Genomic DNA, 52,483 nt, shown 5'->3' with positions numbered 1-52,483 from the left:
AGAAGCTAAAGTCGCAGAAATGTCACACATATTTGGCCTGCAACTTTCTGTGCGACAAATTCAGACAGGAAAAATTAGTATAAATCCTTAGAAAATTATCCCCCAGTGTCTCCATCTGCTGGCGGTATTGAATAAGCATTGCTGCACTGATGGGGTATGCATTAGACGAAAAAAAAGAAGAAAAAGAAGAATAATACGCCCAGAAAAGAGGCGAAAAGGAGAAAAACGTAAAAAAACGTGAAAAAAAAGTAAGAGGAAGAGAAGGGAAAAAAAGGTGGAAATGGGTTTAAAAGTGATTTCGGCGGAGAAATATATATATATATATATATATATATATATATATATATATATATGCGCACACACACACATAGATATAAACGTATTCTCCGTTGAGATATTGCAGCCGCTGCTGTGTCCAGGCCCAGGAGCCTTAGCACTGTGCTGTGATGTCACTCAATACCACTGACATCACTAGGTGTAAACAACATCTCTCCTTTGCTGTGTATGTGACTATGGAGCTGTTTGGTGATGTCGTCTATTACGGCCTTCATAGAAGCAACAGGAGATTGTTGCATCCATCTTGAACCCTCAGAACTACAGTGCTATGATGTCACTCACTTCCACAGGCCTTGCAGAGTGTAAACAACAACAACCCAGCTTTGTTGTGTATGTAACCAAAGGGATTTGTGATGTCACCTAGAACCTTCACAGCAGCGACAGCTTTATGAGGAGCATCAGCACTGCTCTGCCTGAGCAGAACCATCACCGCCATAGGTTGTCAAATAACCCGGATTTAACCCACACAGGTAAGTCCAATGGGGTGCAGGCATGTCCTCTATGCTTACAGCTTCCCGTGGGTGTTGGTTTGATACCGTTTGGGGACAGCCAAGGAGGCATCTGCAGGCAACAAAGGTAGGTGTGTGCTTGTGTGTGTGTTTCCTATGCAGATCCTAAGCCCAGTGTCACATGCAAGTAGGAGGAGTAAGAAGGGTTCCTGGCAAATCCGGGTTATGGATTGCATTTAAAAAGGCCCCGTGGGAGTGCAATGGGCCCCTGTCTTGCTGCTTAGCAATAATGGTATGGGTTTAGGTTCTGCTGTGTGTACTGGTGGTTGACTGCCCCCCAGCCCAGAGTGTGCATGGAAAATTGTCTGGCAGCCTCCCTGACAGCAAGCAGTGATAGTGCCCATGAAGGGGACCTTGTTGGGCCCGCCCCTTTCACGGTTATCGCTTCTCGGCCTTTTGGCTAAGATCAAGTGTAGTATCTGTTCTTATCAGTTTAATATCTGATACGTCCCCTATCTGGGGACCATATATTAAATGGATTTTTGAGAACGGGGGCCGATTTCGAAGCTTGCTTCCGTCGCCCTATGCATTGACCCGATATGGCAGTATCTTCGGGTACAGTGCACCACCCCCTTACAGGGTTAAAAAGAAAGATTCCTACTTTCATTGCTACCTGCTTGCTGGCTAGCCAGCTAGCCAGCCCTGTGGGCCTTGCTGCTGCTGCAGCCAATAAACAAAAGGTGGTGCTGCTGCTGCTTCTGCTGCTTCTGCTTCTGCTTGTGTCTGGCCCCTGTTGGAGCGTCCAGGCACAGGACTTCTGCTGCTGCTGACTAAATGGCCTCCTTAATTGGATCATTTGAGTAGCCAGCACACCTGTGCAGGTAGGGCATGACATGATAGGCAGCTGCCTTGATAGCGGGTGGGTGCTGAATGTTCCTAATTGACAAAATAAGATTAATGCTTATGAAGAAATATAAAATCTCATCCCTTCCCCAATATCGCGCCACACCCCTACCCCTTAATTCCCTGGTTGAACGTGATGGACATATGTCTTTTTTCGACCGTACTAACTATGTAACTATGTAACATAACATGGGGGGGGGGGGGGTCTCCTGGCTGTTCACACAGGTGTGTCATTGCTGTACATTGACCATGCATTGCTTCTGTGGTATTGCAAAGGCAAAGACAAATGCTTCCAGCCATCCATTGCACTAATGGATTGGTCATCAGCTGGCTGTCTATGTCCCGCATCAATATAGACCAAAGTACAGAGGGTTAGGCTATGCTATTGTGCACCTACCTGATGCATCAGAAGGTGCGAGGCCCTTGCTAAATTCTGTGCACAGACTTTGAGATCTATGCTTTAGACTGTATCTAAACCTGCTCCAACATGGACTGACATTCTGGCCTACTTTCAGCCGATGCGACTTGTCTGTCGCTGAACAGTCGCTTTTTATGTATTCAGCACCTATGTATAATGTTGTAAAAATGCTCTAGAAGCTAAAGTCGCAGAAATGTCACACATATTTGGCCTGCAACTTTCTGTGCGACAAATTCAGACAGGAAAAATCAGTATAAATCCTTAGAAAATTATCCCCCAGTGTCTCCATCTGCTGGCGGTATTGAATAAGCATTGCTGCACTGATGGGGTATGCATTAGACGAAAAAAAAGAAGAAAAAGAAGAATAATACGCCCAGAAAAGAGGCGAAAAGGAGAAAAACGTAAAAAAACGTGAAAAAAAAGTAAGAGGAAGAGAAGGGAAAAAAAGGTGGAAATGGGTTTAAAAGTGATTTCGGCGGAGAAATATATATATATATATATATATATATATATATATATATGCGCACACACACACATAGATATAAACGTATTCTCCGTTGAGATATTGCAGCCGCTGCTGTGTCCAGGCCCAGGAGCCTTAGCACTGTGCTGTGATGTCACTCAATACCACTGACATCACTAGGTGTAAACAACATCTCTCCTTTGCTGTGTATGTGACTATGGAGCTGTTTGGTGATGTCGTCTATTACGGCCTTCATAGAAGCAACAGGAGATTGTTGCATCCATCTTGAACCCTCAGAACTACAGTGCTATGATGTCACTCACTTCCACAGGCCTTGCAGAGTGTAAACAACAACAACCCAGCTTTGTTGTGTATGTAACCAAAGGGATTTGTGATGTCACCTAGAACCTTCACAGCAGCGACAGCTTTATGAGGAGCATCAGCACTGCTCTGCCTGAGCAGAACCATCACCGCCATAGGTTGTCAAATAACCCGGATTTAACCCACACAGGTAAGTCCAATGGGGTGCAGGCATGTCCTCTATGCTTACAGCTTCCCGTGGGTGTTGGTTTGATACCGTTTGGGGACAGCCAAGGAGGCATCTGCAGGCAACAAAGGTAGGTGTGTGCTTGTGTGTGTGTTTCCTATGCAGATCCTAAGCCCAGTGTCACATGCAAGTAGGAGGAGTAAGAAGGGTTCCTGGCAAATCCGGGTTATGGATTGCATTTAAAAAGGCCCCGTGGGAGTGCAATGGGCCCCTGTCTTGCTGCTTAGCAATAATGGTATGGGTTTAGGTTCTGCTGTGTGTACTGGTGGTTGACTGCCCCCCAGCCCAGAGTGTGCATGGAAAATTGTCTGGCAGCCTCCCTGACAGCAAGCAGTGATAGTGCCCATGAAGGGGACCTTGTTGGGCCCGCCCCTTTCACGGTTATCGCTTCTCGGCCTTTTGGCTAAGATCAAGTGTAGTATCTGTTCTTATCAGTTTAATATCTGATACGTCCCCTATCTGGGGACCATATATTAAATGGATTTTTGAGAACGGGGGCCGATTTCGAAGCTTGCTTCCGTCGCCCTATGCATTGACCCGATATGGCAGTATCTTCGGGTACAGTGCACCACCCCCTTACAGGGTTAAAAAGAAAGATTCCTACTTTCATTGCTACCTGCTTGCTGGCTAGCCAGCTAGCCAGCCCTGTGGGCCTTGCTGCTGCTGCAGCCAATAAACAAAAGGTGGTGCTGCTGCTGCTTCTGCTGCTTCTGCTTCTGCTTGTGTCTGGCCCCTGTTGGAGCGTCCAGGCACAGGACTTCTGCTGCTGCTGACTAAATGGCCTCCTTAATTGGATCATTTGAGTAGCCAGCACACCTGTGCAGGTAGGGCATGACATGATAGGCAGCTGCCTTGATAGCGGGTGGGTGCTGAATGTTCCTAATTGACAAAATAAGATTAATGCTTATGAAGAAATATAAAATCTCATCCCTTCCCCAATATCGCGCCACACCCCTACCCCTTAATTCCCTGGTTGAACGTGATGGACATATGTCTTTTTTCGACCGTACTAACTATGTAACTATGTAACATAACATGGGGGGGGGGGGGGTCTCCTGGCTGTTCACACAGGTGTGTCATTGCTGTACATTGACCATGCATTGCTTCTGTGGTATTGCAAAGGCAAAGACAAATGCTTCCAGCCATCCATTGCACTAATGGATTGGTCATCAGCTGGCTGTCTATGTCCCGCATCAATATAGACCAAAGTACAGAGGGTTAGGCTATGCTATTGTGCACCTACCTGATGCATCAGAAGGTGCGAGGCCCTTGCTAAATTCTGTGCACAGACTTTGAGATCTATGCTTTAGACTGTATCTAAACCTGCTCCAACATGGACTGACATTCTGGCCTACTTTCAGCCGATGCGACTTGTCTGTCGCTGAACAGTCGCTTTTTATGTATTCAGCACCTATGTATAATGTTGTAAAAATGCTCTAGAAGCTAAAGTCGCAGAAATGTCACACATATTTGGCCTGCAACTTTCTGTGCGACAAATTCAGACAGGAAAAATCAGTATAAATCCTTAGAAAATTATCCCCCAGTGTCTCCATCTGCTGGCGGTATTGAATAAGCATTGCTGCACTGATGGGGTATGCATTAGACGAAAAAAAAGAAGAAAAAGAAGAATAATACGCCCAGAAAAGAGGCGAAAAGGAGAAAAACGTAAAAAAACGTGAAAAAAAAGTAAGAGGAAGAGAAGGGAAAAAAAGGTGGAAATGGGTTTAAAAGTGATTTCGGCGGAGAAATATATATATATATATATATATATATATATATATATATATATATATATGCGCACACACACACATAGATATAAACGTATTCTCCGTTGAGATATTGCAGCCGCTGCTGTGTCCAGGCCCAGGAGCCTTAGCACTGTGCTGTGATGTCACTCAATACCACTGACATCACTAGGTGTAAACAACATCTCTCCTTTGCTGTGTATGTGACTATGGAGCTGTTTGGTGATGTCGTCTATTACGGCCTTCATAGAAGCAACAGGAGATTGTTGCATCCATCTTGAACCCTCAGAACTACAGTGCTATGATGTCACTCACTTCCACAGGCCTTGCAGAGTGTAAACAACAACAACCCAGCTTTGTTGTGTATGTAACCAAAGGGATTTGTGATGTCACCTAGAACCTTCACAGCAGCGACAGCTTTATGAGGAGCATCAGCACTGCTCTGCCTGAGCAGAACCATCACCGCCATAGGTTGTCAAATAACCCGGATTTAACCCACACAGGTAAGTCCAATGGGGTGCAGGCATGTCCTCTATGCTTACAGCTTCCCGTGGGTGTTGGTTTGATACCGTTTGGGGACAGCCAAGGAGGCATCTGCAGCCAACAAAGGTAGGTGTGTGCTTGTGTGTGTGTTTCCTATGCAGATCCTAAGCCCAGTGTCACATGCAAGTAGGAGGAGTAAGAAGGGTTCCTGGCAAATCCGGGTTATGGATTGCATTTAAAAAGGCCCCGTGGGAGTGCAATGGGCCCCTGTCTTGCTGCTTAGCAATAATGGTATGGGTTTAGGTTCTGCTGTGTGTACTGGTGGTTGACTGCCCCCCAGCCCAGAGTGTGCATGGAAAATTGTCTGGCAGCCTCCCTGACAGCAAGCAGTGATAGTGCCCATGAAGGGGACCTTGTTGGGCCCGCCCCTTTCACGGTTATCGCTTCTCGGCCTTTTGGCTAAGATCAAGTGTAGTATCTGTTCTTATCAGTTTAATATCTGATACGTCCCCTATCTGGGGACCATATATTAAATGGATTTTTGAGAACGGGGGCCGATTTCGAAGCTTGCTTCCGTCGCCCTATGCATTGACCCGATATGGCAGTATCTTCGGGTACAGTGCACCACCCCCTTACAGGGTTAAAAAGAAAGATTCCTACTTTCATTGCTACCTGCTTGCTGGCTAGCCAGCTAGCCAGCCCTGTGGGCCTTGCTGCTGCTGCAGCCAATAAACAAAAGGTGGTGCTGCTGCTGCTTCTGCTGCTTCTGCTTCTGCTTGTGTCTGGCCCCTGTTGGAGCGTCCAGGCACAGGACTTCTGCTGCTGCTGACTAAATGGCCTCCTTAATTGGATCATTTGAGTAGCCAGCACACCTGTGCAGGTAGGGCATGACATGATAGGCAGCTGCCTTGATAGCGGGTGGGTGCTGAATGTTCCTAATTGACAAAATAAGATTAATGCTTATGAAGAAATATAAAATCTCATCCCTTCCCCAATATCGCGCCACACCCCTACCCCTTAATTCCCTGGTTGAACGTGATGGACATATGTCTTTTTTCGACCGTACTAACTATGTAACTATGTAACATAACATGGGGGGGGGGGGGGTCTCCTGGCTGTTCACACAGGTGTGTCATTGCTGTACATTGACCATGCATTGCTTCTGTGGTATTGCAAAGGCAAAGACAAATGCTTCCAGCCATCCATTGCACTAATGGATTGGTCATCAGCTGGCTGTCTATGTCCCGCATCAATATAGACCAAAGTACAGAGGGTTAGGCTATGCTATTGTGCACCTACCTGATGCATCAGAAGGTGCGAGGCCCTTGCTAAATTCTGTGCACAGACTTTGAGATCTATGCTTTAGACTGTATCTAAACCTGCTCCAACATGGACTGACATTCTGGCCTACTTTCAGCCGATGCGACTTGTCTGTCGCTGAACAGTCGCTTTTTATGTATTCAGCACCTATGTATAATGTTGTAAAAATGCTCTAGAAGCTAAAGTCGCAGAAATGTCACACATATTTGGCCTGCAACTTTCTGTGCGACAAATTCAGACAGGAAAAATCAGTATAAATCCTTAGAAAATTATCCCCCAGTGTCTCCATCTGCTGGCGGTATTGAATAAGCATTGCTGCACTGATGGGGTATGCATTAGACGAAAAAAAAGAAGAAAAAGAAGAATAATACGCCCAGAAAAGAGGCGAAAAGGAGAAAAACGTAAAAAAACGTGAAAAAAAAGTAAGAGGAAGAGAAGGGAAAAAAAGGTGGAAATGGGTTTAAAAGTGATTTCGGCGGAGAAATATATATATATATATATATATATATATATATATATATATATATATATATGCGCACACACACACATAGATATAAACGTATTCTCCGTTGAGATATTGCAGCCGCTGCTGTGTCCAGGCCCAGGAGCCTTAGCACTGTGCTGTGATGTCACTCAATACCACTGACATCACTAGGTGTAAACAACATCTCTCCTTTGCTGTGTATGTGACTATGGAGCTGTTTGGTGATGTCGTCTATTACGGCCTTCATAGAAGCAACAGGAGATTGTTGCATCCATCTTGAACCCTCAGAACTACAGTGCTATGATGTCACTCACTTCCACAGGCCTTGCAGAGTGTAAACAACAACAACCCAGCTTTGTTGTGTATGTAACCAAAGGGATTTGTGATGTCACCTAGAACCTTCACAGCAGCGACAGCTTTATGAGGAGCATCAGCACTGCTCTGCCTGAGCAGAACCATCACCGCCATAGGTTGTCAAATAACCCGGATTTAACCCACACAGGTAAGTCCAATGGGGTGCAGGCATGTCCTCTATGCTTACAGCTTCCCGTGGGTGTTGGTTTGATACCGTTTGGGGACAGCCAAGGAGGCATCTGCAGGCAACAAAGGTAGGTGTGTGCTTGTGTGTGTGTTTCCTATGCAGATCCTAAGCCCAGTGTCACATGCAAGTAGGAGGAGTAAGAAGGGTTCCTGGCAAATCCGGGTTATGGATTGCATTTAAAAAGGCCCCGTGGGAGTGCAATGGGCCCCTGTCTTGCTGCTTAGCAATAATGGTATGGGTTTAGGTTCTGCTGTGTGTACTGGTGGTTGACTGCCCCCCAGCCCAGAGTGTGCATGGAAAATTGTCTGGCAGCCTCCCTGACAGCAAGCAGTGATAGTGCCCATGAAGGGGACCTTGTTGGGCCCGCCCCTTTCACGGTTATCGCTTCTCGGCCTTTTGGCTAAGATCAAGTGTAGTATCTGTTCTTATCAGTTTAATATCTGATACGTCCCCTATCTGGGGACCATATATTAAATGGATTTTTGAGAACGGGGGCCGATTTCGAAGCTTGCTTCCGTCGCCCTATGCATTGACCCGATATGGCAGTATCTTCGGGTACAGTGCACCACCCCCTTACAGGGTTAAAAAGAAAGATTCCTACTTTCATTGCTACCTGCTTGCTGGCTAGCCAGCTAGCCAGCCCTGTGGGCCTTGCTGCTGCTGCAGCCAATAAACAAAAGGTGGTGCTTCTGCTGCTTCTGCTTCTGCTTGTGTCTGGCCCCTGTTGGAGCGTCCAGGCACAGGACTTCTGCTGCTGCTGACTAAATGGCCTCCTTAATTGGATCATTTGAGTAGCCAGCACACCTGTGCAGGTAGGGCATGACATGATAGGCAGCTGCCTTGATAGCGGGTGGGTGCTGAATGTTCCTAATTGACAAAATAAGATTAATGCTTATGAAGAAATATAAAATCTCATCCCTTCCCCAATATCGCGCCACACCCCTACCCCTTAATTCCCTGGTTGAACGTGATGGACATATGTCTTTTTTCGACCGTACTAACTATGTAACTATGTAACATAACATGGGGGGGGGGGGGGTCTCCTGGCTGTTCACACAGGTGTGTCATTGCTGTACATTGACCATGCATTGCTTCTGTGGTATTGCAAAGGCAAAGACAAATGCTTCCAGCCATCCATTGCACTAATGGATTGGTCATCAGCTGGCTGTCTATGTCCCGCATCAATATAGACCAAAGTACAGAGGGTTAGGCTATGCTATTGTGCACCTACCTGATGCATCAGAAGGTGCGAGGCCCTTGCTAAATTCTGTGCACAGACTTTGAGATCTATGCTTTAGACTGTATCTAAACCTGCTCCAACATGGACTGACATTCTGGCCTACTTTCAGCCGATGCGACTTGTCTGTCGCTGAACAGTCGCTTTTTATGTATTCAGCACCTATGTATAATGTTGTAAAAATGCTCTAGAAGCTAAAGTCGCAGAAATGTCACACATATTTGGCCTGCAACTTTCTGTGCGACAAATTCAGACAGGAAAAATCAGTATAAATCCTTAGAAAATTATCCCCCAGTGTCTCCATCTGCTGGCGGTATTGAATAAGCATTGCTGCACTGATGGGGTATGCATTAGACGAAAAAAAAGAAGAAAAAGAAGAATAATACGCCCAGAAAAGAGGCGAAAAGGAGAAAAACGTAAAAAAACGTGAAAAAAAAGTAAGAGGAAGAGAAGGGAAAAAAAGGTGGAAATGGGTTTAAAAGTGATTTCGGCGGAGAAATATATATATATATATATATATATATATATATATATATATGCGCACACACACACATAGATATAAACGTATTCTCCGTTGAGATATTGCAGCCGCTGCTGTGTCCAGGCCCAGGAGCCTTAGCACTGTGCTGTGATGTCACTCAATACCACTGACATCACTAGGTGTAAACAACATCTCTCCTTTGCTGTGTATGTGACTATGGAGCTGTTTGGTGATGTCGTCTATTACGGCCTTCATAGAAGCAACAGGAGATTGTTGCATCCATCTTGAACCCTCAGAACTACAGTGCTATGATGTCACTCACTTCCACAGGCCTTGCAGAGTGTAAACAACAACAACCCAGCTTTGTTGTGTATGTAACCAAAGGGATTTGTGATGTCACCTAGAACCTTCACAGCAGCGACAGCTTTATGAGGAGCATCAGCACTGCTCTGCCTGAGCAGAACCATCACCGCCATAGGTTGTCAAATAACCCGGATTTAACCCACACAGGTAAGTCCAATGGGGTGCAGGCATGTCCTCTATGCTTACAGCTTCCCGTGGGTGTTGGTTTGATACCGTTTGGGGACAGCCAAGGAGGCATCTGCAGGCAACAAAGGTAGGTGTGTGCTTGTGTGTGTGTTTCCTATGCAGATCCTAAGCCCAGTGTCACATGCAAGTAGGAGGAGTAAGAAGGGTTCCTGGCAAATCCGGGTTATGGATTGCATTTAAAAAGGCCCCGTGGGAGTGCAATGGGCCCCTGTCTTGCTGCTTAGCAATAATGGTATGGGTTTAGGTTCTGCTGTGTGTACTGGTGGTTGACTGCCCCCCAGCCCAGAGTGTGCATGGAAAATTGTCTGGCAGCCTCCCTGACAGCAAGCAGTGATAGTGCCCATGAAGGGGACCTTGTTGGGCCCGCCCCTTTCACGGTTATCGCTTCTCGGCCTTTTGGCTAAGATCAAGTGTAGTATCTGTTCTTATCAGTTTAATATCTGATACGTCCCCTATCTGGGGACCATATATTAAATGGATTTTTGAGAACGGGGGCCGATTTCGAAGCTTGCTTCCGTCGCCCTATGCATTGACCCGATATGGCAGTATCTTCGGGTACAGTGCACCACCCCCTTACAGGGTTAAAAAGAAAGATTCCTACTTTCATTGCTACCTGCTTGCTGGCTAGCCAGCTAGCCAGCCCTGTGGGCCTTGCTGCTGCTGCAGCCAATAAACAAAAGGTGGTGCTGCTGCTGCTTCTGCTTGTGTCTGGCCCCTGTTGGAGCGTCCAGGCACAGGACTTCTGCTGCTGCTGACTAAATGGCCTCCTTAATTGGATCATTTGAGTAGCCAGCACACCTGTGCAGGTAGGGCATGACATGATAGGCAGCTGCCTTGATAGCGGGTGGGTGCTGAATGTTCCTAATTGACAAAATAAGATTAATGCTTATGAAGAAATATAAAATCTCATCCCTTCCCCAATATCGCGCCACACCCCTACCCCTTAATTCCCTGGTTGAACGTGATGGACATATGTCTTTTTTCGACCGTACTAACTATGTAACTATGTAACATAACATGGGGGGGGGGGGGTCTCCTGGCTGTTCACACAGGTGTGTCATTGCTGTACATTGACCATGCATTGCTTCTGTGGTATTGCAAAGGCAAAGACAAATGCTTCCAGCCATCCATTGCACTAATGGATTGGTCATCAGCTGGCTGTCTATGTCCCGCATCAATATAGACCAAAGTACAGAGGGTTAGGCTATGCTATTGTGCACCTACCTGATGCATCAGAAGGTGCGAGGCCCTTGCTAAATTCTGTGCACAGACTTTGAGATCTGTGCTTTAGACTGTATCTAAACCTGCTCCAACATGGACTGACATTCTGGCCTACTTTCAGCCGATGCGACTTGTCTGTCGCTGAACAGTCGCTTTTTATGTATTCAGCACCTATGTATAATGTTGTAAAAATGCTCTAGAAGCTAAAGTCGCAGAAATGTCACACATATTTGGCCTGCAACTTTCTGTGCGACAAATTCAGACAGGAAAAATCAGTATAAATCCTTAGAAAATTATCCCCCAGTGTCTCCATCTGCTGGCGGTATTGAATAAGCATTGCTGCACTGATGGGGTATGCATTAGACGAAAAAAAAGAAGAAAAAGAAGAATAATACGCCCAGAAAAGAGGCGAAAAGGAGAAAAACGTAAAAAAACGTGAAAAAAAAGTAAGAGGAAGAGAAGGGAAAAAAAGGTGGAAATGGGTTTAAAAGTGATTTCGGCGGAGAAATATATATATATATATATATATATATATATATATATATATATATATATATATGCGCACACACACACATAGATATAAACGTATTCTCCGTTGAGATATTGCAGCCGCTGCTGTGTCCAGGCCCAGGAGCCTTAGCACTGTGCTGTGATGTCACTCAATACCACTGACATCACTAGGTGTAAACAACATCTCTCCTTTGATGTGTATGTGACTATGGAGCTGTTTGGTGATGTCGTCTATTACGGCCTTCATAGAAGCAACAGGAGATTGTTGCATCCATCTTGAACCCTCAGAACTACAGTGCTATGATGTCACTCACTTCCACAGGCCTTGCAGAGTGTAAACAACAACAACCCAGCTTTGTTGTGTATGTAACCAAAGGGATTTGTGATGTCACCTAGAACCTTCACAGCAGCGACAGCTTTATGAGGAGCATCAGCACTGCTCTGCCTGAGCAGAACCATCACCGCCATAGGTTGTCAAATAACCCGGATTTAACCCACACAGGTAAGTCCAATGGGGTGCAGGCATGTCCTCTATGCTTACAGCTTCCCGTGGGTGTTGGTTTGATACCGTTTGGGGACAGCCAAGGAGGCATCTGCAGCCAACAAAGGTAGGTGTGTGCTTGTGTGTGTGTTTCCTATGCAGATCCTAAGCCCAGTGTCACATGCAAGTAGGAGGAGTAAGAAGGGTTCCTGGCAAATCCGGGTTATGGATTGCATTTAAAAAGGCCCCGTGGGAGTGCAATGGGCCCCTGTCTTGCTGCTTAGCAATAATGGTATGGGTTTAGGTTCTGCTGTGTGTACTGGTGGTTGACTGCCCCCCAGCCCAGAGTGTGCATGGAAAATTGTCTGGCAGCCTCCCTGACAGCAAGCAGTGATAGTGCCCATGAAGGGGACCTTGTTGGGCCCGCCCCTTTCACGGTTATCGCTTCTCGGCCTTTTGGCTAAGATCAAGTGTAGTATCTGTTCTTATCAGTTTAATATCTGATACGTCCCCTATCTGGGGACCATATATTAAATGGATTTTTGAGAACGGGGGCCGATTTCGAAGCTTGCTTCCGTCGCCCTATGCATTGACCCGATATGGCAGTATCTTCGGGTACAGTGCACCACCCCCTTACAGGGTTAAAAAGAAAGATTCCTACTTTCATTGCTACCTGCTTGCTGGCTAGCCAGCTAGCCAGCCCTGTGGGCCTTGCTGCTGCTGCAGCCAATAAACAAAAGGTGGTGCTGCTGCTGCTTCTGCTGCTTCTGCTTCTGCTTGTGTCTGGCCCCTGTTGGAGCGTCCAGGCACAGGACTTCTGCTGCTGCTGACTAAATGGCCTCCTTAATTGGATCATTTGAGTAGCCAGCACACCTGTGCAGGTAGGGCATGACATGATAGGCAGCTGCCTTGATAGCGGGTGGGTGCTGAATGTTCCTAATTGACAAAATAAGATTAATGCTTATGAAGAAATATAAAATCTCATCCCTTCCCCAATATCGCGCCACACCCCTACCCCTTAATTCCCTGGTTGAACGTGATGGACATATGTCTTTTTTCGACCGTACTAACTATGTAACTATGTAACATAACATGGGGGGGGGGGGGTCTCCTGGCTGTTCACACAGGTGTGTCATTGCTGTACATTGACCATGCATTGCTTCTGTGGTATTGCAAAGGCAAAGACAAATGCTTCCAGCCATCCATTGCACTAATGGATTGGTCATCAGCTGGCTGTCTATGTCCCGCATCAATATAGACCAAAGTACAGAGGGTTAGGCTATGCTATTGTGCACCTACCTGATGCATCAGAAGGTGCGAGGCCCTTGCTAAATTCTGTGCACAGACTTTGAGATCTATGCTTTAGACTGTATCTAAACCTGCTCCAACATGGACTGACATTCTGGCCTACTTTCAGCCGATGCGACTTGTCTGTCGCTGAACAGTCGCTTTTTATGTATTCAGCACCTATGTATAATGTTGTAAAAATGCTCTAGAAGCTAAAGTCGCAGAAATGTCACACATATTTGGCCTGCAACTTTCTGTGCGACAAATTCAGACAGGAAAAATCAGTATAAATCCTTAGAAAATTATCCCCCAGTGTCTCCATCTGCTGGCGGTATTGAATAAGCATTGCTGCACTGATGGGGTATGCATTAGACGAAAAAAAAGAAGAAAAAGAAGAATAATACGCCCAGTAAAGAGGCGAAAAGGAGAAAAACGTAAAAAAACGTGAAAAAAAAGTAAGAGGAAGAGAAGGGAAAAAAAGGTGGAAATGGGTTTAAAAGTGATTTCGGCGGAGAATATATATATATATATATATATATATATATATATATATATATGCGCACACACACACATAGATATAAACGTATTCTCCGTTGAGATATTGCAGCCGCTGCTGTGTCCAGGCCCAGGAGCCTTAGCACTGTGCTGTGATGTCACTCAATACCACTGACATCACTAGGTGTAAACAACATCTCTCCTTTGCTGTGTATGTGACTATGGAGCTGTTTGGTGATGTCGTCTATTACGGCCTTCATAGAAGCAACAGGAGATTGTTGCATCCATCTTGAACCCTCAGAACTACAGTGCTATGATGTCACTCACTTCCACAGGCCTTGCAGAGTGTAAACAACAACAACCCAGCTTTGTTGTGTATGTAACCAAAGGGATTTGTGATGTCACCTAGAACCTTCACAGCAGCGACAGCTTTATGAGGAGCATCAGCACTGCTCTGCCTGAGCAGAACCATCACCGCCATAGGTTGTCAAATAACCCGGATTTAACCCACACAGGTAAGTCCAATGGGGTGCAGGCATGTCCTCTATGCTTACAGCTTCCCGTGGGTGTTGGTTTGATACCGTTTGGGGACAGCCAAGGAGGCATCTGCAGGCAACAAAGGTAGGTGTGTGCTTGTGTGTGTGTTTCCTATGCAGATCCTAAGCCCAGTGTCACATGCAAGTAGGAGGAGTAAGAAGGGTTCCTGGCAAATCCGGGTTATGGATTGCATTTAAAAAGGCCCCGTGGGAGTGCAATGGGCCCCTGTCTTGCTGCTTAGCAATAATGGTATGGGTTTAGGTTCTGCTGTGTGTACTGGTGGTTGACTGCCCCCCAGCCCAGAGTGTGCATGGAAAATTGTCTGGCAGCCTCCCTGACAGCAAGCAGTGATAGTGCCCATGAAGGGGACCTTGTTGGGCCCGCCCCTTTCACGGTTATCGCTTCTCGGCCTTTTGGCTAAGATCAAGTGTAGTATCTGTTCTTATCAGTTTAATATCTGATACGTCCCCTATCTGGGGACCATATATTAAATGGATTTTTGAGAACGGGGGCCGATTTCGAAGCTTGCTTCCGTCGCCCTATGCATTGACCCGATATGGCAGTATCTTCGGGTACAGTGCACCACCCCCTTACAGGGTTAAAAAGAAAGATTCCTACTTTCATTGCTACCTGCTTGCTGGCTAGCCAGCTAGCCAGCCCTGTGGGCCTTGCTGCTGCTGCAGCCAATAAACAAAAGGTGGTGCTGCTGCTGCTTCTGCTGCTTCTGCTTCTGCTTGTGTCTGGCCCCTGTTGGAGCGTCCAGGCACAGGACTTCTGCTGCTGCTGACTAAATGGCCTCCTTAATTGGATCATTTGAGTAGCCAGCACACCTGTGCAGGTAGGGCATGACATGATAGGCAGCTGCCTTGATAGCGGGTGGGTGCTGAATGTTCCTAATTGACAAAATAAGATTAATGCTTATGAAGAAATATAAAATCTCATCCCTTCCCCAATATCGCGCCACACCCCTACCCCTTAATTCCCTGGTTGAACGTGATGGACATATGTCTTTTTTCGACCGTACTAACTATGTAACTATGTAACATAACATGGGGGGGGGGGGGTCTCCTGGCTGTTCACACAGGTGTGTCATTGCTGTACATTGACCATGCATTGCTTCTGTGGTATTGCAAAGGCAAAGACAAATGCTTCCAGCCATCCATTGCACTAATGGATTGGTCATCAGCTGGCTGTCTATGTCCCGCATCAATATAGACCAAAGTACAGAGGGTTAGGCTATGCTATTGTGCACCTACCTGATGCATCAGAAGGTGCGAGGCCCTTGCTAAATTCTGTGCACAGACTTTGAGATCTATGCTTTAGACTGTATCTAAACCTGCTCCAACATGGACTGACATTCTGGCCTACTTTCAGCCGATGCGACTTGTCTGTCGCTGAACAGTCGCTTTTTATGTATTCAGCACCTATGTATAATGTTGTAAAAATGCTCTAGAAGCTAAAGTCGCAGAAATGTCACACATATTTGGCCTGCAACTTTCTGTGCGACAAATTCAGACAGGAAAAATCAGTATAAATCCTTAGAAAATTATCCCCCAGTGTCTCCATCTGCTGGCGGTATTGAATAAGCATTGCTGCACTGATGGGGTATGCATTAGACGAAAAAAAAGAAGAAAAAGAAGAATAATACGCCCAGAAAAGAGGCGAAAAGGAGAAAAACGTAAAAAAACGTGAAAAAAAAGTAAGAGGAAGAGAAGGGAAAAAAAGGTGGAAATGGGTTTAAAAGTGATTTCGGCGGAGAAATATATATATATATATATATATATATATATATATATATATATATATATGCGCACACACACACATAGATATAAACGTATTCTCCGTTGAGATATTGCAGCCGCTGCTGTGTCCAGGCCCAGGAGCCTTAGCACTGTGCTGTGATGTCACTCAATACCACTGACATCACTAGGTGTAAACAACATCTCTCCTTTGCTGTGTATGTGACTATGGAGCTGTTTGGTGATGTCGTCTATTACGGCCTTCATAGAAGCAACAGGAGATTGTTGCATCCATCTTGAACCCTCAGAACTACAGTGCTATGATGTCACTCACTTCCACAGGCCTTGCAGAGTGTAAACAACAACAACCCAGCTTTGTTGTGTATGTAACCAAAGGGATTTGTGATGTCACCTAGAACCTTCACAGCAGCGACAGCTTTATGAGGAGCATCAGCACTGCTCTGCCTGAGCAGAACCATCACCGCCATAGGTTGTCAAATAACCCGGATTTAACCCACACAGGTAAGTCCAATGGGGTGCAGGCATGTCCTCTATGCTTACAGCTTCCCGTGGGTGTTGGTTTGATACCGTTTGGGGACAGCCAAGGAGGCATCTGCAGGCAACAAAGGTAGGTGTGTGCTTGTGTGTGTGTTTCCTATGCAGATCCTAAGCCCAGTGTCACATGCAAGTAGGAGGAGTAAGAAGGGTTCCTGGCAAATCCGGGTTATGGATTGCATTTAAAAAGGCCCCGTGGGAGTGCAATGGGCCCCTGTCTTGCTGCTTAGCAATAATGGTATGGGTTTAGGTTCTGCTGTGTGTACTGGTGGTTGACTGCCCCCCAGCCCAGAGTGTGCATGGAAAATTGTCTGGCAGCCTCCCTGACAGCAAGCAGTGATAGTGCCCATGAAGGGGACCTTGTTGGGCCCGCCCCTTTCACGGTTATCGCTTCTCGGCCTTTTGGCTAAGATCAAGTGTAGTATCTGTTCTTATCAGTTTAATATCTGATACGTCCCCTATCTGGGGACCATATATTAAATGGATTTTTGAGAACGGGGGCCGATTTCGAAGCTTGCTTCCGTCGCCCTATGCATTGACCCGATATGGCAGTATCTTCGGGTACAGTGCACCACCCCCTTACAGGGTTAAAAAGAAAGATTCCTACTTTCATTGCTACCTGCTTGCTGGCTAGCCAGCTAGCCAGCCCTGTGGGCCTTGCTGCTGCTGCAGCCAATAAACAAAAGGTGGTGCTGCTGCTGCTTCTGCTGCTTCTGCTTCTGCTTGTGTCTGGCCCCTGTTGGAGCGTCCAGGCACAGGACTTCTGCTGCTGCTGACTAAATGGCCTCCTTAATTGGATCATTTGAGTAGCCAGCACACCTGTGCAGGTAGGGCATGACATGATAGGCAGCTGCCTTGATAGCGGGTGGGTGCTGAATGTTCCTAATTGACAAAATAAGATTAATGCTTATGAAGAAATATAAAATCTCATCCCTTCCCCAATATCGCGCCACACCCCTACCCCTTAATTCCCTGGTTGAACGTGATGGACATATGTCTTTTTTCGACCGTACTAACTATGTAACTATGTAACATAACATGGGGGGGGGGGGGGGTCTCCTGGCTGTTCACACAGGTGTGTCATTGCTGTACATTGACCATGCATTGCTTCTGTGGTATTGCAAAGGCAAAGACAAATGCTTCCAGCCATCCATTGCACTAATGGATTGGTCATCAGCTGGCTGTCTATGTCCCGCATCAATATAGACCAAAGTACAGAGGGTTAGGCTATGCTATTGTGCACCTACCTGATGCATCAGAAGGTGCGAGGCCCTTGCTAAATTCTGTGCACAGACTTTGAGATCTATGCTTTAGACTGTATCTAAACCTGCTCCAACATGGACTGACATTCTGGCCTACTTTCAGCCGATGCGACTTGTCTGTCGCTGAACAGTCGCTTTTTATGTATTCAGCACCTATGTATAATGTTGTAAAAATGCTCTAGAAGCTAAAGTCGCAGAAATGTCACACATATTTGGCCTGCAACTTTCTGTGCGACAAATTCAGACAGGAAAAATCAGTATAAATCCTTAGAAAATTATCCCCCAGTGTCTCCATCTGCTGGCGGTATTGAATAAGCATTGCTGCACTGATGGGGTATGCATTAGACGAAAAAAAAGAAGAAAAAGAAGAATAATACGCCCAGAAAAGAGGCGAAAAGGAGAAAAACGTAAAAAAACGTGAAAAAAAAGTAAGAGGAAGAGAAGGGAAAAATGGAAATGGGTTTATAATATATATATTATATGTAGATAATATATATATATATATATATATATATATATATATATATATATATATATGCGCACACACACACATAGATATAAACGTATTCTCCGTTGAGATATTGCAGCCGCTGCTGTGTCCAGGCCCAGGAGCCTTAGCACTGTGCTGTGATGTCACTCAATACCACTGACATCACTAGGTGTAAACAACATCTCTCCTTTGCTGTGTATGTGACTATGGAGCTGTTTGGTGATGTCGTCTATTACGGCCTTCATAGAAGCAACAGGAGATTGTTGCATCCATCTTGAACCCTCAGAACTACAGTGCTATGATGTCACTCACTTCCACAGGCCTTGCAGAGTGTAAACAACAACAACCCAGCTTTGTTGTGTATGTAACCAAAGGGATTTGTGATGTCACCTAGAACCTTCACAGCAGCGACAGCTTTATGAGGAGCATCAGCACTGCTCTGCCTGAGCAGAACCATCACCGCCATAGGTTGTCAAATAACCCGGATTTAACCCACACAGGTAAGTCCAATGGGGTGCAGGCATGTCCTCTATGCTTACAGCTTCCCGTGGGTGTTGGTTTGATACCGTTTGGGGACAGCCAAGGAGGCATCTGCAGGCAACAAAGGTAGGTGTGTGCTTGTGTGTGTGTTTCCTATGCAGATCCTAAGCCCAGTGTCACATGCAAGTAGGAGGAGTAAGAAGGGTTCCTGGCAAATCCGGGTTATGGATTGCATTTAAAAAGGCCCCGTGGGAGTGCAATGGGCCCCTGTCTTGCTGCTTAGCAATAATGGTATGGGTTTAGGTTCTGCTGTGTGTACTGGTGGTTGACTGCCCCCCAGCCCAGAGTGTGCATGGAAAATTGTCTGGCAGCCTCCCTGACAGCAAGCAGTGATAGTGCCCATGAAGGGGACCTTGTTGGGCCCGCCCCTTTCACGGTTATCGCTTCTCGGCCTTTTGGCTAAGATCAAGTGTAGTATCTGTTCTTATCAGTTTAATATCTGATACGTCCCCTATCTGGGGACCATATATTAAATGGATTTTTGAGAACGGGGGCCGATTTCGAAGCTTGCTTCCGTCGCCCTATGCATTGACCCGATATGGCAGTATCTTCGGGTACAGTGCACCACCCCCTTACAGGGTTAAAAAGAAAGATTCCTACTTTCATTGCTACCTGCTTGCTGGCTAGCCAGCTAGCCAGCCCTGTGGGCCTTGCTGCTGCTGCAGCCAATAAACAAAAGGTGGTGCTGCTGCTGCTTCTGCTGCTTCTGCTTCTGCTTGTGTCTGGCCCCTGTTGGAGCGTCCAGGCACAGGACTTCTGCTGCTGCTGACTAAATGGCCTCCTTAATTGGATCATTTGAGTAGCCAGCACACCTGTGCAGGTAGGGCATGACATGATAGGCAGCTGCCTTGATAGCGGGTGGGTGCTGAATGTTCCTAATTGACAAAATAAGATTAATGCTTATGAAGAAATATAAAATCTCATCCCTTCCCCAATATCGCGCCACACCCCTACCCCTTAATTCCCTGGTTGAACGTGATGGACATATGTCTTTTTTCGACCGTACTAACTATGTAACTATGTAACATAACATGGGGGGGGGGGGTCTCCTGGCTGTTCACACAGGTGTGTCATTGCTGTACATTGACCATGCATTGCTTCTGTGGTATTGCAAAGGCAAAGACAAATGCTTCCAGCCATCCATTGCACTAATGGATTGGTCATCAGCTGGCTGTCTATGTCCCGCATCAATATAGACCAAAGTACAGAGGGTTAGGCTATGCTATTGTGCACCTACCTGATGCATCAGAAGGTGCGAGGCCCTTGCTAAATTCTGTGCACAGACTTTGAGATCTATGCTTTAGACTGTATCTAAACCTGCTCCAACATGGACTGACATTCTGGCCTACTTTCAGCCGATGCGACTTGTCTGTCGCTGAACAGTCGCTTTTTATGTATTCAGCACCTATGTATAATGTTGTAAAAATGCTCTAGAAGCTAAAGTCGCAGAAATGTCACACATATTTGGCCTGCAACTTTCTGTGCGACAAATTCAGACAGGAAAAATCAGTATAAATCCTTAGAAAATTATCCCCCAGTGTCTCTATCTGCTGGCGGTATTGAATAAGCATTGCTGCACTGATGGGGTATGCATTAGACGAAAAAAAAGAAGAAAAAGAAGAATAATACGCCCAGAAAAGAGGCGAAAAGGAGAAAAACGTAAAAAAACGTGAAAAAAAAGTAAGAGGAAGAGAAGGGAAAAAAAGGTGGAAATGGGTTTAAAAGTGATTTCGGCGGAGAAATATATATATATATATATATATATATATATATATATATATATGCGCACACACACACATAGATATAAACGTATTCTCCGTTGAGATATTGCAGCCGCTGCTGTGTCCAGGCCCAGGAGCCTTAGCACTGTGCTGTGATGTCACTCAATACCACTGACATCACTAGGTGTAAACAACATCTCTCCTTTGCTGTGTATGTGACTATGGAGCTGTTTGGTGATGTCGTCTATTACGGCCTTCATAGAAGCAACAGGAGATTGTTGCATCCATCTTGAACCCTCAGAACTACAGTGCTATGATGTCACTCACTTCCACAGGCCTTGCAGAGTGTAAACAACAACAACCCAGCTTTGTTGTGTATGTAACCAAAGGGATTTGTGATGTCACCTAGAACCTTCACAGCAGCGACAGCTTTATGAGGAGCATCAGCACTGCTCTGCCTGAGCAGAACCATCACCGCCATAGGTTGTCAAATAACCCGGATTTAACCCACACAGGTAAGTCCAATGGGGTGCAGGCATGTCCTCTATGCTTACAGCTTCCCGTGGGTGTTGGTTTGATACCGTTTGGGGACAGCCAAGGAGGCATCTGCAGGCAACAAAGGTAGGTGTGTGCTTGTGTGTGTGTTTCCTATGCAGATCCTAAGCCCAGTGTCACATGCAAGTAGGAGGAGTAAGAAGGGTTCCTGGCAAATCCGGGTTATGGATTGCATTTAAAAAGGCCCCGTGGGAGTGCAATGGGCCCCTGTCTTGCTGCTTAGCAATAATGGTATGGGTTTAGGTTCTGCTGTGTGTACTGGTGGTTGACTGCCCCCCAGCCCAGAGTGTGCATGGAAAATTGTCTGGCAGCCTCCCTGACAGCAAGCAGTGATAGTGCCCATGAAGGGGACCTTGTTGGGCCCGCCCCTTTCACGGTTATCGCTTCTCGGCCTTTTGGCTAAGATCAAGTGTAGTATCTGTTCTTATCAGTTTAATATCTGATACGTCCCCTATCTGGGGACCATATATTAAATGGATTTTTGAGAACGGGGGCCGATTTCGAAGCTTGCTTCCGTCGCCCTATGCATTGACCCGATATGGCAGTATCTTCGGGTACAGTGCACCACCCCCTTACAGGGTTAAAAAGAAAGATTCCTACTTTCATTGCTACCTGCTTGCTGGCTAGCCAGCTAGCCAGCCCTGTGGGCCTTGCTGCTGCTGCAGCCAATAAACAAAAGGTGGTGCTGCTGCTGCTTCTGCTGCTTCTGCTTCTGCTTGTGTCTGGCCCCTGTTGGAGCGTCCAGGCACAGGACTTCTGCTGCTGCTGACTAAATGGCCTCCTTAATTGGATCATTTGAGTAGCCAGCACACCTGTGCAGGTAGGGCATGACATGATAGGCAGCTGCCTTGATAGCGGGTGGGTGCTGAATGTTCCTAATTGACAAAATAAGATTAATGCTTATGAAGAAATATAAAATCTCATCCCTTCCCCAATATCGCGCCACACCCCTACCCCTTAATTCCCTGGTTGAACGTGATGGACATATGTCTTTTTTCGACCGTACTAACTATGTAACTATGTAACATAACATGGGGGGGGGGGGGTCTCCTGGCTGTTCACACAGGTGTGTCATTGCTGTACATTGACCATGCATTGCTTCTGTGGTATTGCAAAGGCAAAGACAAATGCTTCCAGCCATCCATTGCACTAATGGATTGGTCATCAGCTGGCTGTCTATGTCCCGCATCAATATAGACCAAAGTACAGAGGGTTAGGCTATGCTATTGTGCACCTACCTGATGCATCAGAAGGTGCGAGGCCCTTGCTAAATTCTGTGCACAGACTTTGAGATCTATGCTTTAGACTGTATCTAAACCTGCTCCAACATGGACTGACATTCTGGCCTACTTTCAGCCGATGCGACTTGTCTGTCGCTGAACAGTCGCTTTTTATGTATTCAGCACCTATGTATAATGTTGTAAAAATGCTCTAGAAGCTAAAGTCGCAGAAATGTCACACATATTTGGCCTGCAACTTTCTGTGCGACAAATTCAGACAGGAAAAATCAGTATAAATCCTTAGAAAATTATCCCCCAGTGTCTCCATCTGCTGGCGGTATTGAATAAGCATTGCTGCACTGATGGGGTATGCATTAGACGAAAAAAAAGAAGAAAAAGAAGAATAATACGCCCAGAAAAGAGGCGAAAAGGAGAATAACGTAAAAAAACGTGAAAAAAAAGTAAGAGGAAGAGAAGGGAAAAAAAGGTGGAAATGGGTTTAAAAGTGATTTCGGCGGAGAAATATATATATATATATATATATATATATATATATATATATATATGCGCACACACACACATAGATATAAACGTATTCTCCGTTGAGATATTGCAGCCGCTGCTGTGTCCAGGCCCAGGAGCCTTAGCACTGTGCTGTGATGTCACTCAATACCACTGACATCACTAGGTGTAAACAACATCTCTCCTTTGCTGTGTATGTGACTATGGAGCTGTTTGGTGATGTCGTCTATTACGGCCTTCATAGAAGCAACAGGAGATTGTTGCATCCATCTTGAACCCTCAGAACTACAGTGCTATGATGTCACTCACTTCCACAGGCCTTGCAGAGTGTAAACAACAACAACCCAGCTTTGTTGTGTATGTAACCAAAGGGATTTGTGATGTCACCTAGAACCTTCACAGCAGCGACAGCTTTATGAGGAGCATCAGCACTGCTCTGCCTGAGCAGAACCATCACCGCCATAGGTTGTCAAATAACCCGGATTTAACCCACACAGGTAAGTCCAATGGGGTGCAGGCATGTCCTCTATGCTTACAGCTTCCCGTGGGTGTTGGTTTGATACCGTTTGGGGACAGCCAAGGAGGCATCTGCAGGCAACAAAGGTAGGTGTGTGCTTGTGTGTGTGTTTCCTATGCAGATCCTAAGCCCAGTGTCACATGCAAGTAGGAGGAGTAAGAAGGGTTCCTGGCAAATCCGGGTTATGGATTGCATTTAAAAAGGCCCCGTGGGAGTGCAATGGGCCCCTGTCTTGCTGCTTAGCAATAATGGTATGGGTTTAGGTTCTGCTGTGTGTACTGGTGGTTGACTGCCCCCCAGCCCAGAGTGTGCATGGAAAATTGTCTGGCAGCCTCCCTGACAGCAAGCAGTGATAGTGCCCATGAAGGGGACCTTGTTGGGCCCGCCCCTTTCACGGTTATCGCTTCTCGGCCTTTTGGCTAAGATCAAGTGTAGTATCTGTTCTTATCAGTTTAATATCTGATACGTCCCCTATCTGGGGACCATATATTAAATGGATTTTTGAGAACGGGGGCCGATTTCGAAGCTTGCTTCCGTCGCCCTATGCATTGACCCGATATGGCAGTATCTTCGGGTACAGTGCACCACCCCCTTACAGGGTTAAAAAGAAAGATTCCTACTTTCATTGCTACCTGCTTGCTGGCTAGCCAGCTAGCCAGCCCTGTGGGCCTTGCTGCTGCTGCAGCCAATAAACAAAAGGTGGTGCTGCTGCTGCTTCTGCTGCTTCTGCTTCTGCTTGTGTCTGGCCCCTGTTGGAGCGTCCAGGCACAGGACTTCTGCTGCTGCTGACTAAATGGCCTCCTTAATTGGATCATTTGAGTAGCCAGCACACCTGTGCAGGTAGGGCATGACATGATAGGCAGCTGCCTTGATAGCGGGTGGGTGCTGAATGTTCCTAATTGACAAAATAAGATTAATGCTTATGAAGAAATATAAAATCTCATCCCTTCCCCAATATCGCGCCACACCCCTACCCCTTAATTCCCTGGTTGAACGTGATGGACATATGTCTTTTTTCGACCGTACTAACTATGTAACTATGTAACATAACATGGGGGGGGGGGGGGGTCTCCTGGCTGTTCACACAGGTGTGTCATTGCTGTACATTGACCATGCATTGCTTCTGTGGTATTGCAAAGGCAAAGACAAATGCTTCCAGCCATCCATTGCACTAATGGATTGGTCATCAGCTGGCTGTCTATGTCCCGCATCAATATAGACCAAAGTACAGAGGGTTAGGCTATGCTATTGTGCACCTACCTGATGCATCAGAAGGTGCGAGGCCCTTGCTAAATTCTGTGCACAGACTTTGAGATCTATGCTTTAGACTGTATCTAAACCTGCTCCAACATGGACTGACATTCTGGCCTACTTTCAGCCGATGCGACTTGTCTGTCGCTGAACAGTCGCTTTTTATGTATTCAGCACCTATGTATAATGTTGTAAAAATGCTCTAGAAGCTAAAGTCGCAGAAATGTCACACATATTTGGCCTGCAACTTTCTGTGCGACAAATTCAGACAGGAAAAATCAGTATAAATCCTTAGAAAATTATCCCCCAGTGTCTCCATCTGCTGGCGGTATTGAATAAGCATTGCTGCACTGATGGGGTATGCATTAGACGAAAAAAAAGAAGAAAAAGAAGAATAATACGCCCAGAAAAGAGGCGAAAAGGAGAAAAACGTAAAAAAACGTGAAAAAAAAGTAAGAGGAAGAGAAGGGAAAAAAAGGTGGAAATGGGTTTAAAAGTGATTTCGGCGGAGAATATATATATATATATATATATATATATATATATATATATATATATGCGCACACACACACATAGATATAAACGTATTCTCCGTTGAGATATTGCAGCCGCTGCTGTGTCCAGGCCCAGGAGCCTTAGCACTGTGCTGTGATGTCACTCAATACCACTGACATCACTAGGTGTAAACAACATCTCTCCTTTGCTGTGTATGTGACTATGGAGCTGTTTGGTGATGTCGTCTATTACGGCCTTCATAGAAGCAACAGGAGATTGTTGCATCCATCTTGAACCCTCAGAACTACAGTGCTATGATGTCACTCACTTCCACAGGCCTTGCAGAGTGTAAACAACAACAACCCAGCTTTGTTGTGTATGTAACCAAAGGGATTTGTGATGTCACCTAGAACCTTCACAGCAGCGACAGCTTTATGAGGAGCATCAGCACTGCTCTGCCTGAGCAGAACCATCACCGCCATAGGTTGTCAAATAACCCGGATTTAACCCACACAGGTAAGTCCAATGGGGTGCAGGCATGTCCTCTATGCTTACAGCTTCCCGTGGGTGTTGGTTTGATACCGTTTGGGGACAGCCAAGGAGGCATCTGCAGGCAACAAAGGTAGGTGTGTGCTTGTGTGTGTGTTTCCTATGCAGATCCTAAGCCCAGTGTCACATGCAAGTAGGAGGAGTAAGAAGGGTTCCTGGCAAATCCGGGTTATGGATTGCATTTAAAAAGGCCCCGTGGGAGTGCAATGGGCCCCTGTCTTGCTGCTTAGCAATAATGGTATGGGTTTAGGTTCTGCTGTGTGTACTGGTGGTTGACTGCCCCCCAGCCCAGAGTGTGCATGGAAAATTGTCTGGCAGCCTCCCTGACAGCAAGCAGTGATAGTGCCCATGAAGGGGACCTTGTTGGGCCCGCCCCTTTCACGGTTATCGCTTCTCGGCCTTTTGGCTAAGATCAAGTGTAGTATCTGTTCTTATCAGTTTAATATCTGATACATCCCCTATCTGGGGACCATATATTAAATGGATTTTTGAGAACGGGGGCCGATTTCGAAGCTTGCTTCCGTCGCCCTATGCATTGACCCGATATGGCAGTATCTTCGGGTACAGTGCACCACCCCCTTACAGGGTTAAAAAGAAAGATTCCTACTTTCATTGCTACCTGCTTGCTGGCTAGCCAGCTAGCCAGCCCTGTGGGCCTTGCTGCTGCTGCAGCCAATAAACAAAAGGTGGTGCTGCTGCTGCTTCTGCTGCTTCTGCTTCTGCTTGTGTCTGGCCCCTGTTGGAGCGTCCAGGCACAGGACTTCTGCTGCTGCTGACTAAATGGCCTCCTTAATTGGATCATTTGAGTAGCCAGCACACCTGTGCAGGTAGGGCATGACATGATAGGCAGCTGCCTTGATAGCGGGTGGGTGCTGAATGTTCCTAATTGACAAAATAAGATTAATGCTTATGAAGAAATATAAAATCTCATCCCTTCCCCAATATCGCGCCACACCCCTACCCCTTAATTCCCTGGTTGAACGTGATGGACATATGTCTTTTTTCGACCGTACTAACTATGTAACTATGTAACATAACATGGGGGGGGGGGGGGGTCTCCTGGCTGTTCACACAGGTGTGTCATTGCTGTACATTGACCATGCATTGCTTCTGTGGTATTGCAAAGGCAAAGACAAATGCTTCCAGCCATCCATTGCACTAATGGATTGGTCATCAGCTGGCTGTCTATGTCCCGCATCAATATAGACCAAAGTACAGAGGGTTAGGCTATGCTATTGTGCACCTACCTGATGCATCAGAAGGTGCGAGGCCCTTGCTAAATTCTGTGCACAGACTTTGAGATCTATGCTTTAGACTGTATCTAAACCTGCTCCAACATGGACTGACATTCTGGCCTACTTTCAGCCGATGCGACTTGTCTGTCGCTGAACAGTCGCTTTTTATGTATTCAGCACCTATGTATAATGTTGTAAAAATGCTCTAGAAGCTAAAGTCGCAGAAATGTCACACATATTTGGCCTGCAACTTTCTGTGCGACAAATTCAGACAGGAAAAATCAGTATAAATCCTTAGAAAATTATCCCCCAGTGTCTCCATCTGCTGGCGGTATTGAATAAGCATTGCTGCACTGATGGGGTATGCATTAGACGAAAAAAAAGAAGAAAAAGAAGAATAATACGCCCAGAAAAGAGGCGAAAAGGAGAAAAACGTAAAAAAACGTGAAAAAAAAGTAAGAGGAAGAGAAGGGAAAAAAAGGTGGAAATGGGTTTAAAAGTGATTTCGGCGGAGAAATATATATATATATATATATATATATATATATATATATATATATGCGCACACACACACATAGATATAAACGTATTCTCCGTTGAGATATTGCAGCCGCTGCTGTGTCCAGGCCCAGGAGCCTTAGCACTGTGCTGTGATGTCACTCAATACCACTGACATCACTAGGTGTAAACAACATCTCTCCTTTGCTGTGTATGTGACTATGGAGCTGTTTGGTGATGTCGTCTATTACGGCCTTCATAGAAGCAACAGGAGATTGTTGCATCCATCTTGAACCCTCAGAACTACAGTGCTATGATGTCACTCACTTCCACAGGCCTTGCAGAGTGTAAACAACAACAACCCAGCTTTGTTGTGTATGTAACCAAAGGGATTTGTGATGTCACCTAGAACCTTCACAGCAGCGACAGCTTTATGAGGAGCATCAGCACTGCTCTGCCTGAGCAGAACCATCACCGCCATAGGTTGTCAAATAACCCGGATTTAACCCACACAGGTAAGTCCAATGGGGTGCAGGCATGTCCTCTATGCTTACAGCTTCCCGTGGGTGTTGGTTTGATACCGTTTGGGGACAGCCAAGGAGGCATCTGCAGGCAACAAAGGTAGGTGTGTGCTTGTGTGTGTGTTTCCTATGCAGATCCTAAGCCCAGTGTCACATGCAAGTAGGAGGAGTAAGAAGGGTTCCTGGCAAATCCGGGTTATGGATTGCATTTAAAAAGGCCCCGTGGGAGTGCAATGGGCCCCTGTCTTGCTGCTTAGCAATAATGGTATGGGTTTAGGTTCTGCTGTGTGTACTGGTGGTTGACTGCCCCCCAGCCCAGAGTGTGCATGGAAAATTGTCTGGCAGCCTCCCTGACAGCAAGCAGTGATAGTGCCCATGAAGGGGACCTTGTTGGGCCCGCCCCTTTCACGGTTATCGCTTCTCGGCCTTTTGGCTAAGATCAAGTGTAGTATCTGTTCTTATCAGTTTAATATCTGATACGTCCCCTATCTGGGGACCATATATTAAATGGATTTTTGAGAACGGGGGCCGATTTCGAAGCTTGCTTCCGTCGCCCTATGCATTGACCCGATATGGCAGTATCTTCGGGTACAGTGCACCACCCCCTTACAGGGTTAAAAAGAAAGATTCCTACTTTCATTGCTACCTGCTTGCTGGCTAGCCAGCTAGCCAGCCCTGTGGGCCTTGCTGCTGCTGCAGCCAATAAACAAAAGGTGGTGCTGCTGCTGCTTCTGCTGCTTCTGCTTCTGCTTGTGTCTGGCCCCTGTTGGAGCGTCCAGGCACAGGACTTCTGCTGCTGCTGACTAAATGGCCTCCTTAATTGGATCATTTGAGTAGCCAGCACACCTGTGCAGGTAGGGCATGACATGATAGGCAGCTGCCTTGATAGCGGGTGGGTGCTGAATGTTCCTAATTGACAAAATAAGATTAATGCTTATGAAGAAATATAAAATCTCATCCCTTCCCCAATATCGCGCCACACCCCTACCCCTTAATTCCCTGGTTGAACGTGATGGACATATGTCTTTTTTCGACCGTACTAACTATGTAACTATGTAACATAACATGGGGGGGGGGGGGTCTCCTGGCTGTTCACACAGGTGTGTCATTGCTGTACATTGACCATGCATTGCTTCTGTGGTATTGCAAAGGCAAAGACAAATGCTTCCAGCCATCCATTGCACTAATGGATTGGTCATCAGCTGGCTGTCTATGTCCCGCATCAATATAGACCAAAGTACAGAGGGTTAGGCTATGCTATTGTGCACCTACCTGATGCATCAGAAGGTGCGAGGCCCTTGCTAAATTCTGTGCACAGACTTTGAGATCTATGCTTTAGACTGTATCTAAACCTGCTCCAACATGGACTGACATTCTGGCCTACTTTCAGCCGATGCGACTTGTCTGTCGCTGAACAGTCGCTTTTTATGTATTCAGCACCTATGTATAATGTTGTAAAAATGCTCTAGAAGCTAAAGTCGCAGAAATGTCACACATATTTGGCCTGCAACTTTCTGTGCGACAAATTCAGACAGGAAAAATCAGTATAAATCCTTAGAAAATTATCCCCCAGTGTCTCCATCTGCTGGCGGTATTGAATAAGCATTGCTGCACTGATGGGGTATGCATTAGACGAAAAAAAAGAAGAAAAAGAAGAATAATACGCCCAGAAAAGAGGCGAAAAGGAGAATAACGTAAAAAAACGTGAAAAAAAAGTAAGAGGAAGAGAAGGGAAAAAAAGGTGGAAATGGGTTTAAAAGTGATTTCGGCGGAGAATATATATATATATATATATATATATATATATATATATATATATATGCGCACACACACACATAGATATAAACGTATTCTCCGTTGAGATATTGCAGCCGCTGCTGTGTCCAGGCCCAGGAGCCTTAGCACTGTGCTGTGATGTCACTCAATACCACTGACATCACTAGGTGTAAACAACATCTCTCCTTTGCTGTGTATGTGACTATGGAGCTGTTTGGTGATGTCGTCTATTACGGCCTTCATAGAAGCAACAGGAGATTGTTGCATCCATCTTGAACCCTCAGAACTACAGTGCTATGATGTCACTCACTTCCACAGGCCTTGCAGAGTGTAAACAACAACAACCCAGCTTTGTTGTGTATGTAACCAAAGGGATTTGTGATGTCACCTAGAACCTTCACAGCAGCGACAGCTTTATGAGGAGCATCAGCACTGCTCTGCCTGAGCAGAACCATCACCGCCATAGGTTGTCAAATAACCCGGATTTAACCCACACAGGTAAGTCCAATGGGGTGCAGGCATGTCCTCTATGCTTACAGCTTCCCGTGGGTGTTGGTTTGATACCGTTTGGGGACAGCCAAGGAGGCATCTGCAGGCAACAAAGGTAGGTGTGTGCTTGTGTGTGTGTTTCCTATGCAGATCCTAAGCCCAGTGTCACATGCAAGTAGGAGGAGTAAGAAGGGTTCCTGGCAAATCCGGGTTATGGATTGCATTTAAAAAGGCCCCGTGGGAGTGCAATGGGCCCCTGTCTTGCTGCTTAGCAATAATGGTATGGGTTTAGGTTCTGCTGTGTGTACTGGTGGTTGACTGCCCCCCAGCCCAGAGTGTGCATGGAAAATTGTCTGGCAGCCTCCCTGACAGCAAGCAGTGATAGTGCCCATGAAGGGGACCTTGTTGGGCCCGCCCCTTTCACGGTTATCGCTTCTCGGCCTTTTGGCTAAGATCAAGTGTAGTATCTGTTCTTATCAGTTTAATATCTGATACGTCCCCTATCTGGGGACCATATATTAAATGGATTTTTGAGAACGGGGGCCGATTTCGAAGCTTGCTTCCGTCGCCCTATGCATTGACCCGATATGGCAGTATCTTCGGGTACAGTGCACCACCCCCTTACAGGGTTAAAAAGAAAGATTCCTACTTTCATTGCTACCTGCTTGCTGGCTAGCCAGCTAGCCAGCCCTGTGGGCCTTGCTGCTGCTGCAGCCAATAAACAAAAGGTGGTGCTGCTGCTGCTTCTGCTGCTTCTGCTTCTGCTTGTGTCTGGCCCCTGTTGGAGCGTCCAGGCACAGGACTTCTGCTGCTGCTGACTAAATGGCCTCCTTAATTGGATCATTTGAGTAGCCAGCACACCTGTGCAGGTAGGGCATGACATGATAGGCAGCTGCCTTGATAGCGGGTGGGTGCTGAATGTTCCTAATTGACAAAATAAGATTAATGCTTATGAAGAAATATAAAATCTCATCCCTTCCCCAATATCGCGCCACACCCCTACCCCTTAATTCCCTGGTTGAACGTGATGGACATATGTCTTTTTTCGACCGTACTAACTATGTAACTATGTAACATAACATGGGGGGGGGGGGGGGTCTCCTGGCTGTTCACACAGGTGTGTCATTGCTGTACATTGACCATGCATTGCTTCTGTGGTATTGCAAAGGCAAAGACAAATGCTTCCAGCCATCCATTGCACTAATGGATTGGTCATCAGCTGGCTGTCTATGTCCCGCATCAATATAGACCAAAGTACAGAGGGTTAGGCTATGCTATTGTGCACCTACCTGATGCATCAGAAGGTGCGAGGCCCTTGCTAAATTCTGTGCACAGACTTTGAGATCTATGCTTTAGACTGTATCTAAACCTGCTCCAACATGGACTGACATTCTGGCCTACTTTCAGCCGATGCGACTTGTCTGTCGCTGAACAGTCGCTTTTTATGTATTCAGCACCTATGTATAATGTTGTAAAAATGCTCTAGAAGCTAAAGTCGCAGAAATGTCACACATATTTGGCCTGCAACTTTCTGTGCGACAAATTCAGACAGGAAAAATCAGTATAAATCCTTAGAAAATTATCCCCCAGTGTCTCCATCTGCTGGCGGTATTGAATAAGCATTGCTGCACTGATGGGGTATGCATTAGACGAAAAAAAAGAAGAAAAAGAAGAATAATACGCCCAGAAAAAAAGAGGCGAAAAGGAGAATAACGTAAAAAACGTGAAAAAAAAGTAAGAGGAAGAGAAGGGAAAAAAGGTGGAAATGGGTTTAAAAGTGATTTCGGCGGAGAAATATATATATATATATATATATATATATATATATATATATATGCGCACACACACACATAGATATAAACGTATTCTCCGTTGAGATATTGCAGCCGCTGCTGTGTCCAGGCCCAGGAGCCTTAGCACTGTGCTGTGATGTCACTCAATACCACTGACATCACTAGGTGTAAACAACATCTCTCCTTTGCTGTGTATGTGACTATGGAGCTGTTTGGTGATGTCGTCTATTACGGCCTTCATAGAAGCAACAGGAGATTGTTGCATCCATCTTGAACCCTCAGAACTACAGTGCTATGATGTCACTCACTTCCACAGGCCTTGCAGAGTGTAAACAACAACAACCCAGCTTTGTTGTGTATGTAACCAAAGGGATTTGTGATGTCACCTAGAACCTTCACAGCAGCGACAGCTTTATGAGGAGCATCAGCACTGCTCTGCCTGAGCAGAACCATCACCGCCATAGGTTGTCAAATAACCCGGATTTAAACCCACACAGGGTAAGTCCAATGGGGTGCAGGCATGTCCTCTATGCTTACAGCTTCCCGTGGGTGTTGGTTTGATACCGTTTGGGGACAGCCAAGGAGGCATCTGCAGGCAACAAAGGTAGGTGTGTGCTTGTGTGTGTGTTTCCTATGCAGATTCCTAAGCCAGTGTCACATGCAAGTAGGAGGAGTAAGAAGGGTTCCTGGCAAATCCGGGTTATGGATTGCATTTAAAAAGGCCCCGTGGGAGTGCAATGGGGCCCCTGTCTTGCTGCTTAGCAATAATGGTATGGGTTTAGGTTCTGCTGTGTGTACTGGTGGTTGACTGCCCCCCAGCCCAGAGTGTGCATGGAAAATTGTCTGGCAGCCTCCCTGACAGCAAGCAGTGATAGTGCCCATGAAGGGGACCTTGTTGGGCCCGCCCCTTTCACGGTTATCGCTTCTCGGCCTTTTGGCTAAGATCAAGTGTAGTATCTGTTCTTATCAGTTTTTCATGCCGGTGGACAGTAACGCCGGTATGGGGCTGGTGGGGATGGGTGCTGCATGGAGGATGCAGGTGTACCAGGGCTTTCCGGGGCTGGTTCTGAGGAATCAGCTCGACGGCTGCCCCGATGTGACCTGTTCCCTCCGGGTCTCGCCATGAGGCTGAGAGGTCTAGAGCCGAGGTACTTTGTGCCTCGGGGAGTGGTGACCCCGAGGTGCCGAAACTCACTGGGAGAATAGGCTCACTGAGTTGAAGCACGGGCACCATAATCTCTTCACCTTGTGGCACTCACCTCTTGATTCCCGGCCTTCTGGCTAGGATCAGAGAAATTTTTTATAGATCCGGCCGGATGTCCGGGCAGTATATCTGCACACATTCACTTATTTATTTCTTTTTTGTCTCACTGTGTCACTTTTTGCGTGTTGTGTGTTCACAGGATTGGTCAGGATGCGGTAGCCCTTCTGGGTGTCCCTCCTGGCGGTCTAGGGGAGGGTGTGTGTGGCCATTAGGTTCCGCACCTCCCTGCAAACACCCCGGGTACTCCTGCTTTGGCAGGGTACCTACCGTAATCGGCTCTGCGGGCAGATACCTTGGCTAACGCCAAGGGGGATGCCGGGAGCATTTGTGGTCCCCTAGTAGCTTCGGCGAAAAGGGACATCGAACCTGGAACCTCGCAGGTACCTTTTGGTCCGGAGGCGGAAGGGTAAGGTTTGTTGGGGGGCCTCTCTCCTATCGGGAGAAGGCTTGCGATAGACCGCATCCTTTGTGCACGTTTTTTTAGTGTAACACGTTTGCACTTTTTCTTGCACTTTGGGTGAATCGAAAGCACGTTCCTCGGCTTTAGATAAAAAAAAAAAAAAAAAAATCTGTTCTTATCAGTTTAATATCTGATACGTCCCCTATCTGGGGACCATATATTAAATGGATTTTTGAGAACGGGGGCCGATTTCGAAGCTTGCTTCCGTCGCCCTATGCATTGACCCGATATGGCAGTATCTTCGGGTACAGTGCACCACCCCCTTACAGGGTTAAAAAGAAAGATTCCTACTTTCATTGCTACCTGCTTGCTGGCTAGCCAGCTAGCCAGCCCTGTGGGCCTTGCTGCTGCTGCAGCCAATAAACAAAAGGTGGTGCTGCTGCTGCTTCTGCTGCTTCTGCTTCTGCTTGTGTCTGGCCCCTGTTGGAGCGTCCAGGCACAGGACTTCTGCTGCTGCTGACTAAATGGCCTCCTTAATTGGATCATTTGAGTAGCCAGCACACCTGTGCAGGTAGGGCATGACATGATAGGCAGCTGCCTTGATAGCGGGTGGGTGCTGAATGTTCCTAATTGACAAAATAAGATTAATGCTTATGAAGAAATATAAAATCTCATCCCTTCCCCAATATCGCGCCACACCCCTACCCCTTAATTCCCTGGTTGAACGTGATGGACATATGTCTTTTTTCGACCGTACTAACTATGTAACTATGTAACATAACATGGGGGGGGGGGGGTCTCCTGGCTGTTCACACAGGTGTGTCATTGCTGTACATTGACCATGCATTGCTTCTGTGGTATTGCAAAGGCAAAGACAAATGCTTCCAGCCATCCATTGCACTAATGGATTGGTCATCAGCTGGCTGTCTATGTCCCGCATCAATATAGACCAAAGTACAGAGGGTTAGGCTATGCTATTGTGCACCTACCTGATGCATCAGAAGGTGCGAGGCCCTTGCTAAATTCTGTGCACAGACTTTGAGATCTATGCTTTAGACTGTATCTAAACCTGCTCCAACATGGACTGACATTCTGGCCTACTTTCAGCCGATGCGACTTGTCTGTCGCTGAACAGTCGCTTTTTATGTATTCAGCACCTATGTATAATGTTGTAAAAATGCTCTAGAAGCTAAAGTCGCAGAAATGTCACACATATTTGGCCTGCAACTTTCTGTGCGACAAATTCAGACAGGAAAAATCAGTATAAATCCTTAGAAAATTATCCCCCAGTGTCTCCATCTGCTGGCGGTATTGAATAAGCATTGCTGCACTGATGGGGTATGCATTAGACGAAAAAAAAGAAGAAAAAGAAGAATAATACGCCCAGAAAAGAGGCGAAAAGGAGAATAACGTAAAAAAACGTGAAAAAAAAGTAAGAGGAAGAGAAGGGAAAAAAAGGTGGAAATGGGTTTAAAAGTGATTTCGGCGGAGAAATATATATATATATATATATATATATATATATATATATATATATATATGCGCACACACACACATAGATATAAACGTATTCTCCGTTGAGATATTGCAGCCGCTGCTGTGTCCAGGCCCAGGAGCCTTAGCACTGTGCTGTGATGTCACTCAATACCACTGACATCACTAGGTGTAAACAACATCTCTCCTTTGCTGTGTATGTGACTATGGAGCTGTTTGGTGATGTCGTCTATTACGGCCTTCATAGAAGCAACAGGAGATTGTTGCATCCATCTTGAACCCTCAGAACTACAGTGCTATGATGTCACTCACTTCCACAGGCCTTGCAGAGTGTAAACAACAACAACCCAGCTTTGTTGTGTATGTAACCAAAGGGATTTGTGATGTCACCTAGAACCTTCACAGCAGCGACAGCTTTATGAGGAGCATCAGCACTGCTCTGCCTGAGCAGAACCATCACCGCCATAGGTTGTCAAATAACCCGGATTTAACCCACACAGGTAAGTCCAATGGGGTGCAGGCATGTCCTCTATGCTTACAGCTTCCCGTGGGTGTTGGTTTGATACCGTTTGGGGACAGCCAAGGAGGCATCTGCAGGCAACAAAGGTAGGTGTGTGCTTGTGTGTGTGTTTCCTATGCAGATCCTAAGCCCAGTGTCACATGCAAGTAGGAGGAGTAAGAAGGGTTCCTGGCAAATCCGGGTTATGGATTGCATTTAAAAAGGCCCCGTGGGAGTGCAATGGGCCCCTGTCTTGCTGCTTAGCAATAATGGTATGGGTTTAGGTTCTGCTGTGTGTACTGGTGGTTGACTGCCCCCCAGCCCAGAGTGTGCATGGAAAATTGTCTGGCAGCCTCCCTGACAGCAAGCAGTGATAGTGCCCATGAAGGGGACCTTGTTGGGCCCGCCCCTTTCACGGTTATCGCTTCTCGGCCTTTTGGCTAAGATCAAGTGTAGTATCTGTTCTTATCAGTTTAATATCTGATACGTCCCCTATCTGGGGACCATATATTAAATGGATTTTTGAGAACGGGGGCCGATTTCGAAGCTTGCTTCCGTCGCCCTATGCATTGACCCGATATGGCAGTATCTTCGGGTACAGTGCACCACCCCCTTACAGGGTTAAAAAGAAAGATTCCTACTTTCATTGCTACCTGCTTGCTGGCTAGCCAGCTAGCCAGCCCTGTGGGCCTTGCTGCTGCTGCAGCCAATAAACAAAAGGTGGTGCTGCTGCTGCTTCTGCTGCTTCTGCTTCTGCTTGTGTCTGGCCCCTGTTGGAGCGTCCAGGCACAGGACTTCTGCTGCTGCTGACTAAATGGCCTCCTTAATTGGATCATTTGAGTAGCCAGCACACCTGTGCAGGTAGGGCATGACATGATAGGCAGCTGCCTTGATAGCGGGTGGGTGCTGAATGTTCCTAATTGACAAAATAAGATTAATGCTTATGAAGAAATATAAAATCTCATCCCTTCCCCAATATCGCGCCACACCCCTACCCCTTAATTCCCTGGTTGAACGTGATGGACATATGTCTTTTTTCGACCGTACTAACTATGTAACTATGTAACATAACATGGGGGGGGGGGGGGTCTCCTGGCTGTTCACACAGGTGTGTCATTGCTGTACATTGACCATGCATTGCTTCTGTGGTATTGCAAAGGCAAAGACAAATGCTTCCAGCCATCCATTGCACTAATGGATTGGTCATCAGCTGGCTGTCTATGTCCCGCATCAATATAGACCAAAGTACAGAGGGTTAGGCTATGCTATTGTGCACCTACCTGATGCATCAGAAGGTGCGAGGCCCTTGCTAAATTCTGTGCACAGACTTTGAGATCTATGCTTTAGACTGTATCTAAACCTGCTCCAACATGGACTGACATTCTGGCCTACTTTCAGCCGATGCGACTTGTCTGTCGCTGAACAGTCGCTTTTTATGTATTCAGCACCTATGTATAATGTTGTAAAAATGCTCTAGAAGCTAAAGTCGCAGAAATGTCACACATATTTGGCCTGCAACTTTCTGTGCGACAAATTCAGACAGGAAAAATCAGTATAAATCCTTAGAAAATTATCCCCCAGTGTCTCCATCTGCTGGCGGTATTGAATAAGCATTGCTGCACTGATGGGGTATGCATTAGACGAAAAAAAAGAAGAAAAAGAAGAATAATACGCCCAGAAAAGAGGCGAAAAGGAGAAAAACGTAAAAAAACGTGAAAAAAAAGTAAGAGGAAGAGAAGGGAAAAAAAGGTGGAAATGGGTTTAAAAGTGATTTCGGCGGAGAAATATATATATATATATATATATATATATATATATATATATATATATGCGCACACACACACATAGATATAAACGTATTCTCCGTTGAGATATTGCAGCCGCTGCTGTGTCCAGGCCCAGGAGCCTTAGCACTGTGCTGTGATGTCACTCAATACCACTGACATCACTAGGTGTAAACAACATCTCTCCTTTGCTGTGTATGTGACTATGGAGCTGTTTGGTGATGTCGTCTATTACGGCCTTCATAGAAGCAACAGGAGATTGTTGCATCCATCTTGAACCCTCAGAACTACAGTGCTATGATGTCACTCACTTCCACAGGCCTTGCAGAGTGTAAACAACAACAACCCAGCTTTGTTGTGTATGTAACCAAAGGGATTTGTGATGTCACCTAGAACCTTCACAGCAGCGACAGCTTTATGAGGAGCATCAGCACTGCTCTGCCTGAGCAGAACCATCACCGCCATAGGTTGTCAAATAACCCGGATTTAACCCACACAGGTAAGTCCAATGGGGTGCAGGCATGTCCTCTATGCTTACAGCTTCCCGTGGGTGTTGGTTTGATACCGTTTGGGGACAGCCAAGGAGGCATCTGCAGGCAACAAAGGTAGGTGTGTGCTTGTGTGTGTGTTTCCTATGCAGATCCTAAGCCCAGTGTCACATGCAAGTAGGAGGAGTAAGAAGGGTTCCTGGCAAATCCGGGTTATGGATTGCATTTAAAAAGGCCCCGTGGGAGTGCAATGGGCCCCTGTCTTGCTGCTTAGCAATAATGGTATGGGTTTAGGTTCTGCTGTGTGTACTGGTGGTTGACTGCCCCCCAGCCCAGAGTGTGCATGGAAAATTGTCTGGCAGCCTCCCTGACAGCAAGCAGTGATAGTCATGAAGGGGACCTTGTTGGGCCCGCCCCTTTCACGGTTATCGCTTCTCGGCCTTTTGGCTAAGATCAAGTGTAGTATCTGTTCTTATCAGTTTAATATCTGATACGTCCCCTATCTGGGGACCATATATTAAATGGATTTTTGAGAACGGGGGCCGATTTCGAAGCTTGCTTCCGTCGCCCTATGCATTGACCCGATATGGCAGTATCTTCGGGTACAGTGCACCACCCCCTTACAGGGTTAAAAAGAAAGATTCCTACTTTCATTGCTACCTGCTTGCTGGCTAGCCAGCTAGCCAGCCCTGTGGGCCTTGCTGCTGCTGCAGCCAATAAACAAAAGGTGGTGCTGCTGCTGCTTCTGCTGCTTCTGCTTCTGCTTGTGTCTGGCCCCTGTTGGAGCGTCCAGGCACAGGACTTCTGCTGCTGCTGACTAAATGGCCTCCTTAATTGGATCATTTGAGTAGCCAGCACACCTGTGCAGGTAGGGCATGACATGATAGGCAGCTGCCTTGATAGCGGGTGGGTGCTGAATGTTCCTAATTGACAAAATAAGATTAATGCTTATGAAGAAATATAAAATCTCATCCCTTCCCCAATATCGCGCCACACCCCTACCCCTTAATTCCCTGGTTGAACGTGATGGACATATGTCTTTTTTCGACCGTACTAACTATGTAACTATGTAACATAACATGGGGGGGGGGGGGGTCTCCTGGCTGTTCACACAGGTGTGTCATTGCTGTACATTGACCATGCATTGCTTCTGTGGTATTGCAAAGGCAAAGACAAATGCTTCCAGCCATCCATTGCACTAATGGATTGGTCATCAGCTGGCTGTCTATGTCCCGCATCAATATAGACCAAAGTACAGAGGGTTAGGCTATGCTATTGTGCACCTACCTGATGCATCAGAAGGTGCGAGGCCCTTGCTAAATTCTGTGCACAGACTTTGAGATCTATGCTTTAGACTGTATCTAAACCTGCTCCAACATGGACTGACATTCTGGCCTACTTTCAGCCGATGCGACTTGTCTGTCGCTGAACAGTCGCTTTTTATGTATTCAGCACCTATGTATAATGTTGTAAAAATGCTCTAGAAGCTAAAGTCGCAGAAATGTCACACATATTTGGCCTGCAACTTTCTGTGCGACAAATTCAGACAGGAAAAATCAGTATAAATCCTTAGAAAATTATCCCCCAGTGTCTCCATCTGCTGGCGGTATTGAATAAGCATTGCTGCACTGATGGGGTATGCATTAGACGAAAAAAAAGAAGAAAAAGAAGAATAATACGCCCAGAAAAGAGGCGAAAAGGAGAAAAACGTAAAAAAACGTGAAAAAAAAGTAAGAGGAAGAGAAGGGAAAAAAAGGTGGAAATGGGTTTAAAAGTGATTTCGGCGGAGAATATATATATATATATATATATATATATATATATATATATATATATATGCGCACACACACACATAGATATAAACGTATTCTCCGTTGAGATATTGCAGCCGCTGCTGTGTCCAGGCCCAGGAGCCTTAGCACTGTGCTGTGATGTCACTCAATACCACTGACATCACTAGGTGTAAACAACATCTCTCCTTTGCTGTGTATGTGACTATGGAGCTGTTTGGTGATGTCGTCTATTACGGCCTTCATAGAAGCAACAGGAGATTGTTGCATCCATCTTGAACCCTCAGAACTACAGTGCTATGATGTCACTCACTTCCACAGGCCTTGCAGAGTGTAAACAACAACAACCCAGCTTTGTTGTGTATGTAACCAAAGGGATTTGTGATGTCACCTAGAACCTTCACAGCAGCGACAGCTTTATGAGGAGCATCAGCACTGCTCTGCCTGAGCAGAACCATCACCGCCATAGGTTGTCAAATAACCCGGATTTAACCCACACAGGTAAGTCCAATGGGGTGCAGGCATGTCCTCTATGCTTACAGCTTCCCGTGGGTGTTGGTTTGATACCGTTTGGGGACAGCCAAGGAGGCATCTGCAGGCAACAAAGGTAGGTGTGTGCTTGTGTGTGTGTTTCCTATGCAGATCCTAAGCCCAGTGTCACATGCAAGTAGGAGGAGTAAGAAGGGTTCCTGGCAAATCCGGGTTATGGATTGCATTTAAAAAGGCCCCGTGGGAGTGCAATGGGCCCCTGTCTTGCTGCTTAGCAATAATGGTATGGGTTTAGGTTCTGCTGTGTGTACTGGTGGTTGACTGCCCCCCAGCCCAGAGTGTGCATGGAAAATTGTCTGGCAGCCTCCCTGACAGCAAGCAGTGATAGTGCCCATGAAGGGGACCTTGTTGGGCCCGCCCCTTTCACGGTTATCGCTTCTCGGCCTTTTGGCTAAGATCAAGTGTAGTATCTGTTCTTATCAGTTTAATATCTGATACGTCCCCTATCTGGGGACCATATATTAAATGGATTTTTGAGAACGGGGGCCGATTTCGAAGCTTGCTTCCGTCGCCCTATGCATTGACCCGATATGGCAGTATCTTCGGGTACAGTGCACCACCCCCTTACAGGGTTAAAAAGAAAGATTCCTACTTTCATTGCTACCTGCTTGCTGGCTAGCCAGCTAGCCAGCCCTGTGGGCCTTGCTGCTGCTGCAGCCAATAAACAAAAGGTGGTGCTGCTGCTGCTTCTGCTGCTTCTGCTTCTGCTTGTGTCTGGCCCCTGTTGGAGCGTCCAGGCACAGGACTTCTGCTGCTGCTGACTAAATGGCCTCCTTAATTGGATCATTTGAGTAGCCAGCACACCTGTGCAGGTAGGGCATGACATGATAGGCAGCTGCCTTGATAGCGGGTGGGTGCTGAATGTTCCTAATTGACAAAATAAGATTAATGCTTATGAAGAAATATAAAATCTCATCCCTTCCCCAATATCGCGCCACACCCCTACCCCTTAATTCCCTGGTTGAACGTGATGGACATATGTCTTTTTTCGACCGTACTAACTATGTAACTATGTAACATAACATGGGGGGGGGGGGGGTCTCCTGGCTGTTCACACAGGTGTGTCATTGCTGTACATTGACCATGCATTGCTTCTGTGGTATTGCAAAGGCAAAGACAAATGCTTCCAGCCATCCATTGCACTAATGGATTGGTCATCAGCTGGCTGTCTATGTCCCGCATCAATATAGACCAAAGTACAGAGGGTTAGGCTATGCTATTGTGCACCTACCTGATGCATCAGAAGGTGCGAGGCCCTTGCTAAATTCTGTGCACAGACTTTGAGATCTATGCTTTAGACTGTATCTAAACCTGCTCCAACATGGACTGACATTCTGGCCTACTTTCAGCCGATGCGACTTGTCTGTCGCTGAACAGTCGCTTTTTATGTATTCAGCACCTATGTATAATGTTGTAAAAATGCTCTAGAAGCTAAAGTCGCAGAAATGTCACACATATTTGGCCTGCAACTTTCTGTGCGACAAATTCAGACAGGAAAAATCAGTATAAATCCTTAGAAAATTATCCCCCAGTGTCTCCATCTGCTGGCGGTATTGAATAAGCATTGCTGCACTGATGGGGTATGCATTAGACGAAAAAAAAGAAGAAAAAGAAGAATAATACGCCCAGAAAAGAGGCGAAAAGGAGAAAAACGTAAAAAAACGTGAAAAAAAAGTAAGAGGAAGAGAAGGGAAAAAAAGGTGGAAATGGGTTTAAAAGTGATTTCGGCGGAGATATATATATATATATATATATATATATATATATATATATATATATATGCGCACACACACACATAGATATAAACGTATTCTCCGTTGAGATATTGCAGCCGCTGCTGTGTCCAGGCCCAGGAGCCTTAGCACTGTGCTGTGATGTCACTCAATACCACTGACATCACTAGGTGTAAACAACATCTCTCCTTTGCTGTGTATGTGACTATGGAGCTGTTTGGTGATGTCGTCTATTACGGCCTTCATAGAAGCAACAGGAGATTGTTGCATCCATCTTGAACCCTCAGAACTACAGTGCTATGATGTCACTCACTTCCACAGGCCTTGCAGAGTGTAAACAACAACAACCCAGCTTTGTTGTGTATGTAACCAAAGGGATTTGTGATGTCACCTAGAACCTTCACAGCAGCGACAGCTTTATGAGGAGCATCAGCACTGCTCTGCCTGAGCAGAACCATCACCGCCATAGGTTGTCAAATAACCCGGATTTAACCCACACAGGTAAGTCCAATGGGGTGCAGGCATGTCCTCTATGCTTACAGCTTCCCGTGGGTGTTGGTTTGATACCGTTTGGGGACAGCCAAGGAGGCATCTGCAGGCAACAAAGGTAGGTGTGTGCTTGTGTGTGTGTTTCCTATGCAGATCCTAAGCCCAGTGTCACATGCAAGTAGGAGGAGTAAGAAGGGTTCCTGGCAAATCCGGGTTATGGATTGCATTTAAAAAGGCCCCGTGGGAGTGCAATGGGCCCCTGTCTTGCTGCTTAGCAATAATGGTATGGGTTTAGGTTCTGCTGTGTGTACTGGTGGTTGACTGCCCCCCAGCCCAGAGTGTGCATGGAAAATTGTCTGGCAGCCTCCCTGACAGCAAGCAGTGATAGTGCCCATGAAGGGGACCTTGTTGGGCCCGCCCCTTTCACGGTTATCGCTTCTCGGCCTTTTGGCTAAGATCAAGTGTAGTATCTGTTCTTATCAGTTTAATATCTGATACGTCCCCTATCTGGGGACCATATATTAAATGGATTTTTGAGAACGGGGGCCGATTTCGAAGCTTGCTTCCGTCGCCCTATGCATTGACCCGATATGGCAGTATCTTCGGGTACAGTGCACCACCCCCTTACAGGGTTAAAAAGAAAGATTCCTACTTTCATTGCTACCTGCTTGCTGGCTAGCCAGCTAGCCAGCCCTGTGGGCCTTGCTGCTGCTGCAGCCAATAAACAAAAGGTGTGTGCTGCTGCTGCTTCTGCTGCTTCTGCTTCTGCTTGTGTCTGGCCCCTGTTGGAGCGTCCAGGCACAGGACTTCTGCTGCTGCTGACTAAATGGCCTCCTTAATTGGATCATTTGAGTAGCCAGCACACCTGTGCAGGTAGGGCATGACATGATAGGCAGCTGCCTTGATAGCGGGTGGGTGCTGAATGTTCCTAATTGACAAAATAAGATTAATGCTTATGAAGAAATATAAAATCTCATCCCTTCCCCAATATCGCGCCACACCCCTACCCCTTAATTCCCTGGTTGAACGTGATGGACATATGTCTTTTTTCGACCGTACTAACTATGTAACTATGTAACATAACATGGGGGGGGGGGGGGTCTCCTGGCTGTTCACACAGGTGTGTCATTGCTGTACATTGACCATGCATTGCTTCTGTGGTATTGCAAAGGCAAAGACAAATGCTTCCAGCCATCCATTGCACTAATGGATTGGTCATCAGCTGGCTGTCTATGTCCCGCATCAATATAGACCAAAGTACAGAGGGTTAGGCTATGCTATTGTGCACCTACCTGATGCATCAGAAGGTGCGAGGCCCTTGCTAAATTCTGTGCACAGACTTTGAGATCTATGCTTTAGACTGTATCTAAACCTGCTCCAACATGGACTGACATTCTGGCCTACTTTCAGCCGATGCGACTTGTCTGTCGCTGAACAGTCGCTTTTTATGTATTCAGCACCTATGTATAATGTTGTAAAAATGCTCTAGAAGCTAAAGTCGCAGAAATGTCACACATATTTGGCCTGCAACTTTCTGTGCGACAAATTCAGACAGGAAAAATCAGTATAAATCCTTAGAAAATTATCCCCCAGTGTCTCCATCTGCTGGCGGTATTGAATAAGCATTGCTGCACTGATGGGGTATGCATTAGACGAAAAAAAAGAAGAAAAAGAAGAATAATACGCCCAGAAAAGAGGCGAAAAGGAGAAAAACGTAAAAAAACGTGAAAAAAAAGTAAGAGGAAGAGAAGGGAAAAAAAGGTGGAAATGGGTTTAAAAGTGATTTCGGCGGAGAAATATATATATATATATATATATATATATATATATATATATATATATGCGCACACACACACACATAGATATAAACGTATTCTCCGTTGAGATATTGCAGCCGCTGCTGTGTCCAGGCCCAGGAGCCTTAGCACTGTGCTGTGATGTCACTCAATACCACTGACATCACTAGGTGTAAACAACATCTCTCCTTTGCTGTGTATGTGACTATGGAGCTGTTTGGTGATGTCGTCTATTACGGCCTTCATAGAAGCAACAGGAGATTGTTGCATCCATCTTGAACCCTCAGAACTACAGTGCTATGATGTCACTCACTTCCACAGGCCTTGCAGAGTGTAAACAACAACAACCCAGCTTTGTTGTGTATGTAACCAAAGGGATTTGTGATGTCACCTAGAACCTTCACAGCAGCGACAGCTTTATGAGGAGCATCAGCACTGCTCTGCCTGAGCAGAACCATCACCGCCATAGGTTGTCAAATAACCCGGATTTAACCCACACAGGTAAGTCCAATGGGGTGCAGGCATGTCCTCTATGCTTACAGCTTCCCGTGGGTGTTGGTTTGATACCGTTTGGGGACAGCCAAGGAGGCATCTGCAGGCAACAAAGGTAGGTGTGTGCTTGTGTGTGTGTTTCCTATGCAGATCCTAAGCCCAGTGTCACATGCAAGTAGGAGGAGTAAGAAGGGTTCCTGGCAAATCCGGGTTATGGATTGCATTTAAAAAGGCCCCGTGGGAGTGCAATGGGCCCCTGTCTTGCTGCTTAGCAATAATGGTATGGGTTTAGGTTCTGCTGTGTGTACTGGTGGTTGACTGCCCCCCAGCCCAGAGTGTGCATGGAAAATTGTCTGGCAGCCTCCCTGACAGCAAGCAGTGATAGTGCCCATGAAGGGGACCTTGTTGGGCCCGCCCCTTTCACGGTTATCGCTTCTCGGCCTTTTGGCTAAGATCAAGTGTAGTATCTGTTCTTATCAGTTTAATATCTGATACGTCCCCTATCTGGGGACCATATATTAAATGGATTTTTGAGAACGGGGGCCGATTTCGAAGCTTGCTTCCGTCGCCCTATGCATTGACCCGATATGGCAGTATCTTCGGGTACAGTGCACCACCCCCTTACAGGGTTAAAAAGAAAGATTCCTACTTTCATTGCTACCTGCTTGCTGGCTAGCCAGCTAGCCAGCCCTGTGGGCCTTGCTGCTGCTGCAGCCAATAAACAAAAGGTGGTGCTGCTGCTGCTTCTGCTGCTTCTGCTTCTGCTTGTGTCTGGCCCCTGTTGGAGCGTCCAGGCACAGGACTTCTGCTGCTGCTGACTAAATGGCCTCCTTAATTGGATCATTTGAGTAGCCAGCACACCTGTGCAGGTAGGGCATGACATGATAGGCAGCTGCCTTGATAGCGGGTGGGTGCTGAATGTTCCTAATTGACAAAATAAGATTAATGCTTATGAAGAAATATAAAATCTCATCCCTTCCCCAATATCGCGCCACACCCCTACCCCTTAATTCCCTGGTTGAACGTGATGGACATATGTCTTTTTTCGACCGTACTAACTATGTAACTATGTAACATAACATGGGGGGGGGGGGGGTCTCCTGGCTGTTCACACAGGTGTGTCATTGCTGTACATTGACCATGCATTGCTTCTGTGGTATTGCAAAGGCAAAGACAAATGCTTCCAGCCATCCATTGCACTAATGGATTGGTCATCAGCTGGCTGTCTATGTCCCGCATCAATATAGACCAAAGTACAGAGGGTTAGGCTATGCTATTGTGCACCTACCTGATGCATCAGAAGGTGCGAGGCCCTTGCTAAATTCTGTGCACAGACTTTGAGATCTATGCTTTAGACTGTATCTAAACCTGCTCCAACATGGACTGACATTCTGGCCTACTTTCAGCCGATGCGACTTGTCTGTCGCTGAACAGTCGCTTTTTATGTATTCAGCACCTATGTATAATGTTGTAAAAATGCTCTAGAAGCTAAAGTCGCAGAAATGTCACACATATTTGGCCTGCAACTTTCTGTGCGACAAATTCAGACAGGAAAAATCAGTATAAATCCTTAGAAAATTATCCCCCAGTGTCTCCATCTGCTGGCGGTATTGAATAAGCATTGCTGCACTGATGGGGTATGCATTAGACGAAAAAAAAGAAGAAAAAGAAGAATAATACGCCCAGAAAAGAGGCGAAAAGGAGAAAAACGTAAAAAAACGTGAAAAAAAAGTAAGAGGAAGAGAAGGGAAAAAAAGGTGGAAATGGGTTTAAAAGTGATTTCGGCGGAGAAATATATATATATATATATATATATATATATATATATATATATATATGCGCACACACACACATAGATATAAACGTATTCTCCGTTGAGATATTGCAGCCGCTGCTGTGTCCAGGCCCAGGAGCCTTAGCACTGTGCTGTGATGTCACTCAATACCACTGACATCACTAGGTGTAAACAACATCTCTCCTTTGCTGTGTATGTGACTATGGAGCTGTTTGGTGATGTCGTCTATTACGGCCTTCATAGAAGCAACAGGAGATTGTTGCATCCATCTTGAACCCTCAGAACTACAGTGCTATGATGTCACTCACTTCCACAGGCCTTGCAGAGTGTAAACAACAACAACCCAGCTTTGTTGTGTATGTAACCAAAGGGATTTGTGATGTCACCTAGAACCTTCACAGCAGCGACAGCTTTATGAGGAGCATCAGCACTGCTCTGCCTGAGCAGAACCATCACCGCCATAGGTTGTCAAATAACCCGGATTTAACCCACACAGGTAAGTCCAATGGGGTGCAGGCATGTCCTCTATGCTTACAGCTTCCCGTGGGTGTTGGTTTGATACCGTTTGGGGACAGCCAAGGAGGCATCTGCAGGCAACAAAGGTAGGTGTGTGCTTGTGTGTGTGTTTCCTATGCAGATCCTAAGCCCAGTGTCACATGCAAGTAGGAGGAGTAAGAAGGGTTCCTGGCAAATCCGGGTTATGGATTGCATTTAAAAAGGCCCCGTGGGAGTGCAATGGGCCCCTGTCTTGCTGCTTAGCAATAATGGTATGGGTTTAGGTTCTGCTGTGTGTACTGGTGGTTGACTGCCCCCCAGCCCAGAGTGTGCATGGAAAATTGTCTGGCAGCCTCCCTGACAGCAAGCAGTGATAGTGCCCATGAAGGGGACCTTGTTGGGCCCGCCCCTTTCACGGTTATCGCTTCTCGGCCTTTTGGCTAAGATCAAGTGTAGTATCTGTTCTTATCAGTTTAATATCTGATACGTCCCCTATCTGGGGACCATATATTAAATGGATTTTTGAGAACGGGGGCCGATTTCGAAGCTTGCTTCCGTCGCCCTATGCATTGACCCGATATGGCAGTATCTTCGGGTACAGTGCACCACCCCCTTACAGGGTTAAAAAGAAAGATTCCTACTTTCATTGCTACCTGCTTGCTGGCTAGCCAGCTAGCCAGCCCTGTGGGCCTTGCTGCTGCTGCAGCCAATAAACAAAAGGTGGTGCTGCTGCTGCTTCTGCTGCTTCTGCTTCTGCTTGTGTCTGGCCCCTGTTGGAGCGTCCAGGCACAGGACTTCTGCTGCTGCTGACTAAATGGCCTCCTTAATTGGATCATTTGAGTAGCCAGCACACCTGTGCAGGTAGGGCATGACATGATAGGCAGCTGCCTTGATAGCGGGTGGGTGCTGAATGTTCCTAATTGACAAAATAAGATTAATGCTTATGAAGAAATATAAAATCTCATCCCTTCCCCAATATCGCGCCACACCCCTACCCCTTAATTCCCTGGTTGAACGTGATGGACATATGTCTTTTTTCGACCGTACTAACTATGTAACTATGTAACATAACATGGGGGGGGGGGGGGTCTCCTGGCTGTTCACACAGGTGTGTCATTGCTGTACATTGACCATGCATTGCTTCTGTGGTATTGCAAAGGCAAAGACAAATGCTTCCAGCCATCCATTGCACTAATGGATTGGTCATCAGCTGGCTGTCTATGTCCCGCATCAATATAGACCAAAGTACAGAGGGTTAGGCTATGCTATTGTGCACCTACCTGATGCATCAGAAGGTGCGAGGCCCTTGCTAAATTCTGTGCACAGACTTTGAGATCTATGCTTTAGACTGTATCTAAACCTGCTCCAACATGGACTGACATTCTGGCCTACTTTCAGCCGATGCGACTTGTCTGTCGCTGAACAGTCGCTTTTTATGTATTCAGCACCTATGTATAATGTTGTAAAAATGCTCTAGAAGCTAAAGTCGCAGAAATGTCACACATATTTGGCCTGCAACTTTCTGTGCGACAAATTCAGACAGGAAAAATCAGTATAAATCCTTAGAAAATTATCCCCCAGTGTCTCCATCTGCTGGCGGTATTGAATAAGCATTGCTGCACTGATGGGGTATGCATTAGACGAAAAAAAAGAAGAAAAAGAAGAATAATACGCCCAGAAAAGAGGCGAAAAGGAGAAAAACGTAAAAAAACGTGAAAAAAAAGTAAGAGGAAGAGAAGGGAAAAAAAGGTGGAAATGGGTTTAAAAGTGATTTCGGCGGAGAATATATATATATATATATATATATATATATATATATATATATATATATGCGCACACACACACATAGATATAAACGTATTCTCCGTTGAGATATTGCAGCCGCTGCTGTGTCCAGGCCCAGGAGCCTTAGCACTGTGCTGTGATGTCACTCAATACCACTGACATCACTAGGTGTAAACAACATCTCTCCTTTGCTGTGTATGTGACTATGGAGCTGTTTGGTGATGTCGTCTATTACGGCCTTCATAGAAGCAACAGGAGATTGTTGCATCCATCTTGAACCCTCAGAACTACAGTGCTATGATGTCACTCACTTCCACAGGCCTTGCAGAGTGTAAACAACAACAACCCAGCTTTGTTGTGTATGTAACCAAAGGGATTTGTGATGTCACCTAGAACCTTCACAGCAGCGACAGCTTTATGAGGAGCATCAGCACTGCTCTGCCTGAGCAGAACCATCACCGCCATAGGTTGTCAAATAACCCGGATTTAACCCACACAGGTAAGTCCAATGGGGTGCAGGCATGTCCTCTATGCTTACAGCTTCCCGTGGGTGTTGGTTTGATACCGTTTGGGGACAGCCAAGGAGGCATCTGCAGGCAACAAAGGTAGGTGTGTGCTTGTGTGTGTGTTTCCTATGCAGATCCTAAGCCCAGTGTCACATGCAAGTAGGAGGAGTAAGAAGGGTTCCTGGCAAATCCGGGTTATGGATTGCATTTAAAAAGGCCCCGTGGGAGTGCAATGGGCCCCTGTCTTGCTGCTTAGCAATAATGGTATGGGTTTAGGTTCTGCTGTGTGTACTGGTGGTTGACTGCCCCCCAGCCCAGAGTGTGCATGGAAAATTGTCTGGCAGCCTCCCTGACAGCAAGCAGTGATAGTGCCCATGAAGGGGACCTTGTTGGGCCCGCCCCTTTCACGGTTATCGCTTCTCGGCCTTTTGGCTAAGATCAAGTGTAGTATCTGTTCTTATCAGTTTAATATCTGATACGTCCCCTATCTGGGGACCATATATTAAATGGATTTTTGAGAACGGGGGCCGATTTCGAAGCTTGCTTCCGTCGCCCTATGCATTGACCCGATATGGCAGTATCTTCGGGTACAGTGCACCACCCCCTTACAGGGTTAAAAAGAAAGATTCCTACTTTCATTGCTACCTGCTTGCTGGCTAGCCAGCTAGCCAGCCCTGTGGGCCTTGCTGCTGCTGCAGCCAATAAACAAAAGGTGGTGCTGCTGCTGCTTCTGCTGCTTCTGCTTCTGCTTGTGTCTGGCCCCTGTTGGAGCGTCCAGGCACAGGACTTCTGCTGCTGCTGACTAAATGGCCTCCTTAATTGGATCATTTGAGTAGCCAGCACACCTGTGCAGGTAGGGCATGACATGATAGGCAGCTGCCTTGATAGCGGGTGGGTGCTGAATGTTCCTAATTGACAAAATAAGATTAATGCTTATGAAGAAATATAAAATCTCATCCCTTCCCCAATATCGCGCCACACCCCTACCCCTTAATTCCCTGGTTGAACGTGATGGACATATGTCTTTTTTCGACCGTACTAACTATGTAACTATGTAACATAACATGGGGGGGGGGGGGGTCTCCTGGCTGTTCACACAGGTGTGTCATTGCTGTACATTGACCATGCATTGCTTCTGTGGTATTGCAAAGGCAAAGACAAATGCTTCCAGCCATCCATTGCACTAATGGATTGGTCATCAGCTGGCTGTCTATGTCCCGCATCAATATAGACCAAAGTACAGAGGGTTAGGCTATGCTATTGTGCACCTACCTGATGCATCAGAAGGTGCGAGGCCCTTGCTAAATTCTGTGCACAGACTTTGAGATCTATGCTTTAGACTGTATCTAAACCTGCTCCAACATGGACTGACATTCTGGCCTACTTTCAGCCGATGCGACTTGTCTGTCGCTGAACAGTCGCTTTTTATGTATTCAGCACCTATGTATAATGTTGTAAAAATGCTCTAGAAGCTAAAGTCGCAGAAATGTCACACATATTTGGCCTGCAACTTTCTGTGCGACAAATTCAGACAGGAAAAATCAGTATAAATCCTTAGAAAATTATCCCCCAGTGTCTCCATCTGCTGGCGGTATTGAATAAGCATTGCTGCACTGATGGGGTATGCATTAGACGAAAAAAAAGAAGAAAAAGAAGAATAATACGCCCAGAAAAGAGGCGAAAAGGAGAAAAACGTAAAAAAACGTGAAAAAAAAGTAAGAGGAAGAGAAGGGAAAAAAAGGTGGAAATGGGTTTAAAAGTGATTTCGGCGGAGATATATATATATATATATATATATATATATATATATATATATATATATGCGCACACACACACATAGATATAAACGTATTCTCCGTTGAGATATTGCAGCCGCTGCTGTGTCCAGGCCCAGGAGCCTTAGCACTGTGCTGTGATGTCACTCAATACCACTGACATCACTAGGTGTAAACAACATCTCTCCTTTGCTGTGTATGTGACTATGGAGCTGTTTGGTGATGTCGTCTATTACGGCCTTCATAGAAGCAACAGGAGATTGTTGCATCCATCTTGAACCCTCAGAACTACAGTGCTATGATGTCACTCACTTCCACAGGCCTTGCAGAGTGTAAACAACAACAACCCAGCTTTGTTGTGTATGTAACCAAAGGGATTTGTGATGTCACCTAGAACCTTCACAGCAGCGACAGCTTTATGAGGAGCATCAGCACTGCTCTGCCTGAGCAGAACCATCACCGCCATAGGTTGTCAAATAACCCGGATTTAACCCACACAGGTAAGTCCAATGGGGTGCAGGCATGTCCTCTATGCTTACAGCTTCCCGTGGGTGTTGGTTTGATACCGTTTGGGGACAGCCAAGGAGGCATCTGCAGGCAACAAAGGTAGGTGTGTGCTTGTGTGTGTGTTTCCTATGCAGATCCTAAGCCCAGTGTCACATGCAAGTAGGAGGAGTAAGAAGGGTTCCTGGCAAATCCGGGTTATGGATTGCATTTAAAAAGGCCCCGTGGGAGTGCAATGGGCCCCTGTCTTGCTGCTTAGCAATAATGGTATGGGTTTAGGTTCTGCTGTGTGTACTGGTGGTTGACTGCCCCCCAGCCCAGAGTGTGCATGGAAAATTGTCTGGCAGCCTCCCTGACAGCAAGCAGTGATAGTGCCCATGAAGGGGACCTTGTTGGGCCCGCCCCTTTCACGGTTATCGCTTCTCGGCCTTTTGGCTAAGATCAAGTGTAGTATCTGTTCTTATCAGTTTAATATCTGATACGTCCCCTATCTGGGGACCATATATTAAATGGATTTTTGAGAACGGGGGCCGATTTCGAAGCTTGCTTCCGTCGCCCTATGCATTGACCCGATATGGCAGTATCTTCGGGTACAGTGCACCACCCCCTTACAGGGTTAAAAAGAAAGAT

The 52,483-nt window shown here is 46.2% G+C and overlaps 24 non-coding genes across 24 annotated transcripts; all 24 read left to right on the top strand.

The window, feature by feature from the left end:
- Window positions 1–1,225: 1,225 nt before the first annotated feature.
- Window positions 1,226–1,416, top strand: LOC130319614 (U2 spliceosomal RNA). Its single transcript, XR_008865766.1, has one exon. It is a non-coding gene; the product is annotated as a U2 spliceosomal RNA (small nuclear RNA).
- A 2,083-nt stretch (window positions 1,417–3,499) lies between these two features.
- LOC130319613 (U2 spliceosomal RNA) lies at window positions 3,500–3,690 on the top strand. Its single transcript, XR_008865765.1, has one exon. It is a non-coding gene; the product is annotated as a U2 spliceosomal RNA (small nuclear RNA).
- A 2,093-nt stretch (window positions 3,691–5,783) lies between these two features.
- LOC130319612 (U2 spliceosomal RNA) lies at window positions 5,784–5,974 on the top strand. Its single transcript, XR_008865764.1, has one exon. It is a non-coding gene; the product is annotated as a U2 spliceosomal RNA (small nuclear RNA).
- Window positions 5,975–8,069: 2,095 nt separating this feature from the next.
- On the top strand, window positions 8,070–8,260 carry LOC130319611 (U2 spliceosomal RNA). Its single transcript, XR_008865763.1, has one exon. It is a non-coding gene; the product is annotated as a U2 spliceosomal RNA (small nuclear RNA).
- Window positions 8,261–10,336: 2,076 nt separating this feature from the next.
- LOC130319610 (U2 spliceosomal RNA) lies at window positions 10,337–10,527 on the top strand. Its single transcript, XR_008865762.1, has one exon. It is a non-coding gene; the product is annotated as a U2 spliceosomal RNA (small nuclear RNA).
- A 2,081-nt stretch (window positions 10,528–12,608) lies between these two features.
- Window positions 12,609–12,799, top strand: LOC130319609 (U2 spliceosomal RNA). The gene has a single exon (XR_008865761.1). It is a non-coding gene; the product is annotated as a U2 spliceosomal RNA (small nuclear RNA).
- A 2,085-nt stretch (window positions 12,800–14,884) lies between these two features.
- On the top strand, window positions 14,885–15,075 carry LOC130319607 (U2 spliceosomal RNA). The gene has a single exon (XR_008865759.1). It is a non-coding gene; the product is annotated as a U2 spliceosomal RNA (small nuclear RNA).
- Window positions 15,076–17,167: 2,092 nt separating this feature from the next.
- Window positions 17,168–17,358, top strand: LOC130319606 (U2 spliceosomal RNA). The gene has a single exon (XR_008865758.1). It is a non-coding gene; the product is annotated as a U2 spliceosomal RNA (small nuclear RNA).
- Window positions 17,359–19,452: 2,094 nt separating this feature from the next.
- On the top strand, window positions 19,453–19,643 carry LOC130319604 (U2 spliceosomal RNA). The gene has a single exon (XR_008865757.1). It is a non-coding gene; the product is annotated as a U2 spliceosomal RNA (small nuclear RNA).
- A 2,085-nt stretch (window positions 19,644–21,728) lies between these two features.
- On the top strand, window positions 21,729–21,919 carry LOC130319603 (U2 spliceosomal RNA). Its single transcript, XR_008865756.1, has one exon. It is a non-coding gene; the product is annotated as a U2 spliceosomal RNA (small nuclear RNA).
- Window positions 21,920–24,007: 2,088 nt separating this feature from the next.
- LOC130319602 (U2 spliceosomal RNA) lies at window positions 24,008–24,198 on the top strand. The gene has a single exon (XR_008865755.1). It is a non-coding gene; the product is annotated as a U2 spliceosomal RNA (small nuclear RNA).
- Window positions 24,199–26,289: 2,091 nt separating this feature from the next.
- Window positions 26,290–26,480, top strand: LOC130319615 (U2 spliceosomal RNA). Its single transcript, XR_008865767.1, has one exon. It is a non-coding gene; the product is annotated as a U2 spliceosomal RNA (small nuclear RNA).
- A 2,090-nt stretch (window positions 26,481–28,570) lies between these two features.
- On the top strand, window positions 28,571–28,761 carry LOC130319601 (U2 spliceosomal RNA). The gene has a single exon (XR_008865754.1). It is a non-coding gene; the product is annotated as a U2 spliceosomal RNA (small nuclear RNA).
- A 2,089-nt stretch (window positions 28,762–30,850) lies between these two features.
- On the top strand, window positions 30,851–31,041 carry LOC130319600 (U2 spliceosomal RNA). The gene has a single exon (XR_008865753.1). It is a non-coding gene; the product is annotated as a U2 spliceosomal RNA (small nuclear RNA).
- Window positions 31,042–33,133: 2,092 nt separating this feature from the next.
- LOC130319618 (U2 spliceosomal RNA) lies at window positions 33,134–33,321 on the top strand. Its single transcript, XR_008865769.1, has one exon. It is a non-coding gene; the product is annotated as a U2 spliceosomal RNA (small nuclear RNA).
- Window positions 33,322–34,015: 694 nt separating this feature from the next.
- LOC130319617 (U2 spliceosomal RNA) lies at window positions 34,016–34,200 on the top strand. Its single transcript, XR_008865768.1, has one exon. It is a non-coding gene; the product is annotated as a U2 spliceosomal RNA (small nuclear RNA).
- A 2,092-nt stretch (window positions 34,201–36,292) lies between these two features.
- On the top strand, window positions 36,293–36,483 carry LOC130319599 (U2 spliceosomal RNA). The gene has a single exon (XR_008865752.1). It is a non-coding gene; the product is annotated as a U2 spliceosomal RNA (small nuclear RNA).
- A 2,088-nt stretch (window positions 36,484–38,571) lies between these two features.
- Window positions 38,572–38,762, top strand: LOC130319598 (U2 spliceosomal RNA). Its single transcript, XR_008865751.1, has one exon. It is a non-coding gene; the product is annotated as a U2 spliceosomal RNA (small nuclear RNA).
- Window positions 38,763–40,854: 2,092 nt separating this feature from the next.
- Window positions 40,855–41,045, top strand: LOC130319597 (U2 spliceosomal RNA). Its single transcript, XR_008865750.1, has one exon. It is a non-coding gene; the product is annotated as a U2 spliceosomal RNA (small nuclear RNA).
- Window positions 41,046–43,136: 2,091 nt separating this feature from the next.
- Window positions 43,137–43,327, top strand: LOC130319621 (U2 spliceosomal RNA). Its single transcript, XR_008865772.1, has one exon. It is a non-coding gene; the product is annotated as a U2 spliceosomal RNA (small nuclear RNA).
- A 2,094-nt stretch (window positions 43,328–45,421) lies between these two features.
- Window positions 45,422–45,612, top strand: LOC130319620 (U2 spliceosomal RNA). Its single transcript, XR_008865771.1, has one exon. It is a non-coding gene; the product is annotated as a U2 spliceosomal RNA (small nuclear RNA).
- A 2,091-nt stretch (window positions 45,613–47,703) lies between these two features.
- LOC130319619 (U2 spliceosomal RNA) lies at window positions 47,704–47,894 on the top strand. Its single transcript, XR_008865770.1, has one exon. It is a non-coding gene; the product is annotated as a U2 spliceosomal RNA (small nuclear RNA).
- A 2,092-nt stretch (window positions 47,895–49,986) lies between these two features.
- Window positions 49,987–50,177, top strand: LOC130319608 (U2 spliceosomal RNA). The gene has a single exon (XR_008865760.1). It is a non-coding gene; the product is annotated as a U2 spliceosomal RNA (small nuclear RNA).
- A 2,091-nt stretch (window positions 50,178–52,268) lies between these two features.
- On the top strand, window positions 52,269–52,459 carry LOC130319596 (U2 spliceosomal RNA). The gene has a single exon (XR_008865749.1). It is a non-coding gene; the product is annotated as a U2 spliceosomal RNA (small nuclear RNA).
- The last annotated feature ends 24 nt before the right edge of the window (window positions 52,460–52,483 follow it).

This window comes from Hyla sarda, unplaced genomic scaffold (assembly GCF_029499605.1).
Source record: "Hyla sarda isolate aHylSar1 unplaced genomic scaffold, aHylSar1.hap1 scaffold_2143, whole genome shotgun sequence".
Classification (NCBI taxonomy): domain Eukaryota; kingdom Metazoa; phylum Chordata; class Amphibia; order Anura; family Hylidae; genus Hyla; species Hyla sarda.
The sequence above is the reverse complement of the archived record's forward strand: the minus strand, read 5'-3'. Positions and strand labels throughout refer to the sequence as shown.